This window comes from Equus przewalskii, chromosome 3, assembly GCF_037783145.1.
Source record: "Equus przewalskii isolate Varuska chromosome 3, EquPr2, whole genome shotgun sequence".
Classification (NCBI taxonomy): Eukaryota; Metazoa; Chordata; class Mammalia; order Perissodactyla; family Equidae; genus Equus; species Equus przewalskii.
Genome location: NC_091833.1, coordinates 79,592,871 through 79,664,959, shown reverse-complemented (window position 1 = coordinate 79,664,959; position 72,089 = coordinate 79,592,871). Strand labels below are relative to the sequence as shown.

Sequence of the window (72,089 nt, the reverse complement as noted above, 5' to 3'; positions counted from 1 at the left end):
CAGTATTTCATTGTTTCAGACATTGATATCATACTTAAAAGTCTCTCTCCAACCCACGATTATAATTTCAGCTGTTCCTTTTTCTCATATACTCAATTCTTACATGCCCTTGAGCTTTATATTTTGATCTATTTATGTTATTTTGTTCTAGAGTAGGTATGAGTATATTTTAATAATTGTAGCTATTTAATATATAGAAGGCAAATGATATGATAGATGTTACCAGTAATCCTTCAAAACCCATTCTCATCTTCTTTTATACTAATAAAACCCTCAGTTTTTAGGTGAGTACTTGCTGCCAAGAATAATGACTAATTTCCAAATCTCCCTGCAAGTTAAGTGTGGCTATATGATGGACATCTGGCCAAGGGATTATCAGTAGAAGTGGTGTGCTCAACTTCTGGGAAGAGTTCTTTAAGGAAAGAAGCATGTCCTATCTCTCTCCTCTTCCCTTTCCTCCTGTAGACATCATTGTTGGAGCTGGAGCAGCCATTTTGGACCAGAGGTGGATGCCATGTGTTGCGAATGGCAGAGTTACAAGATGGAAGGAGCTAAGTTCTCAGCTACTATAAGAAGGGCTTTCCAGCCCTATACCACTTATCTCTGGGCTATGCTTACTTGAGAGGGAAATGGACTTTTATTTTGGTTTTGCCTCTGTTGTTTTGGATTCATCTATTACTCAGACCTCAACTTAATCTTGACTGATACAAATTTTTGGAATTATTTTGACAAAAACAAATGCTATTGAGATTTCAATGGAAATTACTTTAAGTTTATATATTAACTTAGCAAGAATTGAATTCTTAAACAGTATTGTCTTCCTATCTAGGAACATGCTCTGTGCTTTCACTCTGTGCTTATGTGTTATTATAAGCATCAAAAAAAAAAGACAAAACAAAAGAAAGTTGTTTTCTTTTCCAAGTTGTGTGTTTCAAGCACGTATTACTCTTTGAATTATAAAATGAAAATAAAACCAAGTAAATTAAAGTATTACAGAATAATGCAGAAATGTAAACCCAGGGTGAGCCTTAATCAAGGAAAAGAATCCCTATTTAAGTTTAACTTTCTTGTTTATTTGAAAATTTCATGGAATTACCCCCTGTACATATGATTTCCAGAACTCCAGTGTTCCTCAAAGCAGCTCCTTTAACCATAATTGCTTACCAGAATTACCTAGAAATTCATTTGTACTGCATGCTTCTATTCGGGTTTATGAAGGAGGAAAGAGTTTTCTGTAGGAAACTAATAGTGTCCACTCTAGGCATGCAGAGATTTTGGAACCACTTGTAAAAGCTTCTAGGGTTCATATTTATTGGTCTCCAACTCCAGTCTCCCAGAACGGCCCTGAAGATTGAGCCTCAGGATTCCCAAGAATATGTACAAATCTGAAAACTTTCTGACAAAATGCAAAACTGTAGCGTCTCTGGAACCTTGATGTCTATAATTAATAGATATAAAGTCTTCTGAATAAGCTTCTGAGGCTTTTTTTAGCCAGAATGCTTCAGATTAAAAAATTTTGAATATAGATTTTCTTCCCGATACATCTGTCTTTCCCCACCTGGGGAAAAGGTGTTTATTTCTTGAGACTTTGGGTTATTTGAGAGTTGGATTATTTTTGCTAAATCTGCTTCATGGGGATTTGAGGAATTGTTATTATATGTGAAATCATATTTTTAAAAAGAATTTTATTTCTTCAAATAAAGTCTTTGGCTTCAAATAAAGGCTTCAAATAAAGTCCTTTGGCTCCTAGAGTTTTTACTTTAAAATATGAGGTTCAAAAAGGATATGACCACTAAATGGACAGAAAAAATTGAAAGCTTGATTTTCCTCAGCTAAAATTGGAGAGCAGAATTTTATCATATTTTCATAGATGCCATGTGGCTGGAACCTGGAACATCTGGGCTGTAGGCGGCTCGGGCTCTCTTCAGCTTCTTACTGGAAACTCAGGAGTTTTCTGGACAGCAGTAATAAATCAAACATCCACAGGAAGCAAAGAGATAACTGAAATGGAACATAAGCTGTGAAATGTCCTCCCTGATTTTATTACGGCCCTTTTCCCTGTGGTTTTTCTCCTTGGATCTGCTGGAGAACTGGGCCTTCAGAAGGATGCATGAATTGGAGACGTCAAAATTACTTGCTTTTGTGGAAATTTTAATTTGCTCACAGTGTCCACAGGTGTAAGTGAACTTAAAGAGCACGTCCTGCAGACTCTAGGGAGCCTAACTTGTCCTAGGCTATTACAAATCCACAGTATCTTTTGACTTTCTAAATTTAAATTTTTGACCTGCTTTCATGTAAATGTCTTTCAACAGGTATAATAAATATTCTAAAGGGATTTATTGCAGTTCATGGGAAATAAACAAATATTCTGAGAATTTCATTCTGATGAACTGAATGACGCATCGAAAGTTATATACAGCTATAGAACCATGGTTCTTTCTGAACAAGGACTCTATTTTCAGTGGCATCATTTCCATAACCAGTTTCTGTTCAGTTGAATGCATCTGATGTATTTTAATCTGATTTCACTGCTAACAGTAAAACATTGGCCTTGGCTATATTTGGACTCAACAATTTAAAAAATATTTTAGATTGATTGAATCATATTTAAAAATAAAGTAAATTAAATAATATTTTATGACTTTCCTTCAAATTTTAGAAGCAGCAATTATTTCATGAGGAGAAAAAATCATCAGTACTCACATAAGATTATTTAGTTTCATTCGATTCCTCTGGGAAGATTTAACAAAATGGTTGATTTTCTTCCACTTTCACATTGAAATGAACAGTCACTGCTTCTTCCTTCATTACTCTCAGGGCGGTCTCCACCAGTTTGTTGAAGTAGGAATGTACTTGAAGAGGCTGAATGTTTCCCTACAATGGTTGCTGCATAACCAATGAAAATGAAATATTTTAAAAATCAAATGGGTAGAATAATTCCCTTAGTTGTAGCACACTCAAGCATGATCAAATGAGAAATAGATTAGAATGTAGTTTTGAAAAACTAAAAAATCACTATTGTTTGCACAATTCACACAAATTCATTATTGTTACCATCATCATACACCTTCCATGTTGAATTAGACAAAATACTATTTCTCAAGTTTGAGGCATAAATGTTGTTCTGCTTACTGGCTTGAATTTAGAGTTTTGGAGCTCTTTTGATTTGTTTAGAGATTCCTTAATATTTTTACATAATACATTGCTATTGCTAAATAAAATCTACTTTGATTCCATAGCTGTATGCTCCCATAATATTTCAGGACTTGGTCCTGCCAAGGAGAATAAATATTTTATTATTCACACACTCCTGCCCCACTTACAGAGATCTCTGGGGTAGAAATCTAGGGGACATTACTAGTTGCTTACCTAGTATCCATCGCATCCCTTTCTCTCCAACAGAACTTAATTTTCATTAGATGTCTCCCCTTACCTTGCACAGTTCAGACAGCTAATCCTATCCCTCCCTCCAATGGTATAACCTGATTATTTTAAGCCAGTGATAGTAATTCCTTTTCTCGCCTGTGATTGGTTCAGGAACTGAGGCAATCAATATCTGTCTTTACCATTATTAGTAACTGGGTGTGCGATTAACCTATATTGGCGCAATTAGATTGTAAGGAAGGAATTGTCTCCTGTAGTTGGAGAAAACATTTTCTCTCCAACTTGCTGGACATAAAGGAAAAATCACGTTGTCCCATTGCTGTTGGCCACTGGCTTGTGACTATGAGGGAAGCTAACCTAGGCACCAATGGACACAAGGGAAGAGCTAGGGAAATTCTGGAGGAAAAGAAGTCTGACTATCCCATACCTGGGTCTACTCTACCCCCGGAGGAGGAAATGGGACTTCCGCACTTGCAGTGCATAGCACTTTAACTTATAAAAGGATGTGTCTACCCAAAGAGATTTACAGGCTCAATGCAGTCCTTATCAAAATCCCAACAATGTTTATCTGAAGAAATAGAAAAACCCATCCCAAAATTCATATGGCACCTCAAGCGATCTCAAAAAGTCAAAACAATCTTGAAAAACAAGAACAAAGTTGGAAGCCTCACACTTCCTGATTTCAAAACTTCCTACAAAGCTACAGTAATCAAAGCAGGGTGGTACTAGCATAAAGACAGACATACAGACCAATGGAATAAAACAGAGAGCCCAGACACAAACTGTTGCATATACGGTCAAACAATTTTCAACAAAGGTCAAGACCATTCAATGGAGAAAACGCAGTCTTTTCACAAATGATACTGAGAAAATTGGATAACCACATGCAAAAGAATGAAGATGGACCCTTACCTAACATCGTATATAAAAATTAACTCAAAACGGATCAAAGTCCTAAACATAAGAGCTAAAGTGGTAAAACTATTAGAAGAAAACATAAGAGAAAATCGTCATGACATTGGACTTGGCAATGACTTCCTGGACGTGATACCAAAAACACAGATGACAAGAGAAAAAATAGATAAATTTGACTTTATTAAAATTAAAAACTTTTCTACTACCAAGAGAGTGAAAAGACAATCCACAGAATGGGGGAAAATGTTTGCAAATCATATATCTGATAAGGGGTTAATAGCCAGAATATATAAAAACTCCTAGAACTCAACAACAAAAAAAACAAACAACCCAATTCAAAAATAGGCAAAGGAATTGAACAGATATTTTTACAAGGAAGATATGAAAATGGCCAAAAGTATTTGAAAAGATGCTCAACATCACTATAGTCAGAAAAATTCAAGTAAAAACCATGATAAGATATCACCTCACACATACAAAGATGGCTATTATTAAAAAAAACAAACCAACAACAGAAAATAACAGGTGTTGGAGAGGATGTGAAGGAAATGGAAGCCTTGTGCATTGCGGGCAGAGTGTCAACTGGTGCGGCTGCTGTGATGGCTCTTCAAAAAGTTAAACGGAATTACTATAATCTGGCAATTCCACTTCTGGGTATAATATACCCAAAAGAATTGAAAACAGGGACTTGAACAGGTGTTTGTATACCAAATGTTCTTAGTAGCGTTATTCATGATAGCCAAAAGGTAGAAACAACCCAAATGTTCACTGATGGAAGGATGGGTAAACAAATACGGCATAAACATACAATGGAACATTATTCAACCTTAAAAAGAAGTGAAATCTTGATACACGCTACAACATGGATGAACCTTAAAGACATTATGCTAAGTGAATAAAGCCAGACACAAAAGGACAAATATTGTGTAATCCCACTTATACGAAGTAACTACAGTCGTCAAATTCACAGAGACAGAAAGTAGAATAGTGCTTCCCAGGGGAGGAAATGGGGACTCATTGTTTAAAGGACGCAGAGATTCAGTTTGGGATGGCGAAAATGTTCTGGAGATGGACAGTAGTCAAGATGGCACAACAAAGTCAATGTACGTAATGTCACCGAACTGTACAATGAAAACTGGTGAAAATGATAAGTATTATTTATGTACATCTTACAACCAAAAAAAAAAAAAAAAAAAAACCAAAAAAAGACCATGGTAATGGAAATCTTGGAAATAGGAAGTTTCTGTGAGGGTTTTCTGCTACCAAAAGGTGGAGCCTTGGAGTATGTGATCTTTTGTTTAGTAGAGTTCATTAAATGGGGGCATTTGAATACTAGACCCAGAGAATAGTTAAGTGTGTTAAGAGTAGTAGATAAGTAATGGCTCTATGTAAGAAAGTAAACCGTGTTTAGGAGGTTTGAGGCTGGAAGCTGGAGTTGAGAAGAGAAGGCTCTCAGAGGGGTAGAGGAAGCCAAGGAATTGATGACAAGCTGCCATCTAAGGATGATCAGCATCTAATCCATATTTTTAATTGTTGCCCTTTCCTGCGCTGTTTGGTAGGTGTCCCTTTCTCCCCATTTCCCCAACTATGGGTCAAAACATGCGATGCACAATAACGCTGGGTTAGTGACTCTCTGGGGGAGAAGAGGGATGGGGAAGTGTCCACCAGGGCATGAAAGAGGCCATAAAACAGGGTGACATCTGTAGAGCTGAATGGGACAGTCAGAAGGAAGGCTGCAGCCTGGATGGGTCAAGAGAAGGAGAATCTCTCCCTGCTCTACTGGCAATCTCTGTTGGGGACTGGAGGGAGGCTGCCCATAGCCCATTGAGTCGGGGGGGGGGGGGGGGGGCGGTCCAGCCATTTCATTTGGATGTTAAAGAGGAACACCATAAACCTACGGAATTGGGGGACACCAGGATAACAAATGGAATCAAGTTCATTATAATATATAAATTCAAATATTTTTGTGGCTTTGCTGGAGCAATTCTTTTCCTCTTAATCCTTTGACATTTTCTTCCGCAGAAGATAAGCCTCTGCAGAAAAGATATTTAAATTGATAATTTACAACAGTCACAAGCTAAGGTTGCTGCCGTATGCTGCTTATCATAGGAAGCACAAACGATCAAAGTCAAACAGAACATTTTTGCATTTCACATGTTCCACAGAGCTGTCTTGGCATAACTTTTTTCATTAACAGTGGAAGGGAAAATAAACTGATGTCAGCTGTAGACATTGCCAAGGTAGACATTTGCTTTCTGTTAGCTTCAATCCTCCTCTCCTAGGCTTGCCGCACTTCGTGACGGGCTCCCAGGGCGAGGTCTGCTTTATGTAGGGCTCCCAGAGATAAGGATGGGAGACTCTCCTGTTGGGAGCTGAGCTCTCCCATCGGGGCTCTTTCTCTTCTTCCTGTGCAACATCTGGAAGCCTCAATCAGAAGTCATTGAGCCCGTCCCATCCTGAGATACAAATTTTAAGCAGGGCAGTGCGGCTAACACGTGCAATGCCAGCAGGGCTTTGCTTACAATGTCTACATTTTGGAAGAAGCAATTGGCGTGTTCAGCTCCAGGCGTGGGCCATCTGTGCTAAAGAAAGAAAACAATGCCCCTCAGTGAGAGCCAGTGGAGGAGGGAAATGCAGCTTACGGTCCTGTTCATTTTCATGGAGCAGTGAATGGTGCAATGAGACTTCCTTGGGTCTTCTCAAGACAGTCTCCCAACTGGCCCATCAAGGCTGGATCCTGGCAGTCCCTTTAATGCAGACTTTGAGCAGAAGAGAGTGGAACTTAGTCTGGGTGGGGAGGAAGAGAAGACCTTACGGTGGTTACAATACTGCTAAGGATCTGAGAGATCAACAGGCCTCTGGTGCAGCAGAAGGAGTAACGGAGCAGTAACCTCTGGGAAGGCAGTTCTGACTGCTGAGGAAGCCCTGGGTTACCCTTGTTACTCCTGCGTGCACATGCATGTGTACCGTGTGAGTGCACGTGGGTGTGCATGTGTGTGTGCATGTGTGTGGGGGAGTTGCTTGGGACCTGTTCCCCTTCTTCTATTTTTTTCCTTTATTGGGGTAAAATTCACATAACATGAAACTAACCATTTAAAAGCATACAACTCAGTGGCACTCAGTACAATCCCATTGCTAAGCAACCACTACCTCTGTCTAATTCCAAAACATTTTATCACCCTAAAAGGAAACGTACCCATTAAGCAGTCTCTCCCACATCCCCCTTCCTCCAAGCCCCTGAAAACCACAAATATGCTTTCTATCTCTATGGTTTTACCTGTTTTGGATATTTAATATAAATGGAATTACAGTGTGTGACCTTTTGCTTCTAGCTTCTTTCGCTTAGCACAGTATTTTCGAGGTGCATCCATGTTGTAGCATTTATCAGTATTCTTTTTTATGGCTGAATAACATTCCATTGGATGGCCATACCACATTTGTCTATCCATCCATCAGTGGATGGGCATTTGAGTAGTTTCCACCTTTTGGTTATTTTTAATAGTGCAGCTATGAACATTTGTACACAAGTTTTTATTTGAATTTCCCTCCCCATTTTATATTGTACCCTTCCCAGTGTGCTAGAGAGAAAAAAATACAAACATCAAATGAAACATGATCACACATGAAGTCAGTTATCTAGATTGTTCTGTTTATTCTGTGGCCACTGATATAAACATCATGAAATAGTCATTGCTATAAACTAAAGATAAAGATAAACTATAAGTACATGTGCTAAACAGCTATAAAGAGGTGAAAAAAAGTAATAAAAATTCAAAGATTCTATGCTCCAACTGACAGGGAAGTATCTTTAAATTTCTGTTCATCTTTGAAAAATTGAATTTGGGAATAGCAGACAATGCATGGGTATGGTTGATGTCAGAAAGATTTTATAGCTCACCAGACAATAAACTCACACTGAAAGAAAAGGCCTTGGCCATACATATTGATAAGTAAATTGCACATTTATATATTTATGTATTAAACATATATTTTAAAATATATAATATATAGTGTATATATACAATTTACACTGTATGCTTATATATACACATATTTTTTTTTTTGATGAAAATTAGCCCTGAGCTAACATCCGACGCCAACCCTCTTCTTTTTGCTGAGGAAGATTGGCCCTGAGCTAACATCTGTGCCCATCTTACTCTACTTTACATGTGCGATGCCTGCCACAGCATGGTTTGATAAGCAGTGGGTAGGTCTGCACCTGAGATCTGAAGCAGCGAACCCCCAGCCGCCAAAGCAGAGCACGCAAACTTAACTGCTGTGCCACTGGGCTGGCTCTGTACGTTTATATATTTTAAGTTGAAATGAAGTGTTTAAGATTTAGAAAAAACATAAATTATAACAGCTGTTAGATCACGCCCACCCCTCCTTCCTTCCCCGTTATAGATTGATTGATTTAAGATTTGATTTTCTAACAGGATTGTATTGAGGCGGGAGGAGAGGTGAGAATAGAGAGGTAAGTGTAGATTACTCTGGTGTGTCCAGAAGCCAGAAGACAAGAAGACAGGACCCCCTGGCTCTCCAGTTCCCATCACACAGACAGTAAAGTGTCATCAGACATGCTCAGAGACAGGGTCCTTCTCAGAGAGGCTTTGAGGTTCTGACCCTCCAAGGCCGCTTTTATAAAGGAGGGAGCTACAGCTGAAGGTCAAGTGCAGACCCCATGACAATTCAGTGCTGGCTGAGAGAGTGAGGGTGGTGTGACAATAGCATGGACCACCGACTTATCTTCCTCCATGATCCGCCAACCCCTGGTCCACCAACCTTTGCATCCAAACTATGTTTTTAGTACAAGGGGAGAGAGAAAATGCCTCCTCTGCAGTAGATGAGGGCACACTTCCTTTGGATGAGGGTGACCCTTTCCTATCTAAGAAAGAGTCACCAGCAGGGAAGACCACGGCGAATTACTGAGGTCTGATTTTGTTATTTTGCAGGTGGCAACCATGGGTGCTACTGGAACACCCCTATTCAGTGGCAGCAGAGCCCTGTTTTTTTCTTAGGAGTAAGGAGACTGATGGATTTCTACTTCCTTGTAGGTGGGAGACTCAGCTAACAGCCAGCACTGAATGCCAGCTACCCATGTATGGAGAGTAAGCTGGCCGTGCGAGGTCAGACTGCTGCTCAAGAAATGGAATGCTCTGTGCACTTTGACCTCTCCCAGCCAGGCCTGTGTCTTAGTCCCACAAGGTTATCATTTTAGTGACATTTGTAAGAAAAGACGAGATATCTGGCGTATACAAACTGTAAGACACTCAATTCTAGAGCAGAATTAAGGGAAAACTCTTGGTTCCCAAGGGCAAATATGATAGGAGCCAAATGACTTTTAAATCCAGACTTTTAGTTGAAAGTCCATAATTTTTCCTTTCTCTAAATCTTTTTTTTTTGTTTTGTTTTTGGACAAGCCTCATCTGGGAGTCACCAAAATCAAAGACAAACAGCATGAAGTGTTTATCAAGCCCTCTGTAATTCTTCAGACTTGAAAACACCCCTGAGCTATTATAGTGGAGATATTTGTGAAGGTAACTTCTTTGCATTAGTTAAAAGTTTTCACTGTCTTAGACAAACGAATGGTTGATATCACATGGTTTGATATTATAGGAAGCTTTCCAATTACTGGCTATGGAGGGTTGTGCACAGCTTGTTAGAAGCCCCAAGGCTGAAGGGTTTGCTTTCTGACTTGAGGATTGAAAACGCACTGTACATAAGCTCTGTGCGTGCGTGCGTGTGTGTGTGTGTGTGTGTGAGTCCGGTTCAAGCAAGCACCTGGCAATCCTTTCACAGAATCCCACCCCATGGTTATGGGTTCAAGTGCCATTGGATCTGCAGTCATTTCATATGCAGACCGTGGAAACAGTGGGACTTCCAGTCAAAAAACCTGGCTCAGGATCCTGTCTCTGCCACCGGCCACTGAATGACCCTGGACAAGACACTTAACCACCTCTGATCTCTTTGGCTTTTCTGTAAGAAGGGCATCTGTACTTTGTGGTCTCTGGGGTCCTTGCTGGCTCTCACAGCTATAACCATTTGTTTTAGTCAAGGCTTTGGCATATTTACAGACAGCTGGCTTTACAGACCCAGTTTATCAACAGCATCTGCACAACTTACCACTTCCTTAAGTCCCAATATTTCTCAGATGCTCGCTGCTCTGTGAAATCCACAGTGTTTTCCAGCTGAATGGGTGGGCAGAGAAGGAAAGGGGCAGAAATTCTGGTTAAAATATGGAAAGTGAGAACTGGCGGAATGAGACAACAGTATTGATTTTAGAAAGTTTTCTCTGTCCTTGGCCACAGAAGAGCTTGCTCTACCGCCTTCCCTCTCGCTGATATTTTAGACACATTGACTCAGAATGAAGCCATAAAAAGAACACACTGCTTTTTCTGGCTTCACATTGGCCGAGGGGAGTGAAAAGCAGCTCCTTTTCACAATATTATTTCCTTGCTCCTCCTGATGGTGTCTGCTTCAGCTACTGAAATGGAAGCCCACAAAAGGCCATCTCAGAAGCTGGAATTGAGAGAGCCTGGAAACGGAATCCAAAGGGAAGACAACATGGAGGGATGGGCCCTTGAGCCAGAGTCAGCAAGGAAACCAGGAGCATCTGTGACAACACCAGGGACAAAAAGTAACAATCATTCGGGGTCTCCGAGGTCACAGATGTGGGGCTCTCTAGCTGAAAGTCTGCCCCTTCTTCCAGGAGAGACTAGGAAGAGAGAGTGCATGCTAAGTGATGGCTACCTTCCCAGGATAACAAGGCTGCTCTGTCAGAGGGGAGAGATGTTGCTTTTCTTTTCTGAATACCTGCTGGGTTTGTCTGGGGTCCATTCAAGTCTGTGGAATCCTCCTGCCCTTCCTGTTTTGCCCTGGATTGCCTGTATTTTCCTTCCTGAATCCTTCCCTCAGTTTGGCTCTGGGACAGCACTGGACTTTTACAACTGGAGAACAGAATTACTCCCTTTTCCTCCCATCTCAGGAGACAGAACTCACTGAGACGCCTTTGTGAAGTCAGAAACGCCACATGAGGCCGAATGCTCTGGTTTCTGGAGGTGGTTTGCCCTTTGCTTCTCTGCAGAAGCTTCTCATATGGCCTGTGAGAAGAGGGCATCTAGGAGGGTGGAGCTTTGTGAAATGTTCCAGACTAGCTTGGAGTTTGCAGATATGAGGGTTTTGGTTTTGGGGTTTTCTTCCTATGAATTATTAGTGTGACATGCAGCCTCTACAGTTAATTTTTTTTACACAAATAAGAATTTTAATATTGCTAACGTAATACTTCTGTCTGATTCAGTATTTAGCACACATACCTTAAGAATATTGAGATTTGAAACAGAAAGATCTAATTAGATTAATGCTTCATAAGATTTTTTATTTGTCCGAAACTAGATATTTCTTAATATTTCACCGATATTTATGGACTCTCTCAAGATTTTCCTAGGACATACACATTTTTTGGGAGAAATTTGTCCAACTATGATTTCAAGCTTACATCAAATCCAAGTAATATTTTATTAAATTAATATTATTTGGGAGTTTTAGTCTAGGTTTTCATGAACAAGCTTTTGATTTCTCAGAAAGCTTTGCTAGACCAGTATTTTTCAGGAGCAAAGTAGAACATAAAGATACATGTTGTTTGAAAAAAATCTGTGTGGCAAAACCACCATAAACAAAGTCAGAAGACCACAGACAAACTATTTATAACTCGTATCACAGAGGGTTTACTTCCTTAATATAAAAAATGTTCCTACAAATTGGTACAAGGAAGACTAGCCACCCAGTAGAAAATTGGGCAGGTATGTTAATAGATAATTTACAGGAAAGAAAATTTTATATAGCTCTTAAAATATGAAAATATCCAATGTTTACTCATGACAAGAGAAATGCCACTTACAACTAAAATGAAATATATCTTTCACCAATCACATTTGTAAAGATAAAATTTTTGATAACACTGTTGTTAGTGTAGGAAACGGAATTGGATTGTGGGAGTGTAAACTGATATAATCTCTAACAAAATTAGATTAGCAATATCTATAAATAGCATACAAATCCTTCGACTCAACAACTTCCTTTTCTAGGAATTTATCCTCAGATATGGTCACGCATATGTGAAACACTATGTGTACGAGTGCATCCATTGCAGCAGTATTGTAACAGTAAAAAAATGGAAACAATGTAACTGTACAGGTCAAAAATTATTGTAATTCTTATACATCTATACAACTATTATGAAGCCATTAAAAAAAGTGAGGCAGGCATATTTGTACTGAAATGGAGATGTTCCAAGATACATTGTGAAGTATGAAAAGCAGAGGAGAATATGCTGAGTATGCTATATTAAAATAAAAATTGTGTATCTAAAATACATAGTATGTAATAATGTATAAACATATATAGCTACTTGACCTGTATTCTATTGATGGATATATATGTATGTGTGTCTATATATATGTTTATATTTGTACTTGTGTGTGTATATATATATATTTGTGCATGTATAGTTTATTTCTGAATAGACACACAAGCAATGTGTGATAGAGGAAAGAGAAAACAGGAAAAGGAGAATGGTTTTTCATTATATATTTTTTTGTATATTTTAAATTTTGTACCATAGGCAATTGTTCCAATTTAAAATATAAGTAAAATTAACTTTTAAAAGGATAAAATGCTGCTTTCTTTTTCAATGTTCTGAAGTTCTTACACTCATCTTGTGGCCTCGAGAAGCAGGTGCCCCAGTCTCAAGCTCAATTACTGGAGAAGCTGAAGAAGTCTTCATCCGCTTTGAGAGTCACTATTCTTCCATTTTCCCTTCTTAAAATAAAAGGTTCTTCAAAGTTGATTTAGCCAAGATCCTAGAGTGAGTCTGGAAAAATCCCTGAGCTCTTTCTTTGCTGTTTGTGCCTGATCTTTTGATTCCAGCTCTCTTGTGGATGGCTAAGGTTCTCTTTCCTTCAGTCAAAAATCAAGACCTCCTTGGGCCAGCCTTGTGGCTAAGTGGTTAAGTTCGCGAGCTCTGCTTCCTGTGGCCCAGGGTTTCCCTGGTTCTGATCCTGGGCACGGACATGGCACTGCTCGTCAGGCCATGTTGAGGTGGCGTCCCACATACCACAACTAGAAGGACCTACAACTAAAAAAAATTCACAACTATGTGCTGGGGAGATTTTGGGAGAAAAAAGCAGAAAAAAAAAAAGAGGATTGGCAACAGTTGTTAGCTCAGGTGCCAATCTTTAAAAAAAAAAAAAAAATCAAGACCTCCTTGCTTTCTCTTCTTTTTTCAATTAAATAATTATTCTGTGCCAGATAATGTACAAATCTCTTTACTTCTGTTTTTTTTAATCATCACAACATTGTATATTAGCTCCCATTTTGCAGATGAAGAAACGGAGTCACAAAGAGGTGAAGTCACTTGCTCAAAACTGTACAGCTAAGAAGTAGCTTTTCATTGTATGGAGAGAGAAAAACAACAACAAAAACACAATCACATGGGAATAGTTAACTTTCTCCACTTAGAAGGAGATGGAGAATGTTTAACACAAGTTGTCAGCTTGGGGATGTTTGAGATATTGCTTAGAAAAGGCTGGGCTCTAATGTTTTTATTTCTACTGGCAGGGAAACAAAAAATATTTTGCTGATACCAATCTGGATGGAAAATTAATGTGACCTGAAAACATTGAGCTGCATGTCCTGGGGAGGATCTGGAACTCTATTTTAGAGTAGTGAATCAGTCAGAGAAGCAGATACATATATATATTCATATATACATATATATACATATATATATATTCATGTATACATATATATGTTTCTATATACATTCATCCACTGCACAATGACCTTCCGGTCAACAATGGACCGCATGTATGACAGGGTCTCATAAGATTGGTACCATACAGCCTGGGTGTGTAGTAGGCTATACTATCTAGGTTTGTGTAAGTATACTCTGTGATGTTCACACAACAAGAAATGGCCTAACTATGCTTAATGATGCATTTCTCAGAAGTATCCCCATCATTAAGCAATGTGTGACTGTACATCATATATATATGTCATATTCATGTATGAGATACATCTTTGTGTCTGAAGCTTGAGCTGTTTTTATGTGTCTGATTGTGAGCTTGAAGTTTACAGGGCAGGTAGTTGGGAAGTGGAGATGGATGTCTCGTGGGCAAGAGTAAGTAAGGACAGGCTGGAACCCATGAAGACAGATTGGAATTCACGTCAGTTCTCAAATCCAACCTTGATGAAGTGACGTCTTGCAGGAGAAGCTAGCACCCTTCATCAAGGACTTAAACACACACCTGGCCCAGGAGTAGAAAAAGGGGGCATAGTCTCAGAGCCAGCAGCTCCCTGAAGTCACTGAGGCAGGTCAGCAGAGGACACCATGCATAGTGCAAAAGCTCCTGTGCTCAAGCACAGGAACCAATATGGCTGCCACTTCCTTTTTGCTCTCCAAATCTCACAAAAATGTCTCTTGTGGCCCACTGTAACCAGAAAGATACAGGAAAGGGAATTCTGGAAAATGTAGTTCAGTCAAGCTGACACATTACAAAGCCACCACAAGTATATTGAAGGAAGGCAGGCCACAATCTTTGGGGTTGAGTTCTCCACTGACATGCAACTTGAGAGGCAGCCTCCACTCCCTGCCTCCTCTAGGTCCTGGGTTTCTTCTCATCTTCTCTCCTTGCTTCTAGGACAGAGAAGAAGGAAAGAGGAAAGCTCAGAAGCATCCACTTTTCCCTCTCTGTCTCTGTCCAGTTATTGTTTTTGAAGGTAAGACACAAAGACCAGGTGATACTTTCTTAGTAGAAATAGGAAAGTGAATTCTTGGCTTCTTTCTAGAGGAATGGATAAGTATGGGGAAGTTGCTTTTTTCCTGTGAGAACTTTTAAAGCTCTGAATAGCTCTGTACTATGCCACTTGTCGCAAAAGAGACTGGCAGTGCTGTCTGTTACACAATGGTCTTCTTGTTAGTGGTCAAGCCCACACCCGTAATCTTGAGAATGTTCAACTAATTCTGTACTTCAGGTTTGAGAGTCATCATCCTGTTCACAGCAGGATGGGGACTGGGTCTGGTTTTGCTGGACTGTCAGCCTCTCCCATGTTCTGTCAGCCCCTAGATTTTTCTTATATGCTGTATAACTGTCCTTCCAGTCAGCAGAGAGCATCCCTTCTGGAATCTCTCTCTTTCTTTCTTTTCTCTCCCTCCACTACAGCTTCTCTGTCTTTTGTATCCCATTGTTTCCTCCTCCACTGACATAGAGCCCCTACCCAAAGTTATCAGTTGTTTCTTCTTTCTTGCTGGGGAGAGGGCTTCTGATCTTGAGGTGGGGAAACAGGAAAGGCAGAGGCCGTCAGCGTGGGCTGGGCTCTGGGAGAACATCTTGAAGTTAATCAGACCCTTTGGATTAGAAGATTAAACTCCTGCTCTCCTAGCTCATGTACCTCTTTTTGCTCCTTGGGCTTCATTGCAACCATCCCTTTCCATTCCTTTAGCTCCTTCCTCTCAGCCAGAGGTGTGGGCACTTATCAGGAGCGCCCCCCTAACTGCTCAGGGTCTCTTGCTAGGGTCTGTCTCCAACTCTCCTCTCTAAATCTCCAGGATCCTAGATTTCTGTGATTGTTAATTTTATGTGTCAACTTGATTGTGGCAAGGGATGCCCAGGGAGGTGGTTAAACATTACTTCTGGGTGTGTCAGTGAGGGTGATTCTGGAAGAGATTGGCATTTGAATTGGTGGGTCAAGTAAAGTAGATGGCCCTCCCCAATGTGAGTGGGCATTAACCAATCCATTGAGGGCCTGGAATAGAACAAAAAGGCACGGAAAGTTGAATTCTCAGTCTTTGCCTGATTGCTTGAGCTGGGACGTTGCTCTCCTCCTGCCCTCAGAGATCCTAGTTCTCATGCCTTCAGACTTGGACTGGAATCCACACCATCAGGACTTCTCAGCCTTGATAATCATGTGAGCCAATATTTTATAACAAATATTTCTCTGTCTCTCTGTCTCTATATATCCGTATCCTATTTGTTCCACTTCTCTGGAGAACACTGACTAATATAGTTTATGTCCTATTGTCTAATGGTGGATCCTGGCTCTCAGTATAGTCTTTTTGGATTTCCCCTTCACTTGGATGGTCTGGCTGTTTCACTATCCCTGAACTCAGATTATTCTCAGCCCCATTCTCTAGGTTCATAGATCAGTCCTATCCCACCTTATGCTCAGGCCAATAAACTATAACCGCAGGCAGGATCCAGCGCTCAGACTTCTCTCTCTGGGAAGAGAGTCCAGACATCATGCTGGTCCTGGAGCTTTTGAAGCGCTACTGCCGATTCAGCTTTGGGGCACTGAGGGAGTAGACGCAGGATGGAGAGAAGGGGCTTTTAAGATGTCAAGCAGTCTCTAATACAGATGGCCTTGATGGAATCTTCCAACTTCAAGAGTCAATAATTATGTAGTGGAGCCAGGGAGGATGGTTGGGCAGCCCAAGTGGGCAGATACCTGGGATTATGAGAGAATGGGCACTAGAATGATGGCAGAAGGAGAGCAGGGGCAATGATTTCTAGAGAAGTAGTTTAGGTTTTGTTCTCTCCCAGAGCTAAGATAGTAGGAAGGGACTTTAGTTATGTAAGCCAAACCTAGGAAGGAACTAGATTTCCAATCATGTCCTAGTGTGTAAAGTCTTTTTCTGTTTTCCTTGAGAGGTGGGTAAGAGATCATTCTACTCATAATGAAGGACTCACTTCATATTTGACTTTTGGAGAGCTCTAATTCTGAGCAAATTTCTTCATATTTTTGGTCAAAATCATCCTCTCATTTACCGTGGATCTTCTTAGGTACAGAAAACTGTAGTGTAGTTCTATAGGAGAATGTCTTTATAACTGGAGATGCATTTTAAAAATAGGAGTGAAGTATTAGGATATCTGCAACTTTACCATGGTTCAGGAAAAAAAAGCACATAGCGTATGTAGTAGATAAAATAAACTTGACAAAAATGTTAATTTTTGAATCTACGGAGTAGGTATAGAGGTGTTCATTTTCCTACTCTCTCAACTTTTTGGGGGAAAAGTCAGCCTTCCAGTAATTTCTACGATTAGTCGTTATTGTCTTCTCTGGTCCAACATGGAACTGGTTCAATCCCCTTTTCTTGTGACACCCTTTTAAATGTTGGAAGATATCTTGCACAAAGGAGGCGCTCACCAGCTGGTGAAGGCCCAAGAGTGTGGAAACCTCATTGCCTCTGAGCATTCTTTATTCCTGGCTGACCATCCTACTTCCCTATCTGTAACTCCTATAATGAGGATTTGGGTCACCAAACCATCCTGAGTCCTCAATCGTCCCCCAGAACTTCTCTGTTGAAATGTGGGGCAGTGGAACTTACAATGGAACGTGATGGGGAAAGAGCCACGAAGTCTGGGCAACAGCTTATAGCAGAAGTTTATAGAACCTGTGGACTCCGTAGAAACACGGCAATTAGTAGCTTTTGTGGTTAGCCGCTTGGACTCTGGAGCCAGACTGCCTGGGGGTGTGGGTCCCAGATCTGTCACTCATCAGCTTGGCTACCTTGGGCGAATTACTAACCTATCTGTGCCTCATTTCCTCATCTGAAAATTGAGGGATAGAAGTGGAATCTGCCTCCTTTGATGACTGTATAAAATTAACAAATTGATCCATGTAAAGTAATTAAAATGCTGGCTGGCACTAGCAGATCTCAATAAATATTACCTATTGTTACTCTTATTATTTTGTTCTCAATTTATTTGGAGCTTTTATGTTCTTTTTGCCATTAAATTAATTAGTTCAACAAACGGTTATTAACAGCTGCTACCGTATGTACCTGCTGATGGAGGTCCAGAGATAAATGAGGTTTCGTTGTGCCCTGAGGGAAGTTACAGGCAGCAAACACGACCTGAAGCCAGTGGCTTCCAGGCCGGGGGGAAGGGAGGCATGGGACCTCCATTAAGGACAAGTTCAGTCTTTCATCTCCATCACCTCTTCCTGAGGGTTTAAGAATTCCTGGATCCAGAACACTCTGCACTTCCCTTGGAAAAGAAGAAAGAGCTCCTTCAAACTAAAGATGATGGCATGAGGAGGTAATATTTTTGAATGTTTTCCTTGAGGAAAAAGAAAATTAACTTCAGCCTGATCCAGCTGGTAAAACACAAAGAATGAGAGCATCACTCATGTTTGGTTTTTTCAAGTTCCCGTATTTCATCGGTTAATTTTGAAGGTAAATAAAATCATGACTATTCAGGAGAAATAGATAAAAGCAAAATTAACGTGAGCCAAGGCATGTCAAGTTAAGTCCGGTGCAGATAAGGGAATGTTTAAGAGAGAAGTGTTTAGTTTTGCAAAACATCGTCCTTTGACAAGTGTTAATGGTTTGTATATGAACTAGCTTAAATCACGGATCACACCATCAGTAAAATAGAACTGAACTTCAAGTTGTTTCAAGTACTTTTTTTTTTTTTTTTTGCTGAGGAAGATTCACTGTGAGCTAACACCTCTGCCAATCTTCCTCTATTTTGTATGTGAGATGCTGCCACAGCACAGTGGTGTAGGTCCATGCTCAGGATCCAAACCCATGAAGCCAGGCTGCTGAAGCGGAGTGCACTGAACTTAATCACTAAGCCACAGGGATGGCCCCCTGTTTCATGTGTTTTGAATAGTCCCTATTTGTGGTTTTTGTCCCTCTAAAGGAGCTAAGTGAGTGAGATTAAGCAGTTTTGATAAGAAAAGGATTTGAGAGTCTCTTGAGACACACTAGAATGCAGTGTGACTGCCAGGATGCTAGATCCCCATCTCCAACGATGATAAAGCAGAAAGAGATTGGAGCAGGTGCAGAGTGGGGAAAGGGGCTGCAAGACCACGTGTTAGGGTGTTTTCTGCCTTTGGCTCTTCATTAAGTGTTCAGGCCAATTTTTCTGTACCAGTTGGTTGCTTCCATTCTTTTTTGCCCTCACCTGTTTGTGAGTGCCTCCTTTGTGCAATATGCCGCCCAACATTTAAAGGACTGCTGCAAGAAGTCTTCTTGCGTTCTCGAGGGTTTTTGTTCTAAATAAACACTTGAACTGAGCCTGGTAGCAGTTGCATAAACATGACGGGAATATGGACATAAATAACTTTGTTATAGTTTTATTTCTTAAAGAAAATACATGGTGTATGTTTTCAAACTTCTTTCTCCCAAGATGCTGACACCTTCTTACAGTTGAATTTCCTGAAAAGACACTAGTTCTAAACAAAAGGTCAGATGAGGTCCTTTAATTTCAAGTTCCCGAGAGTTCCTATACACAGGTCAATTCTGTAGCACTTTAACTGGTTGAGGAAGAGCTGTTGACTGCCGGCTGTTTTTACAGTTGTCTTTCACTGCCTGATTCCTTTGACCCTTGAAGCTATCAGCTTTAGGAACAACCTGTAAAAACACTTTAGATTATGGGAGGTCTTCATCTGTAGATCTTACAGTGTTTGAATCGGGAACAGGGAATCACTTCATGTTGCCATGACTCTCACTCTGATCAAATTAGAAGAAACATATCCTTCACATAGAAATGCAGTATTTTGTAGTCTTGTGTAGTAAGCAGAAAGCTTTATCTTATCCCTAACTTCCTGTTTGTGTGCTGTGAATATTTTCCACACTGGGGTGATAGAGTCATGAAGCAGCAAAAGTTTAAGAGGTTGGATATGGTTGGGAATCTATCCACATCCAAGAACCTTGAAGTTTCATAAATGAGTGTCTGGAAAAGAAAAATTCTCCATTGTGAGCCACTGTGACAGTGAACGTTACCCAGATTTCATATAGTGGTAGTGCTGTTAGCTTCCATCGATTTAGCAACATCTAGAGAATAACGTTCCATGAAAAAATGGATTAAAATGCAGTTTAGTTGCTGTTGCTGTTGTCCCATTTTATTCATTCAGATAAAAATTATTGGCTCTTCTCTGAGTCCCACGCACTTGCTCGGCTAGTTTATTCCTTTATGTTTTTGCATGAGCCGATGTTTCTCTTCTCTTCTAATCTCTGCTGGTTCTGCAAATTCAGTTTACGCATCACCTCCTCCAGGGACCCTCCTGACTCTTCCTATATGAGTTGCATGGCCTTTCCTAGGCTTCCCTTGAGCTCTGTGCATCTCTCTAACATAACCCTATATCATATTTGCTGATTTCTTTGTTATTTTCTGCATTCCGAGCTCCCAATAGACTGCAAGATCTCTGAAGCAGGGTGCGTGTTATCTTCAAGTTTGTGCCCTAGCACTTAGCAGAGTATCTGGCATGTGGTAGAAGCCCAACGAATGGTTGGTGAATGAATGAAAATATGCATCTTGCCTTTCCTACCCTTGGGTAAGTCTGAAGAGAGATGGACTAGATTTGAGATTTTGTTGCATAATTAAATTGCACTGTCAAAATAATTTTTAAAGCTGAAAGGAAATTCAGAGATCAGCTACAGGAAATTGAGGCCTAGAGAGGTGAAGAGAGTTGGCCAAGGTCGTGCAGCTGTTTAGTGGCAAACTGGGAATGAAGCCCAGGTCTCCTGCTAGCCAGTCCTAGCCCAAATATGGGGAAGCTTAGTTGTTATTTCCTCTTAAAAAATACCCTGGAATCCAGGCAAAAAGACTTAGAAATCTAAAAATGCTCATGAGGAGAAAGCAAATTAAAACTACTTAGAGAAATGAATCTAACAGCAATTATTCAAGACTCTGTGGGAATGCCAAGAGGAGGTGGCTGAGATGGGCTCACAGCTGATTTCTTCTGACAGAGCCATTGGCCTTCAAGCCAGTGTTTGCTGGTGAAACTCTAATGAGGGTGGATGTCCGAATGGGCCAAATTTAGCAACCATCTCTGTGACAAAGATTTGGGTTGAAAAACAAATGTCAAGTTCAAAAAACTAATCGATGTTTTTATATACCAAAGTCTATCAAACAAGGGATCTGAAATGCTTCTCACTTTTAATGTTAAATAATGATGGATGTCAAGAACAAGATTATTTTTGTTTCCTACCTTGTGATTTCAGAAAGCAGTCTAGCCTATTTCCAGAACAAGCCTCATAAAGAAAAAAAAAAATCTGATTTTTGGATGTGCGTTGAAGTTGAAGTTGACTAATGAGTGGTTAAGCACTGGGAAGGCTTTGTGAATATTTAGCAGAAAGTTGGCAGACTGGCACCAGTGACTTAGAATTGACCTCCAGGTGTGTTTTGTTTGGATGGCTCAGTGTTTTAACATTTAAAAAAATTTCAACATTTAAAAATAAGGAGATTGCCCATGTAAAAAAATTTTGGATTTCTGCCTTCTTTTAGAAAGTGAGAAAATCCAGTACATTAGATGTACTTTTATATTGGTTTCCTACGGCTGCTATAACAAATTAACACAAACCAGGTGGCTTAAAGCAACAGAAATTTATTCTCTCACAGTTCCAGAGGCCAGAAGTCCACAATTAAGATGTTGGCAGAGCCATACTCCCTCTGAAGGCTCTGGGGCAGACTCCTTCCTTGCCTCTTGCAGCTTCCTTGGCTTGTGGCTGTATCACTCTAATCTCTGCCTCTGTCTTCACATCAGCTTCTCCTCTTTGTGTCAGAATTCTCTGTGCCTCACTCTAATAAGAACACTTGGATTCAGAGCCCACCCAGATACTCCGGGATGATCTCATCTCAAGATCATTAGTTATGTCAGCAAAGACCCTGAGCCTACCCACATCCTTCTTCTAAACTCTCTGTGATAGGCAGAAAAATGACCCCAAGGATGTCCATGCCCTAAACTCCAGAACCTGTGAATACCCATTACTTTTGCAAAAGAGACTTTGCAAATGTGATTAAGATCCAGAATTTTGTGGAATTATCCTAGACTGCCTGGGTGGGCCTAATCTAATCACGTAAGTCCTTAAAATCAGAGAACCTTTCCTGGGACTGTGTCAGAGAGAGATGTGAGGACAAAAGAAAGTTCAAAGGGATGCAGCATTGCTGGCTTTGAAGATGGAGGAAGGCGGTCATCAGGTAAGAAAAGCAGGTGGCCTTTAGAAGCTTAAAAGGCAAGGAAATGGATGCTTCCCTAGAACCCCCAGAAAGGAACACAGCTCTGCTGACAACGCGATTTTAGCTCAGTGAAACTCATGTTAGATTTCTGACCTCCAGAATGGCAAATAATAAATTTCTATTTTTCAAAGCCACTGAGTTCGTGGTCATTTGTTATGTCAGCAATAGAAAACTAATGCTCATCAAGCTTGCTCCTTCTCTAATTGGAGGATTGTGGTTGTGGGGCTTGGCCCTCACCATCCCTTTTCCTGATCTTCCCCTAGAAAGCTACATGGTTTGCTTCTTTATTCACTCAGATCTCTGTCCAAACATCACCTTATCAGAGAATCTGAAGCCAGGTTCCTGAGGGCTACTGTAAATATTCAATAAGGACATGATTACCCTTAGGCCATGTTCCCAACACAGACACAGAAGAATAGAAGTTAATCTTGTTAATTTACTATTTTCTTGTTTAACCTGAGGGGTGGCTCAAGGGTCACAAGGACTTACGAGATTGTTTTGAAGAAGAAAAAGAATGCCTTTAAGGAAGTTACAATTACCAGATAACCAGCCTCCAGCTGCTGTTGACCTGGGAAGTCTGGTTGCCCAAGGGCTTATCTGAGCTGATAGAAACATTGATTTCCCCTTTGTTTCTCCGAAACTCCTCCTCCCAAGCCCCTTAGCTCTATAAAGACCCCCTGCTTTCTTCTTTCATTCAGGCAGATTTGAGAGAACCTATCCTCCTGCCTTCTGTTTTGGCCAGTTTGAATAAATCTTTCTCTATCTCCAAGCCACTGGCGTCTCCGTGATTGCACGTCAGGCACAGGAACTTGAGACCAAGAGGTTCAGAATGAAATCCTCAATAGATCCCTTAATGTTAAAACAAAACAAAACAGAAACAAAGCAAAACAAATCCCATGATTCTTTTTATCATCCTTTATTTTTCACTATAGCACTTATCAGCTCTGACATATTATATGTTTAGTTGTGTTTATTGTCTGTCTTCCCCTGCTAGAATTTGAGCTTTATGAAGGCAGAGTTTTTTCTATTTTGTTCTATCTGTATCCCCACTGCCTAGAATGATGTCCAGCTCACAGTAGGGAGTAGGCCATCAATAAATACTTATTGAGTGAATGAATGGATGAATAAATGAAGACTCTCCACATCCCCTGAGGCCTGCCATATTCATGTACTTCCCTTTGATGAGATTTCCTGGAATTCTTCCCATCAATTCTCTTCTAACTTAACTAGGGTGAGGGTGTCCTGCCTAAGCCACATGCAGAGGATGTCCACTTGGAATCTTGTGCCCCTCTGTTTTCCTGTTGTCTCTCTTTCCAGTCCTTGACACGAACCTTGGGTGAGGATGTGCCTGTGGTCTCTGCACTGCCCACCTATACTTCCTGAGTAGTGTCTCTTTCTCTTTCACTCCCTGTTGGTGCTTTTGTTTTCAACTTTTAAAATACTGTCTTAATTTTAGTTTTCCCAATGGCAGACCCAGAAGCAAGGACTGGAGTGCAAATAGGTTATTTGGGAAGGTTGTCCCAAGGAACACAAGTAAGGAAGTAGGGAAAGTGAAGCAGAGAAGGGGTCAAACCTAATACAGAGTGCAGTGAGGAGGGATTGACCACTGTGGGCAACTGAGTTCAAACTCCCTAAGGACCTTTTGAGAAATATGTGGAATATGCTCCTGAATGGACCTCCATCAGAGACAAGGAAGCTGTGGTATTTATCCACTGACTTCTGTCCCTCACGGGTTGAGAGCTACTCCCGAGTGTGCAACATCCCTGGCATTTGTAGTCGTCCTGTAGACAGGCTGAACAAATTCTCTCAAGGTGCTGGAGAAAGCCCTCAGGAAGATAAGCAAAGGAGACAGGTACTTGAGAAGGGCAGCTGACAACCTGCCTCAGGCTGTCTACCTCTTTTCATTCAAGAACTGAAAGCATGCTTAGATTTGATTAAAAATGAAGTGGAACAAAAAGACTAGGCCTCCTTTCAGTTCCTTTGGAAGGACAGTCTTTTCCTGCAAAAGTTTTAGAGTAATTACATTTCTAACTCACGGGACCTCCCAGATTTATTCACAGTAAATACTCAATTCATGCAATTACAGTATGTCTCTCTTCAGTCTGAAAGGCACTCTCGAAGAAACAACATGGTATCAGACTGTGTTGAATATTGTGACCTAGCGTTTGTCTTCCGGCATGACTGAATGGTCAGTGACTCTTCCCTCACTTCTCATGTCCACTTGAAAAACTCTGTTTTATGGCAACCAATCCCTCTTTTTCAAGCAACTGAAAAGATTGCAGAAACTGTAGACAAAAGGGTCCAAAATTTATATCTGAAATGCAAGGGTGAATTCTTCAAGATTTTTAAAGTAACTTTTGATTATAGAAACAATATATTTTATGGTTGAAAATGATAAAAGTATCCAAAAATAAAAACAAGAAAAAAGTCACCTATACTCTGATCATGTATCTATAGTCATTTTTAATATTATAATGTCTTTATTTTCAACACACACACGTATATAATTACAGATATATTTATCCTTTCTTCTAAAAAATATACATACATATATATATAGAGAGAGAGACTTCTCTGAGAGAAAACTGTCTCTAAAATGTAAGTATACACTGGGATTCCCTGAAAAGGAACAATGCAAAGAAGAAGGGGGAACCCTAAACAGACGAATGGTCCTGGGGAGGGTGGCCCTTAGCTATGCATCTTCAGGTGCAAGTATAGCAGCTGCTCCTGATGGCTAACCTCATACACCCTTGGCCCACCTCTGAGTTCACCTTCAGCTACAGTGGACTAGTTCCTAGCATATTGACAGCCACCTACCTCAAGCACAAACCCTCTCTGCTTTCTGTCTGAGGGCTTCCTCCAGTACCGTGAGGTAGCCATGGTGGCAGGGATGGGGCTATGCGTGTGCTCAATAGCATGAGTTCATTTTCACCAAATCTTATATAGTTACTACCACTGATGGGTATCTGACTTCTTAGTAGCCAAGGCTGATACTGAGGTCTCTGAGGAAACCAACCAAACATTTGATGTCAAGTTGATTGTAACAGACCTTTTCCACTCTGGAAGGGGCAGTGATTAAAAATTATTGGAATTTATACTGATTCTGGTGTGTTATTGTGATTTATAATAAAAAACATGTGTTTGGTTTTCGTCCTTGTTTCTGGCACAGAGCTGGTAAACCCTTGGAATTTCTTAAGTGATGAGATCAACATGGGTGTCTTTTGTTACATTAATCAGGTGACTTTTAGACCTAAGGATTGTTGCTGGGGAGCCACCTATGTGATTCGAGAGTTGGAACTTTCAGTCCCCCCTGACCTATGGGGCGGCGAGAGGGGCTGGAGGTTAAACTGATCGCCAATGGCCAATGATTTAATCAATCATGCCTATGTAATTAAGCCTCCGTAAAAACCCAAAAGGACTGGGTTTGGAGAGTTTCTGGATTGATGAACATGTGAAGATGCTTGGGGAGTGGCACACCTGGAGAGGGCATTGAAGCTCAACGCTCTTTCTCCATTTCTTGCCCTGGGCATGTCTTCCATCTGGCTAGTCCTGAGTCACATCGTTTTATAATAAAACAGTGGTCTAGAGAGTAGAATGTTCCTCTGGGTTCTGTGAGATGCTCTAACAAATTGACTGAACCCCAGGAGGGAGGGTCATTGGAGCCTCTATCTGTGGCCAGTTGGTTAGAGGCACAGAGGCATAATGTGGACTTACGATGGGCATCTGAAGTAGGGAGAGGGGGCAGTATCGTAGGACTGAGCGTTTGACTTGTGGGATCTGATGCTATCTCCAGGTGGATGGTGTCAGAATTGAGTTGAATTCTTGGACACCCTGCTTGTGTGCATGAATTGCTTGGTGGTTTAGGGGGAAGACCCTCCCCCTGCAAGTACATGGGAAACTGGGTGCAGAACCCAATTATCCGGATATAGGTTTTCCCTCTTTATTTCCAGGGCCTCTTCCCAAGGACTTACAGAGTGTCTGAGTTACCAACGTGGGATCTACATAACATCCCTCAGACCAAAGGGACTATTTTATGGTGAAGTAAGTTTAATAATGGTCACATTACCATGGAATTCACTGCTTCTACCATATAGCACCATCATGCAGAATCTCTTGATTGTCCTGATAGAACTTTGAAATGGTGTCTCAAAGGCTCAGCTAAGGCCACAGCTAGAGGACAATGCACTGTGGCATTGGGGCACTGTCTTCCCAAATGCAGTCTATATGTAATGGAACAAATGGCCTTTCACGATTCTGTGTCCCCAAGAGCTGGAAGACATATGCTGGGAACCAAGAGGTGGCAGAGTCACCAGCACTCCCAGTCACCTGCTTTGGGGATTTTTACTTCCATCTCGGCAATTTGAGGTTCTGCAGGATTATAATCGCTAGGAGGGGGTTGGGAATGCTTCCACCAAGAGATATAAGAATTCCACTCAACATAAATTTACAACTATTGCCTCGTCATTTTGTGATCCTGATGATAGTAAGCCAGCAGGCAAAGAAGGAGTTACTTTACTGTTGGAGGGAGCCAACCTGTGAGATGTTAAGGTTGTTTCTTCATAGTGGAGGCATGAAAGTGTACAGTGTCGGTGAATTCACTATGATGGAGGTGGCAGCATGGAGGATAAGTCTTGATCCTTCCCTGTCCAGTGATAACTATGAGCAGCTAATTGTAGCAATCACAGCCTTACAAGGACAAGGTAACCAGGGCTCAAACACCTCAGGGATGAAGGTCTGGATCATCCTACTGCGAAAACTGCCTAGGCTTAGAGTGAGAGGAATCTAGAATGGATAGAAAGGGGGAAGGGTGTGATGGATTTCAATTATGACATCAGATCCAGCTGTGAAAACAGGAACTGCAGCTTATTCTGTAAGCTTTCCCAATTTTAGTATTTTTCTCTTTTTAGAGATTGTGGCTAGCTACCACCTTGAAGCATAAGAGAGTAGACTCATGGGGTATGAGTGGATCTGAGTGATACAAATGACAGACTGTAACAGATATGGTTGTTGTTTCACCCTTTACATTTATTTTCCAAGATAATCTTCACAGAATCTTCTGAAGTAGAAACCACTTAGCTTAGGAAGGCTAAGTACTGAGGTCACACAGCTGCCTAATGTTAGAGCTGTGATCCCAAACCAGGACTATCTCAATCAATGACACTTGAGATATATTAAATGGAAGAAAGAAATACTTCCAGGATGGTGGAATAAGGACCTATGAAAATCCACTCCTCAAAAGGAGCAACAAACAATGGCAAGAATTTTCAAAATTAACTTTTTTGGAAATTAATCAAAAGTTTTCACAAATCTATGGAGTGTTTATTCGAGAAAAATGGCTGAATCTTGATAAGGACAGCATGCTTTGTGACATTTTAACTATCCCTATTCTCATCTCCCTGTCCCTGGCTCCATAGTAGTCTTGAATACAAGCAGCCTTGCAACCACAGCATCTAACAGCTTTGCAGTCCCTGAAAAGGGCAGACAGGTTTGGAGCTCCCCCAAAACTCCATGTCCAGAGATTTATCATGATTTGACCTGTCTGGCAGCTCCCTGAAAACCTCATTTATAGAGCTTGTCTTTATTCAACTTAACTCAGACCTTGCACACTGGGAAACCCCTCTCCCCAGGATGTTTGTTGAAAATAATCAATGGCAATTGTTTAGCATCACAACTGCCAGAGACACTGATACCAGCTGGGGATTTCCAAAGGGAAAATCTGAAGAATGAGAGGTCAATAGGGGACTTTGAAAAGCTCCAACATATTAGTGGGAGTCTAGAAGGCCACACACATGTCCATGACCAGGAAAGAGAAGGCTCTAATCTCTAGCCTCTGGCTGACCTTGAGGCTCTGTATAAGCAAGCAGTAAAGGCTAAGGCAGAATTGTAGATGCCACAGTATTGGAGTCATGTCACAACATACGTACAGAACTCTGAAAAGAGTGGGAAATTTATTGGTTCAAGACATCTAAGGAAATCTCTGTCCAATAATTAGTTGACCACTAAACTAACCGAGAAGGTACTTCAGTAGCTACAAGTAAAAAAGAATATAGATTTTACAGAAAGTCAGGAGAGTAACTCAGCAAACAAATATTAACAACAACAACAATGAACAACAACAACAACAAACCCTGGAGAGGAGGAGAATCTTATTTTGGGGATTGCAACATTATATTATTTAAAATATCCAGAGTCCAACAAAAGAATTATGAGACATGCAAAGAAACAGGAAAGTATACCCCATACAAAGGAGAAAAAGGAATCAGTAGAAACTGTCCCTGAGGAAGTCCAAATGTTGGACTTACCTAGACAAAGAGTTTAAGTCAGTTATTTGTATTTGTTCAAAGAAGTAAAGGAAACAACATCTAAAGAATTAAAGGAAAACGCAAATGCAAAGACTGCATTGTATGACTCCATTTATATCAAATGTCCAAGAGAGGCAAATCCATAAAGATGGAAAGTAGATGAGTGGTTGCCAGGGCTTGAGGTAAGAAGGGAATGGGAGTGACTGCTTATGGGTCTGGGTTTCTTTTTGGGGTGATAAAATGTTCTTATACAGTCACACACCACATAATGACATCTGGTCAATGATAGACTGCCTACATGAAAGTGGTCTCCTAAGATTAGTACCATACATCCTAGGCGTGTAGTAGGCTATACCATCTAGGTTTGTGTAAGTGCATGCTGTGATGTTTGCACAATGACAAAATCACCTAACGATGCATTTCTCAGAACGTATCCCCATCGTTAAACAATGCATGACTGTAATTAGATAGTGATGATGCTTACAGAACTCTGTGAATATAGTAAAACTGCTGAATTGTGCCCTTTAAAACAGCGAATTTTATCTGGGCATGGTCTTACATGCCAAGATCACATAATTTGCTATCAAATTGTTGAGCTGCCAAGCTGAGCATATAAAATCATTGGAGCATATAAGTGCCATCAAGGAATCAAAGTATTCCAGCTTATGTTTTTGAAAACGTATCAATGCTTTTCTGAATTTCCCACACCCTATCGTGCTTTATATCTGATCTCTTCACTTTCTAAACACATTTGCTTGTATTTTTGAAATTTATGAAGATTCTGTTCTATTTTGTATCTACATAATTAATATTTAGTTGAGTCTTTTCAGGTGAATTCTTCAGGCAAATTGACCTTTCTACACCTCCCCTTCCACATCCTCCCAATCCTACAGCCCCTTGATGTAGAAATCTACATCATCTCCAGCATGTGTCTGGGGCTCCCTTCAGCATCTCCCAGCAGTATCTGAACAAATGAGTTTATAAGTTGACATTTGGGCCTAGAGTAAGCTTGAAAAGATGCCAAAGGCGCTTGCCTGAATTAAAATCATGGCATTAGCAAGAAATGATTTTTCCTAAGGAACTCAGACTTGATTGACAAGGCTTCCATACTTAAAAGGAAGATATTTTTGCTCTGGGAAATGGCTGTGTGATGATGAGCCAACATGAGACTTGCATGATTAAGGGAACTTAAAGAAAAGTTTAGGTTGAAAAAAATCTGTAGGGTTTTCTCTCCCCATTCCCCATCCCGGTATATTTTATACAAATTATATGGAGTCTAGTAAACATTCAACACTTTATAAGGAAAACAGGTTTTTCAAGCTGAATAGAAGACAATCTACAGTTTTATAAAAATGATTCATTTCAAGTCTGCTATTTGTTATAGTCCAAAGAAAGTTTCAAAATGTCCCAGTAGATTTAAACAGCCTTTTGCTTGTAGAACATGGAATACCAATGTTTTTGGACTGAATTCTTATAAATATCTATTGGGGTTTTCGGAAAGGAAAAGGAATATCATCTCCTATGATCACACACATTTAGGGAATAAATAAACAATGGAAGGGAGCCAGTAGACTGGAGGATTCTAAAAGAAACCCAGATAATGATCACCACTGTGGGTCGTACATCTGCGGGAGAATAGAATAACGCTGGGGTCAAGCCCATTCATCCTGGGCCACAGTTGGACTTCTCAACATGACTGAGCTTGAGATTGAACTCATGTGTGGCCAGATGACCATGGAAACTCGCATTCTGGGCATGGCTTTTGTACAAGCTCACCAAGTTTCGAGAAAACGCCTTTTTCCCTCTACTCTGAGCTGTCAGTCTTGTTGTCGAATATGATGTGTCTTGTTTAACTTGGGGGACGATTACTTACGGACTTCTACTAGTATCACATGAAGACTTCAGTATCAAACACAAGCTTCTGTGGGGACCTTAAAATGTGACCTGAGGTAGAATATTCAACACTATGAGCGGGTTCATGTGTTACTAATGTTCGTATATTAACACATTTCATGTTACACATTAATGATGACGGTGATATCTGTGTAGAGCATTTCAGAATTTACAAGGAACTTTTACAGATGTAATTTTGCTCAAATCACACAACAAGCCCGTGAGGTATTCAGGGCAGTCATTTTGTCTTCATTTCACACATGGGGAAACTGAGGCTCAGCAGAGTTGAACGCTCTGCTTGTTACTAGTGGATCCAGGCCAGGACCCAGGTCTCCTGACTCCGGTTTCACAAAGTTTTGCACAACCATGTTCTCGATTTGGTCTGTACATCAGAATAATCTGGATACTGTTAAAAAAAGGTACTCATGCCCTGGCTGAACCTCAGACCAGTGAAATCAGAATGACTTGGCATGAGACCCACGCCACAGTATTTGTCACAGCTTTTCAGATAACACCAATGTACAGCCAAGTTTGAGAACCATATTCTACAATAGTGTGTTTCCTCCTTAAGGGAAAAGTGGCATTTAGAAACTTTGATGTGTAACAGGCCAAAATGTCACACTACGAAGAGTTTGAGATGTTCATTGTTTTATTTAACCATTACTTATTGAGAATCTTCTATGTGCCTTGTGGCACTATTCTAGAAGATACCACAGTGAACAAGGCAAAGTTCCTGGCGGTCTTGTTACTTCACTAGCGTGATTATCACCTTGGCTAGGCAAAGTGACATTCTCTAATGGTGCTGAATCTTCCTCACTCTGGTACCACTTCTTACATGATCTTGATGCTGATCACTTTCTTCCTACATGGATTCAGAGCACCATGACAACAGTGGGATGCATAAACACTAAGAAATGTTCCATTGTGTAAAGATGCATGTGAAAAATTCCACCCAGAGTTCAGTATAAAGAAAAAAAGCCTTTCTTCTGCTACCTCATATGCTTCCTTTTGTTAGATAAGGGGAGCCATGTAATCCATCATGCTCTGCTTTTTGACCTGGCTGCTAGAAGGCTTGGAACTGTTTTATGTACAAGTCTGGTTGGTTTCCTTCACTGCATCTCTTCTGGCACATTTCCTCTGTATCAGTGAGAGTCTTGACCCTCCTTACACTTAAACATAGTCATTGTGGAGTGTTTAATGAAGGTCTGGGGAGGGCGAAGGGAAGTCAACCAGTTATAGCGGAATGTCCTGGAGCTAGCTGCAGCTGGAAGCAAGCCGTGCCTGCCTGGGCCTGGAGGAGAAATGAGAGGCAGTAGTTGCTGGAACATGGAAGGAGCTTGCAGCCGCAGGAGAGGGCTGACGGACAGGAACTGTGGCTGTTGGTGGAGGACCACAACCCCTGCCAACCCAAAACCCCACAGGGAAGGAGCCTGGGGCAAATACCCCAACATCTTTCTCTTCTTGACCTTCAATCCCTTGCCAAGGATGGCCATTGGCTAAAACAGACAGAAAACAGAGGGCAAAGAAGCAACTGATAGACTCCACAGAGGTCAGTGTCCCAGGACACAGAGCAGGGTGAAGGGTGGATCTGGAGAGGCAAGCGGAGACTATCCAGCACCCCATTGTCACTAGGCAACGAGCCCTGTCCTTTAAGCGGCTTTTATTACAACTGTGTCTTTTACTGTTTGCTACTTATCTCATGTTATTTTTTAATTTAAAACTAGACTGAGTATAAAAAAAAGTGGTTGAAAGTTTAGAAACGGCAATAAAACCCTAAGATAACAACTTTTATCATGTTTGGGAAAATACATAAGGGAAATATAAGACCATCACCATCTTTCTACATGTCCATATTCAGATTTTAGGAATTCTTGAGGGAAATAAGCCAACACAGTCATCTTCGAGAGTGAATCACGTCTCTTTGTACCTCTCACAATCATCCGCTTCATCCATATATCTTAGGATAAACTAGAAAGCTGCTTTTTTCTGACAGATCTGCTTGTTGCTCTTTAGAGATTTGTCATGTTTTTTAAACTCAACTACAAAAGTCCAGGACACCATGTGTCATTTCTTTTTTCTCTCTCTCTTTTTTTTTTACGTTCTTTGTTTAAGATTTTGAAAACATAGAAAGTACAAGAAGAATATAACAATTCCCCAACTCCATACGGGGCGATAACCACTATAAACACTTGAGCATACTCTCTTTATGTGTCTGTTTATTTATTGGTTTCTTTTACCACCACAACCACCAGCACCACCACAGCACTTAAAAAGAGCTTGGCACTATTCTCAGCACTTCACCGTATAACATAGGAACTCTTATGATCATTTTACAGATGAGGAAACTGAGGCGGACAAAGGTTATACAATTTGCCCAAGGCAAGTAAGGGGTGGAACTGGGATTTGAACACTGCACTTAAGGGCTCACACTGCAAGTAACAAAACACTGTGACATGACGTCAGTTAAAAATAGGAGCAGCTGGGGCCAGCCCCGTGTCCGAGTGGTTAAGTTTGCGCACTCCGCTTCGGCAGCCCAAGGTTTCGCTGGTTCAGATCCTGGGCATGCACATGGCACCACTCGTCAGGCCACGCTGAGGCGGCGTCCCACATGCCACAACTAGAAGGACCCACAACTAAGATATACAACTATGTACTGGGGGCACTCGGGGAGAAAAAGCAGAAAAAAAAAATTTAAAAAAAAGATAAAAAAAAAATAGGAGCAGCAGAAAGAAAAACAAGGGTAAGACCATAAGATGGAACCAGGGATTGATTAAAAATTCCAAACCATGAAAACCTTTATCCTTGCCTCTGGCACTCCACAAAGTTTGCTGTAGGTGTGTAGGCTACTAATTCCCAAAGGGTCCTGGTCAGTTACAAAATACTTGGTGTTCATAAGATTAAAAACAGATCTAATAGTCAACAGAAATACTGCTATTGTTGATATTATGACCTGGCAAAAGTAATCTTATAAATATTTGGCCATTGTGTGATGTAACTAATGATGTTATTTATTTGTTTGTTTATAATTTCATTGTTATTAAGTACCTACTCTGGTCCAGGCTTTGTTCTGGGTGCTAGCAATATAGTAGTTAATAAGATAAGTTTTTGTGTTAGGGATCTTAACGTTATAGTGGAAGAGACAGACAATATGCAAGTAAATAGATTAATAATATATCATTTCACATAGAGGGAGAGTGCCAGAACAGAGAAGAGAAGGCCTGCTTCAGCAACATCCCAAATGGGGCAAATGATGAATTTTGTGGTCTGTTTTGTAGCATCCCTCAATAAAGACCACATAGAATTCAGAAAAGGCAATTACGTGGGTGACCAGTACAATCTTTGAGCAGTCTGATTAATCTATAGATCAATCTAAAGGAAGATAGGTGGACGTCATATCCTGTAATTAATCATTTGTAAATATAGTTTGTAAATAATGGGGTTCTTTTTTGTAATTTGTAAGTAATGTTTTTCCTCCAAGGATTGGTAAGTATTGGGTAGTATAGTGGTGAGGTCTACCACTAATGAGCACCTGGAGTTAAATATGGAACAGTGGTTCTTAAACTTGAACTTACATCAGAATTCCCAAGAAGGCTTATTAAAACCTAGGTTACCAGCCCACCCCAAGAGTTTTTGGTTTAGAGGGTCTGGGGTGGGGCCCAATAATTTGCATTTCTACTAAGTCCCCAGGAGATACTGCTGCTGCTTCAGGGACCACTCTGTGAGAGCCACTGATAAAGACCCGTGGGTCTTGGGGCCCGGCCCCATGGCTGAGTGGTTTAATTCACGTGCTCTGCTTCATTGGTGCAGGGTTTTGCTGGTTCGGATGTTGGGCGTGGACATGGCACCGCCCATCAGGCCATGCTGAGGTGGCATCCCACGTGCCATAACTAGAAGGACCCACAACTAAAATATACAACTATGTACAAGGGGGACTTGGGGAGAAAAAGCAGGGGAAAAAAAAAAAAGATTGGCAACAGTTGTTAGCTCAGGTGACAATCTTTAAAAGAAAAATAAAATAAAATAAAGAAAGACCCATGGGTCTTAAGAGACAGTTTGGGTGGTGATCCTGGTGGGGATTGCAGGAGTCGGGGTGGAATACCGAGGGTAGGGTTGAAATCCTCTTGGAAAGACTAGGTGGTCTAAGCTAACCCGCCTTTTCAGGAAGCCATTCTATCTCCATTTAGAAGTGAGCTGAAGAAGTCCTGGTTCGCAAGTAGGACCGGGCTTTTCCCTGGGGAAATTGTTTCTAAAGGGCTACAAAGAACAGACAAATGGGTACTTGAAGCTTCGCTTTCTATTCCATTAGCCTGGCCAAAATTGTTTCAGCCTGCAGAACTTTCAGGAAGATGCAAATGAAACATGTGTGTTATATATAAATTTTATACTGGTAAAAATATATCACAGTCATAAAATTATATTTTATACTGTTAAAAAAACCCTTAAAATGTTCATGAGACTTTTCCAAATTAACTGTAAATATCATTTTAATAGATACATAACATTCTATCATGTGATTATGTGTAATTTACTGAACCAATTTCCCTTTTGGAGATTTCCACTGTTTTTGCTCCTACAAATAATGGTATAATGAATACCTGTGCACATAGATCTTTGCCCACATTTCTAATTATTCTAGATTTCTTGAAGTGGAACTTCTGAGTCAAAATGAACATTTCTAATGTGCTTGAAACATATTTCCATTTGTCATTTCTAATTAAGAGGTATTTAAATGTGAATACTGTTGCAAGCACAGCATGACTTTGACTTTCTTCTTTGCCATTTGAATGAGACTAAGCCTTCTTGTTCTCAAAAATAGTAGGCATGTGATTCATCTAGAAGGAAATTTCACATCAAAGTCTTGAAAGAAAATTTTTGAAAGTCTCTTTGAAGAGGCAGCCAATGGAAAACTCTGCCACCCGTTGCAAGGCAAAATTTCCTAAAAAGCATCTTTAAACATCTCTTTCTCCCCAGAGTTGCATCTTTATAGCAGCTGCTTCCCTGCAACATCTCTCTCTCTGTCTTCCTCTCCAAACGCAGCTGATCTCACTCACCTTGTGCTTCCACCTTCTAAACCTGGGTCCACAATGCTCTCATGTAAATAAATGTAAGCTCTTCAGCTTTTTTAAAGTTAGTTTCCAGGGGCCAGCCCCGTGGCCCACTGGTTAGGTTTGCACGCTCCACTTCAGCGACCTGGGGTTTTGCTGGTTCGGATCCTGATCGGCGACATGGTACTGCTCATCAAGCCATGCTGAGGCGGCATCCCACATGCCACAACTAGAAGGACCCACAACTAGAAATATACAACTATTTACTAGGGGGGCTTTGGGGTGAAAAAGGAAACATAAAATCTTAAAGTTCATTTCTAGCCCTAACCTTGATTCCTGAAATTGACCGAGGAAGGAATTCTCTTTAGGAGGGGTTGGAGGGGAAGCCTTATGAAACCCTTAGGAATGCACTGTAGCCTGGCATTGGCCCAAAGTTGCCACTTAACTTTGGCCTTGGCCCCCACTGTTGGAAGGCTGAGGAGCCAAATGCTCCTTCAGTATTGTTTCTGGCCTCCCTGAACTTGTGTAGCCTCAGTGATTGTGTGATCGGGTAAGTTTCAATCACGTCTATCATTTTTAATCATCGACCAAGTCAACCATATGAACACTGTGTGTTAGTCAAATTTATTAGCATTTGAATACTAATTTTTAAATATAGGTCAGCATTGTTGCAGTAACTTGGAGTGAAAATCTCTTTATGTGTTTTGTATGTTGCAATTCTATTATTTCTTTGAAGTACGTGTACACTTACTAATTTCAAGAGTATAATATTGCAATAATTACTGATTGTTGTAAAAGCTAACTATATATACAAAAATAAGAATTTTCAAACAATTAAATAGGCAAATTGATTCACTGTCAGTATAAACATTAAGAGGATGTATTAGCTAGACAAGTTTAGGAAGAACTTTATATCCTTTTTTAGCCAACAAGTCCTCATAAAAGTTAAAATAATAATACAAGGCTGAATAATAGACCTCAGTTTTTATCATAATTAGAGTCTTTGTGGAATCATTTGGTGTACTAGCATTCTTAACATTAAACAAAATAACCTTAAAGAAATTACTTAAATTTGAGTGACTTAATCTTATCTAGGCAATGACTTTTTCAAAAAAGAGAACTTTTTATGGCGCCAGCCTGGTGGCATAGTCATTAAGTTCACGTGCTCTGCCTTGGTGGTCTTTGGTTTGCCGGTTTGAATCCTGGGCATGGACCTACACACTGCTCATCAAGCCATAGTGTGGTGGCATCCCACATATAAAATAGAGGAAGCTTGGCACAGATGTTAGCTCAGGGCCAATCTTCCTCAGCAAAGAAGGAAGAATGGGAACAGATGTTAGCTCAGGGCCAATCCTCTTCACAAAAAGAAAAAAGGAGAGAGAACTTTTTAGGGTTTCTGTGAATGAATTAAAAGCAGAATGCCAGCTTTTCCATCTAAAATTTTACAAGGAGGAAACCTTCAAGATTAAGTACAGCAGCATCCATGGTAAATAATCACTGATTCAGGTATAAGAGAACATGTAAACTATGATGAAATCAAGAAAGTATTAGAGAAAAAGGAAGTATCTAGAAAACTTCTCACTTCTCTTCTGCCATCAGTTTCAAGTGAGCAACTATTTAGGGTAGCAAATGTGAAGACAAGTAACCCCAGAAACAATCTAGCAACTGATAAAGCTCGGAAGTTATTGCTTCAAATCTCAATGGTAAATTTGTAAAATTTAGCTAATAAAAGGTTAAGCAATGAAGTTATAATAATAATTATAATACTAATCATTTAGATTTATGGTGATTATCCCAGAAGTGTATCCTCTGATTAGGATATTTGGCTTTGGATGGATATCGATTTTTTTCATCCAGACATCTGCAATTCAATTAAAGTGTGTGTTTGGTGCATCTCAATTTTAGTATTTCTACTCCTGTCAAAGCTCATCAGCGAAAACTGATGTTGACACACCAGCAGGAGATTGGGCCAAAACTGCCTTGTTAAAGCATTCCTGTCTGAAGTGAGTTTTCCAGTTTTCCTTGGTGAGGTAGTCAATTGGCAAAAGCAGAAATCTTCTATTATAGGAATGTTTTCTCTTCTTGAATATTCTTCTCTTCCAAATCTTCAAATATCGAACAATTTTTCTGATTTAGACATGGTATTTGCTTGCTAAACACTAAGAGGATTCAAGTCCCTATTTTCTGCCAAAAATTCCTGCTGATGTTAGGATGGCAAGGGAGCTTAGAGGACATTGTATGGAGAATCCCCACTCTGCAGACGAGGGGACAGGCTTGTGGAGGGGAAGGAACTTGTCTGAGGTCCAGCAGCTAACTAGGGAAGAAGTGGCGCAGGATCGAGTCTCCCAATATGCGACCCTGCCATCAGTCCAGAGAAGCGAGTGGTCACCTTTGCAACATTTTTTTCTGTTTCTTGGTGCCATGCTCCTGACCAGAGTTAGGAAACATCTTCTTTTTCCTCCCCAAATCTATTCATATTTCAACTCAAGCGCCAATGGGACAGAACCTCTTTGATCTCTTTCTAAGTATTTCCTGAGTATTTCAACCTGCTGCCTCGTGGGTTTAATGAGCATCACAGATGATCCATTGATGTTTCCGGCTCAGCGAACCATTCATTATTACAGTGATTATTACGAAATGCATTTTGGCAAGTGCTCCTTCCCCCTCAATTTTTAAACCCAAGTGTATTCAACAGGAAATGTAGTCCATGTGTTTTTGACTCATTTGCACCCAGGTCATTAGAATGTGGTTGGTCAGAGCGAACTGGACTCTGAGTAGTGCTCTGGACCTTTTCATAACACATTGATGCTTTTAGCTTCTGCAAGATGTCACCAACCAGATCGTGTGCAGTGAGTGTTCCGACTCCAGCTGTTCTGTGTTGACTTCATGACATACTCCCATGCACCTTTTCTTAACTACCTCCATATTTCTGTTTTCCTTAGATGACTATGTGAGACTGAGACAAGTATAAGCACATTATCCTCTTTCTAGAAAGATCTCGAAATAGTAATATAAATAATAATACCTAGCATTTATTGAGCATCTGCTATGTGCCAGACACTGATTTAAGCACTCTACATGTATTTGATTCTCACAATAACCCAATGAGGTGGGCACGATCATTATTTCAATTTTAAAGACTGGAAAACAGAGGCCCAGGGTAACAGCTAATAGACATTGAAGCCACAGTTCAAACCCAGTCAGTCTAGCTCCAGAGCCAGTACTTCTGACCAGTATGTAGTCATTGTATGAGACTGTGACTCTGTGTCTAGGGTACACTATATTTCCTTATACTGGACTTGAGATACTTCAGTGAATAGGCCTACCAACGTTAGCTTTCTTAGCTACCTCAGTGACTCATACGTCAAGATTTGCAATCATTAGACATATGGCTATTGTAAAAATGCCCACACAGATTCCTTTGGCCAAGAAGAGAGCATGGCGCTCAGGTGGATATCTTACTGCGTAATTTGATCCCAGAGGATATCTCAAGACTATACATAATTCAAGATGAGAAACGCTGCTTCTGCCCAGGAGACTTGACTATATGCTATTTTCATGGCCAAATGGCCCAGGCAGACCTAGTGCCATGCACCTAGGAAATACATGCTATGATCACATTGAATTGAATGGTGAAAACCAGAGACCTAATTGGGAAATATCAGGGTAAACAACATTGTATCTTTTAGGAAATTTGGGAGAAGGGCCAGGTTACCTTCAAGTTAGGACAATGTCCTGTCCTCATACTATTTCCCCTTACTTACTTGTACCTTAAATTACTTTGTGGAAATCTGGGTCATGGAGACAGTTATATTTGCCATGCATCAGCTCATTTGCATCTCTGGCTTTTCTCTGAATATTAGTCAAATAAAAACATATTTGGGGAAAAGGGACCCAGAGAACCAGGGGAGAGCCACTATCTTTGAACCATAAAGAACAAGTATGAGTTCTTGAAACTATAGTGGGGTCCTGTTCCTGAGTTTGTGGCTTACTCTTTGCTCATATTTTAGCCACATAACCTTAGGCCACAAAGACACAGTCAACCTTGTAATTAAAAGCCATAAAGAAAAATTGTGTTAGATTTTCTGATCAAAGGCTTAGTCAATCTACATATCCTTCTTGGATAATCTCATCAGATCATCTACCATCTATATTCTGACTCCTAAGTCTCAGCTTGTACCCCACATCTCTTTACTGTGTTTAAGAATTGCACATCCATTTGTCTGCTGGACATCTCTATTTGGAGGTCCCATAGGATCTCAAACTCAATGTCTAAAATTGAACTCATCACCCCTCTTCCCAGCTTCCATTAAAGGCTCCTTCCCTTGCGTTCCTATCTTGGTAAAAGAGTCCAAATTTCCTCCCCTTCCTCACTTCCTTTACCTCCAATCTACCAAGTTTGTCAACTCTACCTCTTTAAAATGTGTTAAATCAGCACACCTGATTTAACCGCTCTTCTTCCACAACTCCTTCACCACAAGTCCTCCCCTCAGGCTACAAATACCATCCACCTGTACTGCCAACACATTTCTCTGTCTCTAATCCGTTCTATACACTGTCTGTCTGTATGACTGTACCTTCAATGGCTGTCTATTGCCCTTAGGATAAAATCTTAACTTCTTACTGATCTGTCTTTCTCTCTAGACTGTGAGTTCTTTGGGAGAAGGGACTATAGTCCAATTCATAATTAAATATTCAGTGAATAATATTTGCTGAATGAAGGAAATTGCACACACTGGTTCTATACAATGACCCCAAACAGCAAGTCTCCTTTTTCTTCCAAAGCTGCTGGGAGAGGGGTGGGCTGGAGAGCAATCAGAGATGACGATCTCTGCCTCTCTTGCCCCAAGTCTTTCAAAGGGGAAAGAAGGAGATTAACACTCAGCTCACTATGTTCCAGTTACACGTTGCTGGATATTTTAAAGGGATAAGCTCACTGCATCCCAGCAGGTACCCTGTGAATATTACACCTTCATTTTACAGATAAAACTGAGGTCCAGTAAAGAATATGCCCAAGCTCACAAGCTTAATAATTAGCCAAGCTTAGTAATTGACCAAACCATCATTCAAACCTTCACCTAGCTAACTCCAAAACTGGACTCCTTATATCCATAACCATATACAATTTGATCCCAAAATTAAGTCCAATAACCTTGTACATGAACCATATGTGGTCCAGGCATCCTGCCCACCCTCCCTCAATTGTCCTTTGCCAACACACTCACTCAGTCCTCCATTCCACCCACCCATAGCCCCCCAGCCACACTCCACAGGGTCCAGGAGAGCTCAGAGTTTGCCAATCTGACTTAGAGATAAGGAATATCTTACAGAACTTTTCTGATCCAATAATAGCCTCTTTGTTTTCCTGGACCAGATAGGGAGTATTAATTAAAATTTTTATCTGTAACTGCTTAATTAGAAGACATATTTCCCTCTTTCACAGTTTCTCACACTTGAGAAGAATTAGAGAAGCTGACTAAAAATAACCAGAGCGCAAAGAGGAAAGTGGATTTCCTGGCATCAGAGTTTGAAGGTTTCAGAATTTTGCACCTAGTATCTCAGGCAAATGGGGCAACTTGAGCACTGTAAGATTTCACACAATTCCTAGAGGAGCAAAAGCATCTGAGTGAGGAAAACAATCGCATGGGGTCATAAGTTCAGGGAAAACCAGTATAGATGAGAACTGTTGTCCAACTCAATTCATTTTAAAATCCAACCACATTCATAAGCACGTACCGTGTACCCAGCACTGAATATAGAAATAAGTAAGACAGTTCCTGCTGGTGAGCTCACGGTCTAGTCGGGGAGACAGACAAGAAAAGAAATGTCACAATTTATGATAATTGTGCTAAGTACTTGCATGGGACAGGAGAAAGAGCAATGAATTTGTTCTGGGAGTCTTTGGGAATTTAGAATTTAGCATTCTCAGATGAGGTGACATCTAAGTGGAGTTTTGAGGGACAAACTGAAGGTCATCAGACTGAAAGGTGGAGAGAAGTGCTTTAGGCAGGGGGAGAGCATCTGCAAGGTCATGGAAGCAAAAATGAAGAAAGAAACAAAAAAAGCTCGTGGGGTGTGTAGGGACTGGCTTAAAGACCAACTGAATGTGCGTGTAGGGGTGTACACATCGGCGAAGGATCAGGCCTTCTTCCATCTTATAAGGACAGAGAGATGTTTAGGGTTAATTACCAGCCATGCTCTCTCCCTTGCGTTCTTGATATGTTTCCTACAGAATGGGCAAGTCTATGCTGTGTACGTATGAATATACATTGAGGAAAGAATAACACAGGAGGGAAAGGGTCTTATAAATGTCACAGCACTGTCCATTTTTATTTGATATATGAAATAATATAAATTCACTGCTCTCATAAATTTAGAGAGAAGTCCAACTTCAGGGCCTGTTTATAAGGGCTATTTGACTCTGTGAGTGAAGCATTTTCATTTGCTCTGGGGGCCTTTGATAACTGCTTATAGAATGGATTTGGCAGTCTAAGTCCTTGCTGAGTTGGGATATGCAACAAAACTTCAAAGCCAGCTCCTGTCATTTGCCTGGGATGTCAGTCAGCACTATCTCTGGCAGGCCCTGGAGAAAGTTGACATCGACCTGCTGCATATTTCATTTCTAACAAGCTAGTTCTCCTGCATTAGGCTTTCTACAAGACTCAAGATAAGATGGAATGCTGGTGGATTCTGCTAAATTTTGTCAGCTTTTCCTGAGGTTAAAAGGATGGCAGATTCAACACTGGCTGCCACCTTTAGAAGGTGAGCTCTTGGCATGATGATAAATTCCCCGGGCTGGGGTTCAGAAGATGAGTCTTTTCTCAATTTTGCAACTATGAGTTAGTGAGTTGGGCATATGGAAGCTTGCTCATTAATGTCCTCTTAGAACATATCTGACTTTGTGGCAAAGACTGAGAGCTGCTACCTCTTCCTCCCTCCTTCCTTAGGAACATCACCTTAAAGACTATTCCCAGTTCCCTTCAGTCCAGAGTGACCAGAGAGATATAAGAAAAAGGTATAGGGTGGGGCTTCAAGAGTTGACTCTCTTGCTATAACCACCATTTTCCTCCTTTCTCCATTCTTCCTATTTCCTGCCTGGAATCATAACCTGATGGTTGGAACTCCAGCAGCCATCTTGGATGATGAGGCAACTTGATGATGGCAACTATGTACTAAGGATAGAGGAGAAGAAAGATAGAAAGAGCCTGCATCCCTGATGATGTTGAAAGACTGCATCCTAGCCATGGACTGCCTCCTTCTGCAGTTCATATTATGTAAGAGAAAAATAAACCCCTAAATCTTGTTTAAGCTTATGTTATTTGGGTTTTCTATTATATGCAGCTGAAAACAATTCCTAATGGGAAACAGTTTATTCTCTTCTACCATATATCAGCTTTCCCCAAACGGCAGAGAACGCAGCTGCCAGCCATTCCAGAGAAAATAGACAGTAGTAGTTCAGAGCTGGGGTTCAGGAGTCAGACAGCCTCAGGCAGCATCCTGGCTCTGCCACTCAGAAGATGACCTTGAGCAAATTCTTTAATTGTCTTAATGCCTCAGTTTCCTCTTATTATAAGGATAATCATAATACCTTATAGGGTGGTGTAAAGATCAAGCTAAAAGTGATAAGATATGTAAAGTGCTTTCAGTATGCTCAGCATCTAATAATCACTCTGCACATATCAGCTATTATTATTCTTGTTGTTTTATTCTAGCTCTGTGAACCTTGAAGTCACCAGCAGAGAAACCCCAAGGAAGGGCTGAGGTTGTTCCAGTTTGGGTGAAGGTCTATGTGGCCAGGAAGATGGGACACTGGGATTGGCCCAGCCTGGGTCACACAGCCACCTTGGTGGTGGTGTTGGTAGGAGGCAGAGTCAATCGAGTGTGGTACCAGAATGGGGCAAGGAAGTGAGTGCTGGAAAACAAAGACTGGAGCTCTCATATGCCTCTTATTTGCCTCTTGAGGATATTGAGAAAATACACGTCTGCTAAACTCCTTGAAATTTTTTGTACCAGTAATATAAGGAATCGCTATCATCAGCATTCTCATCCCAGTCTTTGCGGCCTTTTTCTTTCCTATCAGACTTACACTAGATTTAGATCTCACTTCTTTCAGTGCTGAGGCAGCTCCTGGAAGGCCCTGCAAAGCTAAAACCCCAATCGCCCCTCCCACCCCACCACTACACTGGTGACAGAATATGTGATGCAGAGACAAGGCAGCAACATCCACTACTGAAACAGCCCCTTTCAGGGGGAAAAAGCATCAATGTCAAAACTGCCAATAAAGGGTCTACAGAAAAAACACAAAATCATCCCCAAACTAAACAGCTGCCTGGCGTGGGGTATTGCGCTGCAAAATTTCCCAGCTGTGTGTGTGTATTAATCATGTCTTTTTATTTTCCATACTCTGATGCTTTGACATGTTGGGGCCCTGCTGACCCTGGAGGGACTGCCCCTCCCAGGGTTAGCTAATTCCAAGAGATAGCACCAACTCGCCGAGGAGCCTGCTTTTCAAATGCCAACCAACCAATGCAGAGCCCACACCCCCAACCACCGCCTCTACTGGATTCTCACTCTCTGGGCCACTATCCACCTACCCTAGTCACTCCAAAACCAGGTACCAGACAACTAGTGACAGCCCCGATGCCCCAGAACTCCTTGAATTTATTCAAACTAGCCAATCCTAAGTCTGCTTACCCTGCCTCACTTGTTCTTCCCACAAAAGCCACAATGAAAGCTCTTGCCCTTGCCCCTGTTTCCCCCTCACTCCCTCTGCCTCCTGACCAACTCTGGAGCTTCCCTGTGTGGCCCTGCGTTGTGTGTCATGCCTCCTGTTTCTAGGAATCTGTGAGTATATGAAACTTCTCCCTTCTTGGTAGTCATTTCCATGTCTGCATGTCTTACCATATCTGATTCAAACACATTCCGGGTACCCTTTTAAAACTGTGTGTGTGTGTGTGTGTGTGTGTGTGTGTGTTTGGGTGAGTGTAAGCACACACGAGTCTGAAATGTTTAGGAAATAGAGACTCAGACTTACTTTTCTCAAGCTCCAATTTTCTCACAAACTTGCACAATAGATACCCGGCTTTCCTGATGCTCGTAACCCTGTTTGCCAAGTGTTTATCAGCACTGACTCAGGGGCCTGGGTGCTTACTTCTGCAAGGGTTATCTTTCTAGTGAATCATGACATCAGCCTCTTGCTTTTATTTTATCAGACAAACTCTCCTGGGAATATATTTTGTGTCCAAAGGAGATAATATTAAAAATATTCAAGAAGCCAATTTTGTTGTTTTGTCTTAACAACCAAAAAATATCTCAAAGAGTCTACGGCTCTTTTTGGCGATTTTAGCATCTTAAGATGAAGCTACCAGATGTGTCTGAAATTGGGCGAAGAGGGTTGTGATCAGCAGCTGATGCTGCCTTGGGGAACAGGAAGTTGGCAGAGTGATGAGACTCATTCTGGGAAAAATGAAGCTGACTTTCCACCAAACCCAAAGTGCGCTGGCACTGGTTTTGTTTCAGATAGATGACTGAAAAAAGGAAAGTCTGAAATGAGATGATGCTTACCCTAAGAAGAAAAATAGTGAAAATAATGATCCAGTCATTCAAGTGATCAGTTTTTTTCTAAGCTCTTTTCTTTTCCCCCTGAGCTCTTTTCTCGGTCCTCACAAATCACCCATGTTTTTGTAGCCACAGATGCTTTTAAAGATCTCTTCCCATCACTATTACCAGAAGTTCCAGGATAATAGAATTGTTGGCCTTAGTATGGCTCTCCTAAGATGAGACGGTTTTTCCGGGTTTCTGGGAGGCCTGAATCACGAGCATATCACAGTGTGGTTCTGTGGTGAAGTTCTTGTGAAACATCATCTTGTTAATCACATGATTGCTGAGGACAAAGGTCAAAGTTCAACATAGCTGATGCACTGAAAGAACAAGGAGGCTGTCATTTCCTCCTATCATTGCCGCAGCTTGGGGTTCTAGATCTAACTAGCTAGGAAAGTTTCTAACTCAAGCCTCGGAGCTCAGAGCCTGTGGCAGTCCTCCAGAAGGTGTTTATCCTGAGGTTCATCTTCTATTCAGCGTGAAGATTGGTGGAAAAGAAAGGAAACCAAAGTCTACCAGGGGTCTGTCTTTTGCTTTGTATTTTGCATGTATTATCTCACCTAAAATCCTCACAACTAACAGGATGTGAATTATTGTCATTTTCCAGATGCAAAATTAAAGAAGCTAAGAATCCACTCAAGGTCACACAGCTGGTAAGTGACACAGCCAGATTCAAAGCCAGGTCTGACTCCAACGCCTGTGCTGATTGCACCATGCCAGTGAGTCTCAAAGCAGGACCGACATCACCTGGAACTTGTTAGAAACACAAATTCTGGGCCCCACCCCAGACCCATCGAATCAGGAACTCCAAGGTAGTACCCGGCACATAGTAAGTGCTCAATTAATATCAATGGTGATGATCCCATTAGCCCATTTGTCCACTTTTTTTTTTTTTTTGCAGCTCTGATATGGTTGTCAGGAATGTGGTGGAAACAAGCGAGATTCTTGGATAAATAGCATCTTCAGGGTGAGGACTTCCCTGTCCCACTTTAAGCTGAGTGAGCCATTTTTCCTCCTTTGCAAAGACCTCCATCATGTTGCTTATCATGCTGCCTTCTCTACTCATGTCTATTGTTTATATCTCTGCTGCAAATTAGTGTTCAGTAAGTGTCTGCTAGTGAAAGACTGCTTGATCTCCAGTTGTAATTTATACATGCCATCTGTAGTAGGCAGAATAATGGCCTCCCAAAGATATCTACCTCTTAATCCCTGGGATTTGTGAATATGGTAGATTACATGGCATGGGGGCAGTGAAGGTTATATTGAAATTAGGTTGCTAATCAGCTAACCTTAAAATAGGGAGATTGGAGGCTGGCCCCGTGGCTGAGTGGTTAAGTTCACGTGCTCTGCTTTGGCGGCTGGGGTTTGCTGGGTCAGATCTGGGCACAGCCCTACACACTGCTCATCAAGCCATGCTTTGGTGGCATTCCACATAGAAGAATTAGAGTGACTTACAACTAGGATATACAACTATCTACTGGGGCTTCAGGGAGAAAATAAAGTAAAATGGAGAGATTAAGTTGGGTTATGTGAGAGGGTCCAATGTCATCACAAGGATACTTAAACGAGTCAGAGGGAATCAGAAGACAGAACCAGAAAGATGCTATGTGAAAAGGACTCATCTCCTTGTTGTTGGCTTTGAAGATGGAGGAAGGGGACCACAAGCCAAGGAATGTGGGTAGCTCTAGAAACAGAGAGGCAAGGAAACATTCTCCTGTACAGCCTCAGAAGGAATGCAGCTCTTCTGACACCTTGATTTTAGCCCAGTGAGATACATTTTGGAATTTGAACCTCCAGAACTGTAAGATAATAAATTCATATTGCTTTAAGCCACTAAGTTTGTGATAATTTGTTACAGCTGCAATAGGAAATTAATACACCATCCTTGGCTCTATTATTACCACTAGTTTAGAACTGGCTATTTTTCATTCTTTAGCCTAACCACCTGCACTCCCCCCTTCCCATCAGCAATAACACCTCTCCCCAGGGTGCCAGGGCATTGAAAAGAATTTTGCACTGTACAGTTATCATCTGAGAATGAACCCATAGACACACGTTTAAAAGTCTTCAACTCAAGGTCTAGGGTGTGTTCAGCTTCTCAGGCTATGGCACTGGAGCACTCATTAGTGGGGCCAGGGGCCCCTCATGTGTACCTTTGAACTCATCCTCTGCTTGCTCACCACGGAAGGTGTGAAACAGCAGCCCACAGGCAGAGAGTTAGTTCAGCAGTCCTCGCCGCTGGGGACACCTCCTCCCCCAGCAGACCCATCTGTCTGCGTTTTGTTGGGCAGGAACCACTCAAAGGCGATCCGGTCTCTCTTTTATGCCAGCTCAAGGGAGAGCCCAATGTGGCTCTGTCAGCAAGGGAGAGATCAAAGAGCTACCAGCCCCATCCCCAGCTAAGATGCTTCGGAGAACAGAGGCCACACTGAGTACGTCTCTCCCTCTATAATGGTTCCGCTGACCATCTCCTTGTGTACACCCTGTTGCCATCACCTCTCAGAACTTCAGAGAGACTTTGACCGATTCCAGAGTTTTGGATTCATTAAAAACAACTAGACATATCAAAACACATTTTGAAAAGTTGTAGTATATTTTAAATGTTTACCTTTAATATATCAACACTTTTAACCCATGAAGAAACAATGCAATGTAATAACATTATTCACAAGAAATTCAGGATTTATAAAAATATTAATTCATAGTATACTAGAGGCACCATAGACTACTAATGGGGTATACACTAAACTGATATAATGAACATCTTTGAACCTGCCCATTCATCTTTGTGACTCTATGAATTCCATGATTTGGAGATAAAGTTAAGAGTGTACATACAAGGCCCCCTGGGATATGAGGCCTCGGCCAAGTAGACCTCCTGCCCGACACCCTCTCCAATCTGCCCTGCCATCCACTTCCCCTCACTGCTTGAAATGGTATCAAACATTCCTGTCTCTATTGGGAATGACAGCGAGTAATTTAGTGATGAACTTATTCTTTTTTGAGGAGGAGGATCAGTCCTGAGCTAACATCTGCTACCAATCATCCTCTTTTTGCTGAGGAAGATTGGCCCTGAGCTAACATCTGTGCCCATCTTCCTCTACTTTCTTTATATGTAGGAGCCCTGCCACAGCATGGCTTGATAAGTGGTGCGTAGATCTGCACCTGGGATCCCAACCAGCAAACCCCTGGCCACCAAAGCAGAGTGTGCAAACTTAACCACTATGCCACCAGGCCGGCTCTAGTGATGACCCTGTATGATGAAATATCAGGGGCTGTGAGAAGCATATCACTCCCAGGAAAAGGGGATCTAGACCTGAGATGGATCTACGGCCTGTGTATATGCAGACTCCAAACACATATTCTCTCCAGCTGGTCATTAATTTCAGGAAACAGCTCGTATTAGGAATTTAGGCTTAGGAAAATAAAACTCTCAGGCAGAATTTATGAAGTTTTTAAGGGTAGTTTTAGTTCCTGCAGAGAGGCTAATTGCTGGAGAGCTCTCCAGTACAAGGGACGAAGGAAGTTCATCCAATCTCTTTATGTTCCATTGTTTTAGGAAATCTGAGCTTAGGAAGGTGGGTGGCATCTTTTAGCTCTAATGATCCAAGAGGGGCCAAGGATCCATAACACAGCAGCAGTCTCTTTTTAAGGCTAAGGTAAGTGTATAGAGGTCATTGGTGCTTCCCTAAATGGACTAACATGAAGTTGAAGTCTGTCCCCTGTCCCCTACTATTATGCAGTTGCCTGTCACTGACTATTTTTATGAACATGGCCAATAAGCAGTAATACCAGAAAATGATCTATCTCAGTATTGCCCACACTCTCTGGTCTGAAGTGTTAATGATTTTCTTTTCCAATTGCATAAACTGTAGGAAACCACTTTTACATTGCAGAGTTATTGCTGCACAAGAGAACTGAACAGCTATTTTTTAATTATTAATGGAGAGGAAGTTATACATAAATGAACCCCCAACGCCAGGGGTCATGAACCTGTGGAAATAGTCTGAAGGGAATTTCCCTCCTTCCTCCTTCATTGGTTGTAAGGCTCAGGTCATTCTCGTAGTCTATGTCTCCTTAAGTCATTGGTGGTAGCCAGATCATAAAGCGTGAAGGATGGACATGTAGACAGGAGCACTTTAGAACTGTCAGGAGAGCTTTAGAAATGCTGACTCCTGGATTCCACCTCCAGAGATTTTTACACAAGCCGCCTAGGGGGTAGCCTGGGTGCAAGGACTTATAAAAGCTCCGTAAGTGGTTCAAATGTAAAGTCAAGATTGAGAACTACTGATTTAAGTAAAATCAATGCTAATTTAGTCCAACAGTTGGTTTGACTTGTTTCCCCTCTTGACAAAATTGAATGAACGAAATGATTGCATTGGGGGTTTTGAATAGACATGGCCTAAAAGTGGTGATCTTTGACTGTTAACGGATTAGTTTATCATGGCAGGATTTTACAAATTCAAAATGAGGCAGAGAGGCAGAAGAAGGGTCTATTGGCTTGGAATAATACAGTTTCAGCCCCTTCTTTCCTGTTCCATCCTTCAGTCTGCCAGTCTACTTCAAACTTGCTAAAGTAATGTGGGCAGAGCGTCATTGCAGGCTGATGAAGTTTCTGGACTGTGAGGTCTGGCCGTGCAACACAAATTCAATAATAATCCTAACACCACCACTGGCCGACTCGAGGCCACTGCAGAGAGTGTGAAGTCAATTCCTTGGAGTGCTTCCAGCAAATAGTTTTGGCATGGTTCCTGGATCATCAACAGGATTCTGCCCTTGACATCTGGAACACCCATCTGAGATGCAAGCAAATAGTTCTGAAATGAAGTTAGGTCTCTTGACCAGTTAAAGATGTGTGTTTGACAGAAACCCTGTGCAATTCATTAGTCATCCAGCTAGTTTCCAGCAGGTATGAATTGCTGGTGGGTGATCAGCCTGGAAGCTGGAAGGCAATGTGGCATGAGTTCCCGCTGGGATGCTTTAATTAGGATGAGAGTGAAGGTGACCAACCCCGTGTGAACAGTTATTAGCAGTGCCTTCGGATGAAACAGAACCCAGGCCTGGTCCTCTGCCCTTTGTTCCAACCTGAATGTGGCATGCCATTCCCTTCTTGGAGCTGTGCTGTAGCGCTATCAGTTATCACAGTACCATAGGGTTTAACCTATAACCGGGAGGCTTCTGGACACTGCAAGTGCATGTTTATGTGCTTTCCATTACGGCTGGGTTTGTCAACCACAGCACTATTGACATTTTGGGCTGGATAATTCTTTGTTGCGAGGGGTTGCCCTGTGTATTGTAGGATGTTTAGCGGCACCCTGGCCTCTACCCACCAGATGCTAGGAGCATTCCTCTGCTTGTGACAACCAAAGGCATCTCCAGACATTGTCAAATGTTCCCCGGAGGGTAGGGGTTGCAAAGCAAAATTGCTCCTCTTGAGAACCAGTGAAAGTTTCCCCAGATTTCCTACATAAAGGCAGAATGGTGATTATAAGCCACTCCCTAAATGTCATTCAGTACAAATGAATCTGCCTTGTCTTTAGCTGTCATACGCAATAGCTTTGGTTCTTTTTAGTCATCTTTGTATGCTTGGTGGTGCTCAGCACAATGCTCTATTCACATAGCAGGCCCTCAATAACGTTCATCAGAGTAAAAAAATCCACTCTTCCTCTACTTCTGTCCATGTGGTCTGGGTGGGATTCTTGGGAATTTAACATGTGGCCTGGCCCAAGCCAATCAGACCTCCTCATTTCTCTGGACATGGTAATAAGTGCCAGGCACACACATAACTGAAGCCAGGTTTATCAAAGTGAATCACAGGCCTCATTGGAAATAACACTCCCAGCTCATCTTCTTTTTTTTTTTTTTTTTTGCTGGTTTTGAGCCCGGAAGAATGTAGTCCCCAGAAATTCTGGCAGCCATCTTGATATGATAAGATATAAGAGAGCCTGTTTGAGAGTCACTCAAGAGAGATGCAGGAGAACCAAGAGATGAAAAGAAGAAAATCAGGTCCTGAGGCCATCATTTGTGCCCCTAGATCCAGTGGTATTTCTAGCCGCATCCACATCCATATGACTTTTCAGTTGCTTGAGCCAATATGTTCTCACTACTTTGTTTGTTTCCATTTTTATTCTTTTTTGCTTAGGCCAGTTTGGGTTGGGCCTTCTATCATTTGAGATCAGAAGAGTCCTCGTTTAAACACTGCTCTACACAAGAGCTGGCCTGTTGTATGTGTATCAGTGACCTGATAACACACAGTGCAAATGCTGATTTGGGATTGCATAATCTTGATATTGACAGGATCTCAGAATTAACAGTCTGGCCATTACCTGATGCAGGGTTCCCTCTACCACATCCTTCTCAAAAGAACACTGGGCGACTGCTTGAATGTGTTGGGATGTTCAGAATTTGCCCAAGTCTGCCCATTTCTCTGTGAGTCAGCTCTGGCTGTTAAAGAATTCCCCCTTATATTAAGTCAAACCTGCTTCCAGGAAACTTCCATCCTAGAACCATGGTTTGTAGCTAAATAGAACAAAGATGTTTTTCTTACAATAAAGACAAATACCATGTCTTGTCTTTATCAGTCTTCCTCTATCTCAACCATTCTCAAGTGCTTCCAGCCCCTTCTGAGAAGTCACGCTCCAGATCTCTGTAATTGGAAAGAGGAGAGACTTTGGAGCGAAACAGACCTGAGATTATAACTCATCACAGCTTTTTAGCTGTGACTTTAGAAAAGCTACTTACAGACCTGTATGATTTGTGTTTTCACCTGACACATGGGAACCACATTAGCTCTCTTACGGGGTTGTGGTGAACACTCCATGGGATGATGTTTATAAAGTGTTTTTTAGCTCTTTATTCAGTTCTTGACACATCTATGTACTGTGTTTCCTAAATTATCACTATCTTTTTCATCTTGTTGCTATCCTTGGGACACAACTTTAGGGCATTTGCTTACAATATGGTTTCCAAAATCCAACATAGTGTTCCAAACGGGATCTGACCATCTTAATATTTTGACATCTCTGCTTGGTTTATATAAGGCTTCTTCTTGTTTGCTTTCGTTACACAAAATGGCATGAGTGGCCCTAACAATCACACTGTCAGGGTCATAAAGAGTGCAGATTCCATGCAGTCATTTTTCTTGCCCTGCTGTGGATAGAAACCTACGTCATTGGAAATGCGATCTTTGCCCAGAGACCATCGACACAGAGGTCCAGGCTCTCAGCTCCTGGCCATCCAAAATCAAGGTTGCATCTTCGGGCAGGTCAAGAGGGCTGTTTTCCTTTCCATAGCATAGCTTGCTGGCCTGAGGGAGAGGATGCTGATGTTTCCATTGGAAGGTTGTAACTCCCAAAGAATGGAGCAAACCCGATTGTATGATAGGGGGACATCCAGGAAAATAAGCATAGGACAGTGCTCTGTGGCCACATGGGGACTGTCAAGGCTAAAGCTCTTTAATGTCCAGCCAATGTTTGTAGTATGTGAAAGAAGTTGTTCGAAATCTGGCTGTTTGGTTGCGCTTTGTCCTATGAGAAAAATTGTCCGCATTATTCATGTATAGCACATATATCCCTTCCAGAGTCAGTCACAACAAAATTTAGTACCTATCACATGTTAGACAATGTTGTAATAGTAATAGCAGATGAAGAAATAGTAAGAGCTGCCACTGTGGGACAACTACAATTGTAGGTTTGCTTTATCCTTTCCATTTTACAGATTAGGCAATGAAGTTTAGAGGAGGTGAGTCACTTCCCCAAGGTCATGTAGCTTAACAAGCAGGGTCAGGATTCAAATTTGGGTCATCTGAATACAGAACTCTACAGCTAATCCCCGCACTTTATCCTCACTTTGTTATGCTTTTATGTGACACGACAGGGGTGTTAGCTAATGCAATGGTGGTAGTCATCCTGCAATATATAGTGTATCAAATCAACATATGGTACATCTTAAACTTATACAATGTTATACGTCCATTATATCTCAATAAAGCTGGCGGAAACAAAGTTATCTGGACAAACAAAGAACCCTCAATAGCAATTCCTCCTTCGAGACTCAGCCCAAGGCTAAGCTCTTTTCCTTGTGTCCTTGGCTCTGGGAATTTCTCTAAATTCTGTTTTCTAACCCAATCTCCCTAACTATACTTTGCCCATTCCCAAGGGAGGGCCTTCTTCTCTCTTTCTAGCCTTGTTCTCTGCCCACTTCTATTGATTCTATAATTTATATTTTCCTGTGCTATCTGCTCCTCCCCATATAGGACAGGGACACCAGTTCCCTTTTGTTCTGATGTCCGCTCCTATATCATTTTTTTTTTTTAAAGATTTTATTTTTTCCTTTTTCTCCCCAAAGCCCCCCGGTACATAGTTGTGTATTCTTCGTTGTGGGTTCCTCTAGTTGTGGCATGTGGGACGCTGCCTCAGCGTGGTCTGACGAGCAGTGCCATGTCCGCGCCCAGGATTCGAACCGACGAAACACTGGGCCGCCTGCAGCGGAGCGCGCGAACGTAACCACTCGGCCACGGGGCCAGCCCCTCCGCTCCTATATCTTAATCGCTCCCTACAAACAGGCAGGTATCCTCCGAGGCCAGTCTCGTCTGCGGCAACTCCAGGCAGGAAAAGCCCCTGTCTAGGGATGAAGTCACCAGGCACATGATCAGTGAACTCAAGAGGTTTGCGTCACCGTGCAGCGTCTGATCATCAGGTTTTATTATTTTTACATCCTGAGAAGGGGAGTCAGTGGGGGTAGAAAGGGAGAGAGGTGAGTGCAAGGGTTACAGGAAAGAAAAGAGAAGGGAGGGAAGGAAGACGGGCAGGAGAAGGAAAAGGAGAGATGGGGAAGAGAGAAATTAAGAGTGGTTTCAGTGACCTCAGTGGCATGTTAAAACAATTTGGTGGTATTGGTGAATAATTAACAATTTGTTATGGTAGGAACAAGAGGCCAGGTCTGCAGGTGCTGCCTGGTTCTTTGCTGCGGAGGGAATATTGAAATATCACGTACAGTGAGCAGAAGGACAACAGCATGTGAAGAGAAATTCCCAGTTTGTAACAAAGCATGGGTTTTTCCAGCTCTTCGGCTTAAATTTCTCTCCAGGGGAACTCCAATCTCCCCCAAAACTTGTAATAATAATAGAGTGCTTGGAAGATGTATTTGAATTTCCTGTCAATTAAAACAGTCATTAGTTCAAAGCACTAAGAGTTGAGGCTAAAGGAAACTATATATCCCTGCTGAGCATTTTTGGTGGTGGTGATGCTAAACTGTGTTCTCTCCTCCTTCGACTGCTGTGGGTTCTTGAGTGCCGCAGTGTCCCTGACATGCTTGAAGTAGGATGGGGATACAGAGAGCCGGTGTGATTTCTGCCTAGAGCAGCTCAGCATCCACTAGGGAAATTTGGAAAACAAGACCAGATTCCCTCCCCCTTAAACAGTAGAAAAAATACAGCACTGTACAGTATTAAACGAGACAGCACTTACTCCTTTTGCAGTTCCAAGTGCAAACTCATCCATTTCCTCAGGGAAGCTTCCTCTGACCTCTGAGGGTAGATCAGGCCATTTGTTTTCATGGTACCTCATCATTTTCCTTTATAGCACTGATTACAGTTTGTAATTACGTATGTTTATATATTGTATTATACATATATATTATAACTATATATGTTTATTTACGTGGTTTTTGAAAAATTTCCGTCTCTCTGGCTCGCCAAACTATAAACCCCATACCAAGATTAGGTCTGTTCTGCTTAACGGTTGTATTCCCCAGCATCTGACACAAATGCCAGGTACTCAATAAATATTTTGGAATAAAAGATAAAAGAACATGGTAAGAGTTTAGAAACAAGAAAGAGCGTGTGCACTTGGCTGTTGAAGATTCTACGGATAAAAGTGAATTTGATCAGATTTTCTTTATCAGAAATTATGGAAGAAATTCTTTCAGGTCTTAATGTCAAGGAAGACTGGCTTTCCGCTGAAAAAATTGGTCTGTTTTCATGTTTATGGATTCTGTGAATTTTATATATCAAGATAGTTTTCTCTTTTCTTTGGCTTCTAGAGACAATTTTGTACACTATTTCTGGCAACTCTACATTATGTTTTATTTATTTATTTATTATTTTTAAAACGTTTTTTAATTTTTTAAAATTTTTCCTTTTTCTCCCCATAGCCTCCCGGTACATAGTTGTGTATTTTTAGTAGTGGGTCCTTCTAGTTGTGGCATGTGGGATGCCGCCTCAGCATGGCTTGAGGAGTGGTGCCATGTCGGTGCCCAGGATCCAAACCGGCAAAACCCTGGGCCACTGAAGCGTAGCGTACGAACTTGACCACTAGGCCACGGGGCTGGCCCCACGTACATTATATTTTAATGTACTAACGTTGCCCCTGACTTGAAATATTTTCCTAGCCTTAATTCTCTCTTACTAATTTTCTGCACTTATTTATATTTTAATAATGTAAATTACAGCCCTTTTAAAATGAGATTTGGTATAAATTAATGCATAAATAATGATTATTAATGCACCAATTAATCTATGTAAGCTTTATGTAGTATTGATGCTTTAAAATGGGTTTTGGCATTCTTAACTAATCTTTTGTTGAAGATCCCCTCCAGGTTATTTAAGATAGATGCCTAGCATGAGGTGGGCCATATCTAACTGTTAGAGTTAAGATTCAAGGCAGGAGCAGAACTTTATATAAGATGACAAACTCTCTACCATCTTGCTCTGAATCCTGAGACAGTATCATAAGGAATATTTAAAACTTGCAAAAGTTTTGGCCAAGAGAATTGACTTTGAGTACCTTCGGCCCCATTCATGCTTTGATCTCATACCACCAACTCATCTGCTGCCAATGGTTCTGTTGTGTGTCATGTTTGATCCAATTGGGGGAGCCATATTGATATGTCTTAGTTACAATGGAATAAAATTGTTGCTATATTCCCCCAAGGGAAAATTTTAAAGGAATTAATGTCCAACTATTCTCTGTCACCCTGCTTTGGGTCCAAAATGAAAAGAATAATTTAAAAGCTTATGTTCATCCCAACCAAGTAACCACAATCTGCTCCCACTATATGGTTCTATAATTGAATTAGTTTGAAGAAATACAATAAAATGTATTCTGCAGTATTGTTTTTGTATTTTACTGTAGTAAGCCATCCCAGATGGTGACTGAACATCACATTTTTGAAGTCTTTCATTTATTTTCGTCAGTTAATAATTATCTTGCAAAGCTTTCGGAACATCTTATATTGTTGTCAATGTTTAGCACTTCATGCAGTAATTTTTTACTGAAACCAGCCCTAGTAATTCTATTTTGGTTAAAAGATTTAGCAAATATTAATGGATTCCTAAAGAAGATGTTAACGATCACCTAAGGAATTACTTTGAAAATTAATTGGAAGAGAATTATGGCAAGGATTGGCAAATTTCTAAAGACCCTTGACCACCACCAAATTTTCAGTTTGTTTGAAGGTAAATAAGAATTTGGACAGGCCTTCTGAATATGAAATACATATCAATATGGTAATAACGGAAGAGTTGCTTATAATCTTCAAAGTCATTAAGTTAAAAATTATATATTCAAGTGTAGTAGAGTCATAAGTGTATCCTAATGTACACATCACTCATGGGGTCTTTGGGACATTAGGCAGGCCATCAGGTCCTATTTGCAGGAGGACACAGGCATCCTGGAAAAGTATTGAAGAGATGGCACTGGAAGTTTGGAAGTAATACTCTCAAACGAAGAGAAATAACCACTCCAACCACTGAAGAAGGGTCTTAGAGATTTAAGGAATTCACAAGACTATAAGAGAGTCACACATAGACTCTCTCTGAGGTTGGTTCCTGGTCCACCAGGAAAAGGACTTAGTGGGGCCATAAAATAGCCTCTGGCCAAATTCCCTAAGAACGTATCTCAAGGTGGAAGCTGTAAAAACTGAGACTATTAACATTTTGAGAGCCAGTTATAGATATGTTCATTGGTTTGGCATTCATGAGCAGATCAGCCTATAATTATAGCCTGATCCTTCACAGAGAGATTGCTTACACACATTTCAGCGTTATTTCCTATGATTTCCTTGTTTAAACCTACCAAACAAGCCATTTTCTCACCATTTACAGAATTTTTCTCATCCTATTCTGCCCACAGAAACTCAGAAATGGGGATAATTGGAGTCGAGGGTTTGGGGGGAGATCGTGGTAAAGGTTGATGGTGGTGATGACCAACACTGATTGAGAGGTGGTAGTAGTGGTGTGGTATTATCAGTAAGTGCCTCACAGTAAGTGCACAGACCCTGCAGCCAGACTGCTGTGCCTTTGAGTTCTGGCTCTGACACTTACAAGCTTTATAACCTTAGGCAAGTTATTTATCTTTCAGTTTCTTCATTTATAAAACAGGGGCAATAATAACACCTACCTCGGATGGTTGTTAATACTTGTAAAGCACTCAGAACAGTCCCTGGCACATAGCACTACAGACTTGCATGTTAAATAATTTGAGCAGGTTACACACACTCTTTGGCTATAGAGAGAAACCATGCAAGTCTTAAAGTGTATTCTACCAGCTATATTGACAAGGACTTGAAGACAGAAGAGATAAGATGGTATGAGAAACATGACGTATTAAGGTTTATATTAATTACAGTGGCATCTTCAGAAAGGAACAGAGCTGCTAGACATTCTGAAAAAACAATAAGCAAAACATGATGATAGATTGGTTTGAGGGGACTAAGTTAGAAATAAATTATCCTAAGCTTATAATCTTGAGGGATTACAAAGATGATGGTGCTGTTGACAACAACGGAGAAATTCGGAGAGATGCCTGTTTCTGCAGGAAAGACAGGAAGCTGAGGTTGTGTCAATATAGAAGAAGCAAATGGACCATGGGAGTTAGTCTTACTATGGCCTGTTCATTTGACAGATGGGCTGCAGCTGAATCAATTGTGATGATTCATTAGGATGTCTGAGGTGTCTGAGATGTCCCATGCCATGGTCTGGTAGTTTTGCCACCTATAAACACAGCCTCCATTCTTGTGCTTGAGTTTGGTTTGTTATTGGGATCCTGCTTCCTCCCAGAGGCATGTCATATGGTCATGTGTGAACCTTGGAGAACAAAAAAGATTTAGTGAGCTCTAATATATATGTATATATATCTCCAAAGTTGAAATCAATATATGCTTCCATCAGAAACAGAACTTGGCTGAAAGTGTGATAGTTTCATTTTTATTTGCATCCTCTTAACAACATAAGAGAATGATTTTAGCCAACACTTACATAGTGATTGCCAGAGATTGTTCTAAGCTCTTTATACATGGTAACATTTGTAATCGCCACAACCACCCTATGAGGTAGGTAATATTTCTGTCCTCATATTGAGGAAGAGGAAATTAAGGCAGAGTGGAGGCTGGTGGTTGTAGGTTGGATTCAGCAGAATTTGAGATGCGGATTTATGTGCAAGTAATTTATTAAGGAAGTGCTTGCTCCTGGGAGGGACCAGTGGGGAGTAGGGGAGCTGAAAGGGGGAGAGGAAGAAACCAAACAAGGATCCAATGGAGACAAAGTCCTGTGGAGGGGATCATCTGCCTAATCCTGCAGGAAAGCTCAGGGGTGTACATTATAGCTCAAGGTGGCCCCAAACCAAGGCAGGAGAGCTGGGCTTTCACATTCCCATGCCTGAAAGTTAGTTGTTAAGGGCTGCTTACCCTAGGGGGATGTACCTCTGGCTCTCTCACCTGTCAGCAAAGTGGCTCCAGTTGGTCTAAGGCAGTCCTGCACAGGAGAGCTGTGGATACTGCCTGTTGGATGCTAAAAGTACGGTTAAGGTAGGAGACGGGGAGGGGGTGCTCAAGAAGGAAAGAGGGGGCATCTGATGGAGGGTGACCCTGTTGGCCTCACCAGTGCTTCAGGGACCTGCCAGTGTACATCCCATAGCTGAAGGGGATCAATTAAGCAGACTGATTGTTTTTGGCTGTTGTTTTAATTTGTCAATTTGACTCATCCTTGGATACGCAGAGAGGTCTAAGATACGCAAATTCATGTCTGCACACACACATACACATAAGCACACACATACACACACACAGAAAATGCAAAATTGATTCAGCCCAGATGCTTATATGTAAGATATCGTAAACTGATAACTCATGAGCTGAATGCAATCTACAGACATTCTTGGTTTGGCCCTTTCTAAGTTTGGAGATTTCGATGAAAACTCCAGATTCCTGACTTTCCCCACATTCTTACCTCATCTAATTGGCTGGAAGTGTGTAGTGGATGATGCCTCTTGGGACAGGGCACGTCCAGTTCATCACGTTCTTTACCAACCCTGGTTACCACCCCAACCATCACCACTCCTCCATGTCTTCTGTCTGGCTCCTAAGGATATTTAAATTTGCAATTCCTATTATATAGAATTTCTTGACCATAATAACTTCTATTTGTTCCTTGAGACCAGCAACTTATGCCAGGTTTTCATAACTTCTTTCCTGTTTCTAGCTTTTCAACTATTGTACACACTTTCAGTGGTGGTCTAATGGTTAGGATTCAGCACTCTCACTGCTGTGGCCCAGGTTCATTTCCTGGTCAGGGAACCACACCACTCATCTATCGGTTGTCATACTGTGATGGCTGCATGTTGCCGTGATGTTAAAAGCTATGCCACTGGTATGTCAAATACCAGCAGGGTCACCCATGGTGTACAGGTTTCAGTGGAGCTTCCAGACTAAGACAGACTAGGAAGAAGGACCTGGCCACGCGCTTCTGAAAAATTGGCCATGAAAACCCTATGAATAGGAGCGGAGCATTGTCTGATATAGCGCTGGAAGGTCAGAGGATGGTGCAAAAAGACAGAGCAGGGTCCCTTTCTGCTGTACATGGGTTTTCAAGGAGTCAGAATCCATTTGAGGGCACTAACAGCAAACACTCTTTCAGAGGAAGTATAGCATTAGATTAATTCAGTCAGTGTGGACAACAACTGAGCTAGCTGGCTATTTAAGCTAGAATGACCTGCGTTGGCTTCTTCATTGTTGAAATTAACATGGTAATTGCCAGACCATTCCTTTGATTCTTGAGTCAAAACTTCTATGGGTACATAAATTCTAAGAATACACAAAATTTGTTGATAACCAATTTTTAATTGTTTCTTGCTCAGATAAAGATCTCCTAATAAATCTCCCAGCAGTTTCCAATATATTCATTTTCTATGTCAAAGGAAACAGATATGAAATTGAAATCCTGAGCTGGATGGAAGTTTAAGTAAATTATAGTAATTTTCTGGTTGAGCAAATAATTATATTGTTTCAGCAAATAACCATCATTTTCCCTGAATTAAATCCTCTTCTTGCTTTTAGGATTCCAATGAAAACATATCTTAATGGGCCAAATCTTAAAAGTGAAACTGTGGGAAAATGCTGAAGTTCTAAATGCCCCTGATCTCATCTCACATTTTCTGGAGCATTCCTTTGGACTTTTTTTCTAACCAACTAAACACAAAATGATTAGATTTCATAATGGGATATTTAAAAATATTTTTTCTTCAGAAAGTTTTAATACTGAATATAGTTCAGATGAAGAGCAAACGTCTGCTCTCTTTGCTTGCTCTTTAAGTTATAGTTAAAGCAGTTGAAACGATGTTTTTTAAAATATATGAGGGCATAGGCAATGGTATTTTCAATGGTAAAAATGCTCTTATAAAGTTCATTAAACAAATCATTATTCCCCTAGATAAGTAAGGAAAGCCATATTTTCCCCCGAATATTTTGGCTTGTTCATATAAATTCACTTTTTAGTGTGTAGTTATTATTGTTTTATTCAGAATAACTTTATACTATTTTAACTATGAGACCTTCAAATTTTAAAAAGCCTTTGGAAAGGTTGAAGTCAGGTCAGAAATCTGAATTGGGGCTGCAGTTTTCCCCAAATAAATCCTTTTTGAAACCTAAATGAAAGCAAGTATTCTTTCCCATAAAGTTATTTTTACTCATTAGATATAAAGATGACTATCTCCCTGCAGTTAATTCTTCTTGTAATTTCTTTACTGTGTGCTTCTACTTATTTGGCCTCCTGGGGTTTTTTTTGTTTGTTTTTTGTTTTTGCTATTAAATGGGAAACGTAAACTTAGGTGCTTGGTATCTGCCATCAGTGTAAAATATACTAGGGGGAAGAAACTTTAAGATTTTTTTGGAGATATATATATATATATATATGTATCTCTAAAATGTATATATTTGTGTGATGTGTATATCACACACGATATGCATATGTATATATTTATGTGTGTGTATACATATGTATATGTATGTGTACATAAACACACACACGTATATATGTTCTTTTTATTTGAGAAAGGGGGAAAAGGACATTTGGTACTTCTCAATTCCTCTCTAGTTTGAGGCTTTTCCCTTCCATATTCACTTCCAACTACCATGTTTGCTAGGGAGTTGGGTTTTTCTAATTTGTGGTTTTAGAAGTCAGGATAGCATAAATCCAGAGATTCTGCTAATTTCCATAGGGTTGAGACAAGACTGTGCCCCTTTCTCTTCCCCTATCCCAAGTGAGCAGTAACCTTCTTATCTACCTTTGGAGGACATCTCTCAGCATCCTCTGAAGTGCGGAAGGCACAACTGTGGATGCAGAGAGAAGGAGATTTGCAGAAGAGAGAGGTCTAAGATGAAAGAAGTCTTTCATTTTTGTCTCGGTTCTGTTCTACTAGGCGGGTCATCTTGGGAAAATCACTAAGCATCTCTTTCTCCAAGCCTCAGTTTCTCCATGTGTGAAATGAGATGGATAATAATTTCTCTGCTTTGCTTGCAGGGTTATTGCAGAAGGAATGAAATGAGATATTATCGAAGAAAAGACTTCATTGAAAGACTTTAATTGCTATGGTTTCCCTTGACCTATGTTGATACATAAATATTTCACTTTTTACTACATATAACTATGGAGAGTATTTCATTTCATAGAAGATCGTTATGTTTTGTGCACTAGATGTCAGTAGAGCTCTATGGTTCAGCTAGTACAGCTACCCGACTGAGATGATCTGTGCTTGGAAAATAAACTCCTTGTGCTTTTGCTTATTTTGCGTTTCATACCGAATGGCCATGAATTTGTGTCCTCGCCTCACACCCACCCTCATTTCCATCCCACTAGAATTCTGCTTTCAGCACAATTTTCTGCCTTATTGGAGCTTTATTCCCTTCACTTTCTGGAGGAATTCCGACAAAATAATTCTTTTTCAAGAGTTTCTTTAGAAAATATGAAAACCAAGAGAAAATGTGCTATCAAGTAAACTCTCAAAATGCTTTAGAAGAATTATTGCAGATGGATTTAGTGCTTTTAAAATTAAATGTCGCTTTTAAAAATCCTGTTTGCTTTCATTTTTTTTTTCTTCTCACCATCCTATTATCATTGTCTCATTTTAGTTTTTTAGCTTTCATTCTCATTGAGAAATAAAGCACAAATACCAGAATGGGGCTTTGCCTTGCCCAGAAATGCTCAGCAGGCGAACACTCTGGTTTTAAAAGATGCTGACTGTCTCTACAGAGAAGAAAAATAAATGCCTTGGAACTGTAGCTGGTCGGGCTTCCTGGAAATAGCTAAAAAGCTCCAGCTAAAGCTTACAGGCCTCGGGGTCATGTCCATCCTTTGGGGAGAGTCATGTTCTTCCCAAAAGTACAGACCTGATTGTGAAGCAGGTTTGTGTTCTAACTGGTTTATTTGGTCACAGCAGAATTCACTAATTGAATTGCTTTTTTGAGTTCCAACTTGAAAATCATTTACTGGCATAAAAATTAAGAAAGTGTGGGATGTTTTCAGGATTTGTCTTTCATCTAAGAATGAAGAGTGGGCCGGCCCTGTGGCCGAGTGGTTAAGTTCGCGTACTCCGTGTCTGAGGCCCAGGGTTTCACAGGTTCGAATCCTGGGTGCGGACATGGCACTGCTCATCAGGCCATGCTGAGGTGGGGTCCCACATGCCACAACTAGAAGGACCTACAACTAAAAATACACAACTTTGTATTGGGGGGCTTTCGGGAGAAAAAGGAAAAATAAAATCTTAAAAAAAGAAAGAAGGGAACTCAAAGTATTCAGGGCCTGAAATTTCCCAAGAAGATCTCTGTGTTACATTCAAATATAGCGATTAAAAAAGTTAAAGTGCATTGAAGTGAGATGTGCTATTCACTTTCAAATACCACTTAGAAAAATCATTAACATCTACTTATATAAGGCAATCCAACAGTGTTGTATTCCACTTAGCAGAAATTGCTCTTAGTTGGAATGAGAGTTATTCAATTATTTTTACTGCGTGTCTACTATGAGATAGACATTATGTCATATAGATGTGCTAGATGCTGAAGATAAAGGGTGAGCAAACGCTGCCCTCTTGGAGCGTACAATCTAGTGGGGAATACAAATATTAATCAAAGAACCATATGCAAAAAATGGAAAACTGCAAATCTGACCACTTCCATGCTTTGTTTGTTTTTAGAGCACTTACCACCCTGTGACATTTATATTTACTTGTTTGTTGTCTGTTTCTCGTCCTAGAATAGCAGCTCCATAAGAAAGACTTAGTCTGTGCTGTTCAGTGCCATATGTCTAGTACCTGGAACAGAATCTGACACATAGCAGGTGCTCAATAAATATTTGTTGAATGACTGCATTAATAAAGTACTATCAGGAGAAGTACTTTAACTCCCTGAAGAAGTTGACTTCATTAGGGAGATCAAGAAAGACTTCCTTGCAGAAGTAATGCTTGAGTTGAGAAGAAAAGTAGGCACTGACTAAGCTGAGAAGGAAAAGAAGATCATTCAAGGCAATATGTGCAAAGACCCTGTGGTGAGAGGGAGCATGAAAAAGACAAAGAACAGAAAGAAGGCCTTAGGGACAAAAGAGGAGAGACCAAGTGAAATAGGGATTACAAGACAAAACAGGAAAGACAGAGAGAGGCCAGACCATGCAGGGTCTTGTAGGATGAATTAAGAAGTCAAGAAGTCATCTTTATTCTAAGAATAATGAAAAGTCATTTGAGCGTTGTAAGCAGGGAGGTGACTTAATCAGATCTGAAAAGATTACTCTGGCTTCAGTGTGGGGAATGGATTGGAGGAGTGCCTAGAGTGGATTCAGGAAACTCAGCTAAAAGACAGTGGTCCAGATGAGTGATATGGGTAGTTTCAGATGAGCAGTGTGGATAGTTTGAACTTGAGTGCTGGTAGTGAGGCTTGAAGTAGACGCATATGGAAGTAGATACTTCAATAGTAATTTAAGAGGTAAACCAATAAGACTTGGTGAAGAGTTGGATAAAAGATGAAGGAGAAAGAAGTGGCAAGGTTGAGCTGAAGTTTATGGCTTGGACAACGGGATGGCAGTGCCATTCAATGAAACAGGGACTCCTGGAAGTGGGTCAGGTTTGAGAGGAAAGATGATAAGTTCAGTTTTAGATAAGTTGATTTTGAGGTTTCTTCGGGCATCCAAGAGGCTGTATTAAGTTGGAGATGGTCTAGCACTGGGAAAGTCTGGGCTGGAACTGTAAATATGTGAGTGTTCCAGAGAAGATAATTAAAATTGTGGGCTAGATACTAGAGTGAGAAGAGGAGAGACTTGCCGTTTCATGCGAAGATCTCTGATTTAGTAAAGGATGGGAATGCAGACGAAGCCCTGATACAAGCTGGTAGCCCTGGGTCATCCACTCCCGCAGCTGAAGAGCATGAAGTGATATTTGGTGCTCACTTGGTAGTGTTCAATGGGCTGTAGAGAGCAACCTTCTAGACTTTTCTAGATCAAGCATAGCTGAGAATCAACTTCCTTGTCCTCCTTACCAACAGACAGAAGAGAAAATCTACGGTATTTTTGCCTTGATAAAGTATTTTTACCAAGCTTATACTTTAAAACATTATTTCTTTATGTACATCTATGTATATTCAAAACAGAAAACCACTGTTGTAAATTTTTTCATTGATCAGATATTAATTTTGCAATTGAAAAAGTGTTTTAAAAATATACTTTTTCCTGAGCATTTAAATATAAATATACTCTTGATTTTAAATAGGCAGTTGAAAATTAAAATTATATTCATAGCTCATTAACTGAGGGGTTCCTATGAGCCAAGCGCTATTCTAAGGGCTTTACAATAACTGCTTCCTTTACTCCTTCCAGGACCCTAGGAGGTTGCTACTATTTGATAGATGAGGAAACCAGCACAGCAAGGTCAGGAAATTGGTTCAAGGTCACACAGATAATAAGTGGTGGAGCCAGGATCTGAACCCAGGAAGTCTCCTTCAGAGGAAATACTTGTAATTACTGTGCCAGACTCTATTAAAAATCCACCGTCCACATTTTCAAATGTTTTGCATTTTGGATTAGACTGAAAACCTTTAGTAAGACTTTCATGAACTACTTAGTGATTTGCACGTTCTAGTGAGCATGAGAAACCTGTTTGGGCCTGCAACCCTATTTACTCAGCTTCCCTTTGGGTTGTCTGGGATGAAACAGACCAAAAAAGGCCACTCTGGCCGCTGGGTCCGTTCCGGTTTGTGGAATAATATGTGATACCCTGATCAAATTTTAATATAATGTTTTGGGGCCTCTTAGTCACAGCAGAAAGTTCATTTTCTTGACTCAAAATGAGGTGTGTCCAGACATGAGGGCACAGGAAAAACATTTAGCAAAACTCCGCATAAAAATGAAGGTGGAAGGTTTGGCGGTTTATGCCGTCTGGCAAAACCGTAGGATTGATGTGCCAGCCAGTGTTGAAATAATACCTTGAGTCCTAACAACCGGAAAGGGCAACTACAGCTCCTCTCACACCGCCACTCTCAGGTGTTCTTCTGAATGCCCCTCTGGTACAAAGGAGACACAAAGTGCTCTGGGAGGCACATGAACAACTCCCGCCTCCATCTTTCTCTCCCCCATTCTTCCCTGGTGCGGCTCCCCACCACGCTCCCTCTCCTAATTACAGGTCTCAAATCCTGCAACGTCTGCTTGTCCCTCCAGCCACAGGATTTGGCAAGGAAACTAAAGTGGAAATTAATTTTAGTTTAGATCCAGAGCAAATACTTCATTTCTGATTTCCGGTCACTTATCATCTGATGAACGGTAGGGAAAAAATGGCTAGAAAAAGAGGATAGAAGAGTTGCTATACAGTTGCTAAGTTTTGAGAGCAACCAAGACTATATACGGCTAAAAGATTTTGATATTCATTGCCAAATTTGCTCAAGAGCCCTCCCAATTCTGTAGTATTAATAATAACTTAAAAATGATAATAAAGGTTAATATTGGTTAAGTGCTAACTAAATGCCAGGAACAGCTCTGAGCATTTTATGAGTATTATGTCTTTTAATCCTCACAATAACCCTAGGAGGTAGATAATATTATTCACTTTCCTTTTTAGATGAGGACACTAAGGCACAGAGAGGTTAAATAATTTGTCCAAGTTCATGCAGCTAATAATTATCAAAGCCACAATTTGCACCCATGTGGACTTGCACAGTTCACCCCTCAGACCCTGCCCTACTTGACCACTGTGAAATGTGTGACCTGGAAAGACAGGACCCACCCTCTTCTCGCAAAGGCTGGGGAGGAGGGGTTTGGTCAGGATTGACTCAGCCAGTGGGCCTGAAGAGCACAATTGGAAGTAAGTTAGGTGGGAGGCAGGATGGAGGGAACAAAGAAAAGGAACCAACACTTCTCTGAAGAAACAATGAGCAACACTGACTCCACTGCAGGGAGGCAGAATGGGCACATTCTGGCACCATCTGAGAGCATCAGGCGACATGCATAGGAGCAGCTGTTGAGTAGACTCCTTATGAGGGCTGTTGGTAAACCCTCCTCTGTCTGAGTAATAATTAAAGGATGGAACGTGAGACCATTGCTTCCATCACCTTTTTCTATGGAATCTGTACCTGACAATCAAAGGGATCCCACCAAGGGCTACTGCATTGTGGGAACATCCAATTCCGGCATTATAAACTCTCAGGCCGGGTTCACCCCATCTCTTCTATGGACTCACCACCTGCTCTGGTTCGATCCTGCTCTCTTGATTCTTTGTGCAATGTCCTTCCTGGAGTCAGACCAAGTTTGGCCTGGTGCCATGTGCTTCCTGCCTGCTCCCAAGAATAAGGCAGATTTGAAAGGCCCTCCCTTTGTCCTCAGTGGAATTTTGCTTTGTCCTTGGCAAGTGGTATTAGCCTCCTGATAAATTGTTGTGTGTGTGTGTGTGTGTGTGTGTAAGCAGATGAATAACAGAATCATGGGTAGCTCATTGCACATCTGCAACCTGGCCACAGAACATTTATTTTCAAGATGCAAATAGTCTCCATTTGTGGGGCATGAGTCCAAAAACTCCTGGTAACATCATCACGAATTAGCCCACCAACGGTTCTTCCCTGGAATGCTGCCACGGTGGCAAACACTCACTTCCCGCATTGAAGGTCAGACGTTCTGAATCATTCTCACAGTCACATTAGGCGCTTGAAAAATTATTCTGGTTCAGACCAAAACAACCAGCCTATGCGCCTTTGCCCTTGGTTAGCCGGTTTTCAAGTGGAATGTTAAGCTTCTCACCGGGACACACCCTGAGCACACCCGCTTAGATTACAGTCAGAAAATTGGAGGCCTTTACCATCTAATTGGTAGCGCTTTTCCAAATAAAAGTACATCCACCCACATGCCACATTTGCTCCAGTTGGCAACAAATCAAAAGGCAGAGACGCTCCCAACAGTGACCACGGCCCCACTCCATCAGATAGAGACATGTTTTTCTTAATTTCCCCAAGCATCTCAGCAGCCCTCGGGCTGATCATATAGACCAGGTTATTAATCAGAACAGAACGAGCTCATGCTTTGCTGTGTTTCTGAAGTGTAGGCAGCATTGTCTGATGCCAAGAAGAGAAATGGCTAGGTTGGAATGGTGCACCCAGCAGGAAACCCCTGGCCCCCACTGAACATGGCTCCCCCGCGCAGCCGACGCTTTCTCCTGGACCTTTGTTTGCACAGATTCTATGGCTCAGATTTAGGTATTTCCCTCCCAGCTGATACCCAGTAAAAAACCTACCCATGCATTGACTGACAAGCGGCCACGGAAGGACGTTCATGATAAATTGTTAAACGAGGAAAGCAGGTTGCAAACGTTACACAGTGTATGATTCCAATTTTGTAAAACAAAAACATAAATACATGCAGAGAAAAAGCTGTTAATAGTGATTACCTCCATGTAGTGATATTATTAGGTTTTTATTTCATCCTTTGCACTTGATACTACCTGATATATTTATTTTTTTATAATAAATACAATAAGTTAATAAACAAGCGATAAGAAAACCTACCATCCTTGACGGCCAGGTTCAAATCTTACCTCCTTCCAGAAGCGGCATCTGGAAAGAATCTTTCCCTTACCGAAATATATATAAAAGACACACAAAACAGATGTAGGATACACAGAATTGCACCTGTGCCTCTATGACAACACTTACAACTTTCCTCCCTGAACTGTAGTTTTCAAAAGTGTCGCCATCTTGTCTCCCATAGTAGATCGCAAGTACTTTGGGGGCAGAGCCTGTGTCTGAGGCTTTTCTGTCTCTCACATCACCTAATGCCCAGCTCCACACCCATGCCTGTTGTAAGTAGCCAGTAAACCCTTTTTGAACAACTGGTTGAAAATATCTTTGGGCACACTCTGTGTTTCTGAAAGGTTGCATCAAAATTTACTGTCTGAAAATTAAAAACCTTATGTCTTTTTAATGAAATAAATAACTTTGAGATTTAAAAACCTCACACAGGGGCCAGCCCGGTGGTGCAGCGGTTAAGTGCGCACTTTCTGCTTCGGCGGCCTGGGGTTCGCTGGTTTGGCACCGCTTGGCAAGCCATGCTGTGGTAGGCATCCCACATGTAAAGTAGAGGAAGATGGACATGGATGTTCGCTCAGGGCCAGTCTTCCTTAGCAAAAAGAGGAGGATTGGCAGCACATGTTAGCTCAGGGCTAATCTTCCTCAAAATAAATACATAAATAAACGAATAAAAATAAAAACCTCACACAGTTATTTTGCCACAGCTAATATATGCAAAAATAACAAAATCAATGTCACTGCACAGAAGATGGAATGAAGTTAGCTCTGGGACTCCAAAACACAGTCAGGTTGAGAATTATAGGCATGCTCAGTTTCTTATGGTTTATTTATGGATTTCTCAAATCATAGATGCTGCTTTTCATTTCCCAAAGCTCTTAGTTTATCCTGAAATGCTAAGAAATATGTCAAAATTCCAGAGATAAGCCAAGAAAAGGTGAGGTGAAATTCAATGCGTAACTATTTTTAAAAGGAATTATGACCTGTGACTTCTTTAGCGTATGGCTTCAACCTAGCAGAGTCCCTAGAAGACAGTCACAGATCTATCCACCACGTGCAAAATCGGATGCAGAGACAGGCCACGGCATTTCTGTGCAGGCTTAGCAGGTACGGAAGATGGGAGAAGGTCTTTGTTTTCCCCGACTGAGGAAAAGACCCCTGGCTTGGATTTTGGGCCACTCTACTCAACCTTCACATGGCTCCTCATTCAACTCACATTCTGATCAGCTCCTTCGGGCCTGTGGAATCTCGTTCTACTTTTCCCTCACTACATCACTCCCAACTCAGCCCACTTCTTTTACTCCCAGCTCCAGCAATGCCTTAAACGGCTTTTTAAACGCTGGGGTTTTATTAGGATACCAGACAGCAAGGTGTGATATCTTTAGAACTTATATTTATTCATACATTCAATAAACATGTGTGGAGCACCCACTGTGTGCCAGCCTAAATGCTGTGGAAAAAGTGGCGAACAAGAGTGCTACCATGCCTGCCTTTAGAGAGCTTTGGGTCCAGCAAGGGAAAGTAGACATTATGCAAACAAGTACCCAAATAGTCGTTTCCTTCTAGTTGTCATAAATTCTACGAAGGAAGAGCACAATGAAGAATGACAAGGAAGAATCAGCCTTTCTGAACCAATCTGAGGAGTCAGGGCAGGCCTTTCGGAGGAAACCAAGCCCTTAAGGGTGAGTTCAGAGTATCCCAGGCAGAAAACAGCACATGTGAAGGCACTGGGGCCAGGAACATTCTAGGAACTGAGGAAGACTGGTGAAATCACGCAGGGCCTTGCAGGTCATACAAATGGATAGGAATTTATCCACAGAGCAATAGGAAACCACAGAAGGTTATGGAACAGAGGAGTAACACATCCAGATTGTAGCTTTTAAAAAATCTCTGGCTGCTGTGTGGAGAACACACAGAGGGAACAGAAGGCAGCGTGGTGTCAAGATAGGAGAACATGTAAGAGGACACTGCAGTCATCCAGGTGACAGACGATAAGGCTGCAAGCCCCGTACAGAAGTGAGGATGGAGAGAAGGGAAGGAGTCAAGATATCTTAGATGTTTTAGAAAATATATGCAAAAACAAAACAACCCTCCAAAACGGAATCTACATCCCTATCTGTAAGACGCACTCAAGTTGGCGCCGGGCATAATAAAAGATTTCAGTTCGATTCTTGTTCATTTTAATTTCATAGATTTATCAGACTGTAGACCTCATTGGACAATATAATTTATATATTCCACAACTAGTTGATTTTTTTTTTCCTGAAAGTTCTTCTTTCAACTCTTGAGGGGGACACTAGAGGTCCCCACTCCTAGAAGTTCTGTGTTATCAAGTTAAATCAGTGACGCATGTTGCTCCAATTGTGTGCAGGGCCTTCTGTGATATTAAAAAAGATATCGTCCTGGGGCCAGCCCGGTGGCACTGCAGTTAAGTGCACACGTTCCACTTTGGCAGCCTGGGGTTTGCGGGTTCAGATCCCGGTGTAGACGTGGCACCGCTTGGCACGCCATGCTGTGGTAGGCATCCCACATATAAAGTAGAGGAGGATGGGCACAGATGTTAGGTCAGGGCTAATCTTCCTCAAAAACCCCCCCGCACACACACACATATATATATCGTCCTTGTCCTCAAGGGGCTGTTAGTCTCTGACAGTCAATGAGCTGGCCTGAAGACTGAAAAACATGAACGCCAGGAACGGAATCTTGGTATCACGCCATGATTAGTGAATGCGGTTAGGAAGAGGAACTAGAAAGGTTCCCCAAACAAACATCTGAAGAAATAAGAGGAGAAGCAGATGTCACCATGGAAATGGAGGAGAGAACTTGAAGAAGAGGAGATGGCTACCAGAGCCTTGGGTTGAGCTGGAAAGGAGGATAAAGAATGAGAAAAGCCGTGGTTAAGTTCACATGCTCCACTTTGGCAGCCCAGGATTGGGGGGTTCAGATCCTAGGAGTGGACATGCACAATGCTCATCAAGCCATGCTGTGGTGGCATCCCACATACAAAACAGAGGAAGATGGGACAGTCTTCCTCAGGCAAAAAGAGGAAGATTGGCAGCAGATGTTAGCTCAGGGCAAATCTTCCTCACCAAAAAAAAATGAATGAGGAAAGCCATTAGGAAGAATCTGGTGGCTTATGCCAGATCCAAGACAAGAGAACAGAGAAGGCAAAAGCCAGTGAAGTAAGCCAAGAGAGAGGAGAAGATGGAGAAATGACTACAATTGTAGACTAATCTTCGGTCAATTGATTAATTTATATTTTGCCTCGTTCCAGAAAGGATTTAGGAAAGCTTATAGGGATTCAAATGTACAGCAGGAAAACGTAAATTAAAAGAGGGATGAAAGGAGAAAGAAAAACGAGGGTGGTGTTCTAAAATGAAACCAGGAATGCAGTTAAATATGCTTACAGCTTTGGCCTCACCCAAATTAGGGAATTGGATCAAACAAAATGAACTAAACAGCTGCAAAGGACTAGTCAATCCTTTATCCAGCTCTTATTCTCTTTACTCCACTGTTATCTTGGGTCTTTTCCATTTCAAAGTCCAGATTATGCTCCAAACTGGGTCAATTTTTCAATATTTTTGAGTTTGTGCTTTTGAAAGGCATCCTTAGTT

At 41.2% G+C, this 72,089-nt stretch overlaps 1 long non-coding RNA gene across 2 annotated transcripts; it reads left to right on the top strand.

Moving 5' to 3' along the window:
- The first annotated feature begins 27,146 nt into the window (after positions 1 to 27,146).
- On the top strand, positions 27,147 to 62,214 carry LOC139082588 (uncharacterized). Of its 2 annotated transcripts, XR_011538744.1 has the most exons (7): positions 27,147 to 27,189; positions 42,208 to 42,321; positions 42,687 to 42,833; positions 43,272 to 44,173; positions 45,767 to 45,971; positions 46,061 to 46,126; positions 61,952 to 62,214. It is a non-coding gene; the product is annotated as an uncharacterized lncRNA (long non-coding RNA). The 2 variants fall into 2 exon arrangements; XR_011538745.1 differs by lacking the exons at positions 45,767 to 45,971; positions 46,061 to 46,126; positions 61,952 to 62,214 and having other exon boundaries at positions 43,272 to 44,403.
- The last annotated feature ends 9,875 nt before the right edge of the window (positions 62,215 to 72,089 follow it).